Source organism: Equus quagga, chromosome 10 (genome assembly GCF_021613505.1).
Source record: "Equus quagga isolate Etosha38 chromosome 10, UCLA_HA_Equagga_1.0, whole genome shotgun sequence".
In the NCBI taxonomy this organism is placed as follows: domain Eukaryota; kingdom Metazoa; phylum Chordata; class Mammalia; order Perissodactyla; family Equidae; genus Equus; species Equus quagga.
This window is the reverse complement of record NC_060276.1, coordinates 70,307,582-70,379,523: the sequence shown is the minus strand read 5'-3', so window position 1 is coordinate 70,379,523 and position 71,942 is coordinate 70,307,582. Positions and strand designations below refer to the sequence as shown.

Sequence of the window (71,942 nt, the reverse complement as noted above, 5' to 3'; positions counted from 1 at the left end):
CCGTATGATCTCACTCATAAGTAGACAATAAAAACGACAAACAAACACGTAGCACTGGAGATTGGATTGGTGGTTACCATAGGGGAAGGGGGGAGGGCAAAAGGGGTGATTAGGCTCACATGTGAGGGGATGGACTATAATTAGTTTGTGGGTGGTAATCTACACAGAATTCGAAATATATTATGATGTACATCTGAAAGCTATATAATGTCATAATCCAATGTTACTGCAATTTAAAAAATTTTTTTTACTCTGCAAAAAAAAGAGAAAGTAGAATAGAGGTTACCAGAGGCCAGGAGAAGGGAGGAGTGGGGAGTTATTGCTTAATGGGTACAGAGTTTCTGTTAGGGATGGTGAAAATGTTCCAGAAATGGATAGTGGTGATAGTTGCACAACATTGCAAATGTACTTAATGCTACTGAATTGTACAATTAAAATGCTTAAAATTGTGAATTTTATGTTATGTATATTACCACAATAAGAAAATGCAAAAAAAATAAAGCCAAGATTGCTAACATGAAAAAAATGATGGAAATATGCTATGCTAACACTAATCAAAGAAAGTATCTATATTAATTTCAAAGAAAGCAGACTTCAGAACAAGGAAAATGATCAGGGATAAAGGGGCATTACATGATGATAAAGGAGTCAATTCTCCAAGAAGACATAACAATCCTTAATGTGTACGTGTCTAACAGCAGAGTGTCAAATACATGAGGCAAAAACTGATAAAACTGCATGGAGAAATAGACAAATCTACTATCATAGCTGCAGACTTCAACAGACTTCTCTCAGTAATTGATAGATCAAGCAGGCAGAAAATCACTAAGGACACAGTTGAACTGAACAGCACCATCAATCAACTGGATCTAACTGACATTTATAGAATACACATTCAAGCTCACATGGAACATTCACCAATATAGACCACATTATGAGCCATAAAACACACCTGAACAAATTTTAGAAAATAGAAATCATACAAAGTATGTTCTTAGTCTCCAGGGGAATTAAGCTAGAAATCAATAACAGAAAGACAGCTGGAAAAAATCTCAAAATATTTGGAGATTAAACAACACATTTCTAAATAACACATGGGTCAAAGAAGTCTCAAGAAAAATGTTTAAATCTTTTGAACTCAATGAAAATAAAATATATTTTATCAAAATGTGTTGGATGCAGGAGAATTTATAGCATTAACTAAATATATTAGAAAAAAATCTAAAATCAATAATCTAGGCTTTAACCTACAAAACTAGAGAAAGTAGAGCAATTTAAGCCTAAAGCAAGCAGATAGAAGAAATAAAATTAAAGCAGAAATCAATGAAATTGAAAACAATACAGAAAATCAACAAGACCAAAGCTGTTTTTTTGGAAATAAGACCAATAAACCTCTAATCAGACTGACCAAGAATAAAAGATGCAAATTTCCCATACGAGAAATGAAAGAATGGTCATCACTACTGATCCCAAGGACATTAAAAGGATAATAAAAGAATAATATGAACATTTCTGTGCCTACAACTTGATAATTTAGATGAAATGGATAAATTCCTTGAAAGATACAAACTACAAAAATCACACAAGGAGAAATAGTTAATCTGAATAGGCCAGCATCTATTAGAGAAATTGAATCAATAATTAATAACATTACAAAAAAGGAAGTACCAGGCCCAGATGGTTTCACTGGTAAATCCTACCAAATATTTAAGAAAGAAATGACACCAATTCTCTACAATCTCTTTCATAAAATAAAACAAAAGTAGCACTTTCTAACTCATACAATGAGGCCAGCATTACACTAATACCAAAACCAGATAAAGACATTACAAGAAAAGAAAACTACTGACCAATATCTTTCATGAACACAGATGCAAAAATCCTCTACAAAATATTAGGAAATCGAATTCAACAATGTATGAAATGAATTTTACACCATGACTAAGTGGTATTTATTCCAGGTTTGCCAGGCAGGTTCAACATTAAAAACTCAATTAATGTAATCAATCACATCAACAAGCTGAAAAAGAAACATCATACAATCATAATAATCAATGCAGACAAAGCATTTCACAAAATTCAAAACCCATTCATGATAAAAACTCTCAGCAAACTAGGAATAGAGGGGAACTTCTGCAACTTATTAAAAAAATCTACAAAAAGTCCTCAGTTAACCTTATACTTAATGGTGAGAAACGGGATGCTTCCTCCTTAAGATCAGAAACAGGCAAGGATGCCCCCTCTCATCACTCCTATTCAACATTGTCCTGGAAGTCCTATCTATTGCAATAAGAGAAGAAAAGGGAATAAAAGTATGCCCATTGGGAAGAAAAAAGAAAACTCTGTTCACAGATGAAATTCTTGTTCATGTAGAAAGTCCCAAAGAACAGACAAAAAATAAAAAACCTCCTGGAACTAGTAGATGCAAAATTCAATTGCTTTCCTATATACCAGAAATGAACAATTAGAATTTGAAATTAAAAACACAACACCATTTACAATAGCACCAAAAAGAGAGAAATACTTAGGTATAATCTAACAAAATATGTACAGGATCTACATACAGAAAACCATAAAACTTGGATGAAAGAAATCAAAGAAGATCTAAATAAATGGAGAAATATTCTGTGTTCACAGATAGGAAGGCTTGATATTGTCAAGATATCAGTTCTTCCCAACTTGATCTTTAGAGTCAATGCAATTTCAGCCAAATTCCCAGCAAGCTATTTTGTGGACATCGACAAATTGATTCTAAAGTTCATATGAATAAGCAAAAGAGCCAGACTAGCCAACACAATACTGGAGAAGGAGAACAAAGCTGGAGGACCGACACTACTCAACTGCAAGACTGACTGACTATAAAGCTACAGTAGCAAAGACAATGTGGTACCAGTGAAAGAACAGACAAATCGATTGATGGAACAGAATAGAGAGTCCACAAAATAGATCTACACAAATATAGTTAACTGATCTTTGACAAAGGAACAGAGGCAATTCAATGGAGAAAGCAAAGTTTTTTCAACAAATTGTGCTGGAACAATTGGACATCCATGCAAAAAGAAAAAAAATGAATCTAGACACAGCCCTTAAAGCTTTCACAAAAATTAACTCAAAGTGGACAATAGACCTAAATATAAAGTGCAATACTGTAAAACTTCTAGAAGAAAACAGGACAAAAGCTAACTTGGGTTTGGCAATGAATTTTTAGATATAACACCAAAAGTGCAACCAATGAACAACAAATATGGATAAATTATACTTTATTAAAATTTAAAACTTCTCTGCAAAAGACACTTTACAGAATCAAAAGATTAGCCACAGACTAGAAAATATTTGCAAACTACATATGTGATAAAATATTGTATCCAAAATATGCAAAGAACGACTAAAAACTCAATAATAAGAAAACAAATGACCCACTTAAGACATGGGTAAAAAATCTGAACAGACATCCCACCAAATAAGATATACAGATGGCAAATAAGCAAGTGAAAGGACACTCAACGTCATACGTCATTAGGTAATTGCAAATTAACAATGACATACCACTACATACCTATTAGAATGGCTAAAATTTTTTAAAACATGAAAATAGCCAATGCTGACGAGGAGGCAGAGCCACAAGAACTCTCATTCATTGTTGGTGGGAACGCAAAATGGTACGGCCACTTTAGAAGTCAGTTTGGCAGTTTCTCACAAAGCTAAACATAGTCTTATCATATGACCAAGCAATTGCACTCCTAGATATTTACTCAATTGATTTAAAAACCTATGTCCACTTGGAAAGCGTCGAGGTTCTGGCAGCATCCAGTGACCTCTCGCTGGCCCTTATAAATCCAGGGGAGAGGGTGTGAATCTCGCAGCAGGCCATACCCATATCCACAGCAGGTCTCCAAGGTGAATAGCCTCTGGCATGTTGGAAAAAATTAAAATACGTAAAAAATAAAAATAAAATAAAAACCTATGCCCACACAAAAACCTGCATAGATGTTTATAGCAGCATCATTAATAATCACCAAAAACTGCAAGCAACCAAGATGTCCTTCAATAGGTGAATGGATAGACAAACTTTGGTACACCCATACAATGGAATATCGTTCAGTGCTAAAAACAATGAGTTATCAAGCCACAAAACAACATGGAGAACCCTAAATGCATGTTGCTTGGTGAAAGAAGCCAGTCTGAAAAAGCTCCATACTGTATGATTCTAATTATATAACATTCTGGAAAAGGTAAAACTGCGGATACAATGATCAGTGGTTGCCAGGGGATCGGGGGGTAGGAGAATGAAGCACAGGCAATTTTTAGGGTAGAAAATATCTGTATGATAACGTAATGGTATATACATGGCATTATACATTTGTCAAAACCATAGAACCTTACAGCACAAACAGTGAACCTTAATGTATGCAGTTTTCAAAAATAATTTAGGAGGTCAGGGATCTCAGGAAGGCATGCAGATTGTGCCAAGAGAATCTAACTGCATTACAAATATGTGAGACAACTTCACTGAAGGGGGTGGGAGGAATAGGTCCTGACCAAAGGAACTTTGGAAATGAGTGGAGTCTATAAGACTAAAGGCACAAGGAACTGCACATAAGTGTTGTACTCTAGTTGATAAAGTTTGTTTCCTACGGGGATATGGGTTAACAATTCTGATGGGGCTATACTGGAATTATACTGGAATTAAACAATCAAATACATCTGGCAGATGGTGGGAACCAGGTTTCTCACGGTTGGCATGGGAATTTATAGGTAAACAAAGGGAGGAGGCTAAAGTGATCCATGTGGTAATGGATTAGAGTTGGAGACATCACTATGAACTTGTATTTAACTTAATATAGATACAGATGGTTACATATGGAAGTATTTATAGACGTGTATATGTATGGGTTAATACACATACACATATATTTCTTTGCTCTGTCAGCCAAGAGCGCCTAAAAGCAACAAGATCACAGGAACAAAGAGCACATCTAGCATCCAGATCTTGGTTTCCAATACTACCATTCTACAACAAAAGGAATGAGGGCTCCTTGGAGAAATAGCTGATTGTGGGACTAGGGCAGGAAATATATAAGATGAGCCCAGCATCTTGTAATAGCAGAAAGTAAGGCAGTGCTTTAAAAACAAACATTGATGGGAATGCATCAAAGGAGCATTGAAAACACTCCTAATGGCCAGAGTTAGAACAGGTTGAGCAACAAAATAAATAAAGTAGTATTTAATTATAACCCAAAGTATAAAATGAATATCCATAAATCCATACAGATGTAAATAAATGACTGAATAAATTAATAGATGGGGGAGAAGAAACAAATCTCCTGTGCAGAAAAATTCCAAATAATTTATGTGGATACTCTGCCCTTAACGAGGGGGAGTATACTGCTCCACTCCTTAGGCGTGGGCTGCACACAGTAACATCTTTCCAAAGAGGACAGTACGGAAAGGGGAGCAAAAGAGTAAGTTTACAGTGGAGAAGCCTGATAAACACCACCTCAGCAAGGTCAACATCAATAGATACAAATCGTGTTGATAGTATGTATCCTTGATGTGATGTAATGAAAATGGCACTTAAACTGTGCCCTTCCTTCCAATAATCCGTAACTCGAGTCTCGTCTAAGAAAAACATCAGACAAATTCCAATAGTGAGGCACCCTACAAAATACCTCACCAGTACTCCAAAATTGTCAAGGAAAGCCTGAGAAATTGCCACAGCCAAGAGAAGCCTAAGGAGACATGACAACTACGTGTAATGTGGTGTCCTGAATGAGATCCTGGAACAGAAAAAGGACATTAGGTAAAAACTATTATTGGTTAACAATAACGTGTCAGTACTGGTTCATTAATTGTAAACAAAATCATACCATACTAATGTAACGTGTTAATAATAAGGGAAACTGGGTGCACAGTATTTGGGAAATCTCTGTAATATCTTCTCAGTTTTCTGTAAATTTAAAATTGTTCTAAGAAATAAAGGCTATTTTAAAATATTTGATAAACTAAAAGTTGACAAAGGCCATCTTATCATGGTTCTCATTTGCATTTCCCTGTTTAATGGTGATGTTGAAGAGCTTTTCACAGGTTTATTGTCCATGTATGTTTTTCATTCACGATTTTGCTGTTCATGTCCTTAACTCATTTTTGTACTGGAGTATTTATCTTTTTGTTAATAGGTTCTTAGAGGGAGTAAATTAAATTTTGTCTGTCACATGTGCTCTTTTCCAATTTGTCATTTGTCTTTCAATCTTGTTTCTGACATTTTCTGTTGTACAGAAATTTTTCATTTTTATGCAGTTAAGTCTGTCAATATTCCCTTTATGGCGTGTGCATTTCATATCATGCTTGAAAAGGTCTTTGCTACCCTGAGATTATAAAAAGGTTCAATCATATTTCCTTCTACTGGTTTTATGGTTTCACTTTTTTCACATTTTATGTCGTTATACCAAAAATTTGTATGTATGGTATAAAGAATGAGGCATTAATCCAGCTCTAGTTATTTTCTAAATAACTAGCTAGTTGTCCCAATAGAGTTTATTGAATTTTTTTCCATAGTAAACTGCAATTACTATTTTATAACACAATAAATTCCATATTTGGGTTTATTTCTGGATTTTCTATTTTGATTCTACTGATCTATCTCTCTATTCCTAGGACAGTATTACAGTATTTTAATTATTTCAGCTTTATAATAAATTTTAATATCTGGTAGGGCAAATCCTCTCTTAGTTTTATTTTTCAGAATTTTCTTGCTATTCCTTAAGATTTATTCTTCCAGATAAACTTTAGGATAATTTTGCAAAGTTCCAAAAAATAAAAACAACCCAAAAACTCTTGGAATTTTCATTGGGAATGTCTTTAATGTATAGGTTAAATATGAGAGAACAGGCAGCTTTTACAATATTGAGTCTTCCTATCTAAGAACAAGGCATGTTTCTCTATTTATCAAAGTCTTCCTTATGTTCCTCGGTAGAGTTTTATACTTTTCTTCATATGAGCCTTGTACTTTTTTTTGTTAAATTTGTATTCCTAGGTATTTATACTTTTTTTCACATGGGTCTTGAACTTTTGTAAAATTTATATTCTAGGTATTCTAGGTATTCTATGCTTGCTATTGGCAATTGAATGTTTTTTCACCATTATATTTTCTAATCTTCATTACAGATATATATAAAGCTATGGAGCCAAGGATAAATAAATGAGTTTGCATAAATATGTATATATGCATTAACACACACATCCATACACACAGAGACCTCCAAGAATTGAGAGCTGCTTTGTCCCTAGAGGATCCAAGCTCCTGTTACTTTGTCTTTTGAGCATATTTCTCCCACTGAGAGCAATTATTACAAGTAGGAAGGGGAACTATTAGCAATCAAGAGCAAACTATTAGCAACCAGTGTAGTGGCTAAGAAAAAGGTCTCTGAGGTTAGACTGCCTGGGGTCAAATTCAAGCTCCACCACTTCCCAGAGGTGTGACATTGGACAAGTCGCTTAATATCCCTATGCTACAGTTCCCCCATATGTAAAATGACAGTGATAATAATAACACATACTTCATAGGATTGTTCAACATTAGATGAATTAATATAGACAAAGTATTCAAAATAGTGACTTGGATTAGTAAATACTACCTATCACCAAAATTATCTTGAGCATCCCCTTTCTCGATCCTCTACCATTCACACCATCTAACATTGTTGGTTTTCTTTTTTCTTTCATTTATTATATATGATTTTATATACAATTAGTGTGCCTTGTGACAGTTTATATTGAATCAATCAATTTTATCTAAAATGATACCTGGCTATATAGCACATTATCGCCTGCATGAAAATGGAAAACAAGTGAATTTATAATAACTTTTGCTTGTTTTGTATTCTCAAAGTGTTCATACACCTACCCTTTTGAATCAAATACATTTGGGAAAAAAAAAAAGTTTCCAGAGCGTGTAGTTCAGATTTTATACGTAATCTCACCATTTTGTTACTACAAACACAGCATTGAGGGGAAAAAAGGAAAAGAAAAGAAATAAAATGTATCTAATAAAATACTCAATGTAATAAAAGGACTAATGGAATTAAGTGGCCCCTTTCCCCGTTTTTACATTCTAAACAATTACCCCATCAAGACAAATCATTAAAGTGTTAATCATATAACATAGTTTTTAAATCATGGCAATCTAAAACATCTAAGGCAAAAAGAGAAATTCAGCTCATGCCAGAAGCAGCATGATGTCTTTCTAGGCAGCCAGACAACCAGAACTACTAGCATGGAGCAGAGGTGGATTGGGTTTGGGAAGGAGGGGGAAAAATGCCCTCTCTCAGCAACCAGAGTTGTGGAGGCAATGTTACAGGTCCACCCTAGTAAATTCTGTGACCAGAAAGCTTCGAGGCCCTGTTATTCTGGTTGCAGCTAATGGCAACAATCCATCACAGACATTAGGCCAAAGTCTATATACAGTTTTGCTTGGCAGAGGCCAAGGGGTCAAATCAGAGGGCTTCAAATTCTTGTTCCACTAAGACAAGTTATCTTTTGCTCCCTGGCAGATACATTTCCTTCCTTCTTTCCTTCCTTCCTCAACAAATATTTATTGAGCACTTACTGTATGTGAAGCACTATATCGGGCGCTGGGGATAAAGCAGTATCCAGAAAGAAATGGTCTATGTCTTCATGGAGATTACATTTGAGTAGAAGGTAGACAATAAACAAGTAAACAAATATACACGGTAACTTCAGATAGCGATAAATGCTAAGAAGAATATTAAGCAAGGGAATGTGGTGGAGAGTGACTGAGGGTTTACTTTACATAGGATGGTCAGATAAGGCCTATCTTTAAGAGGTGATATTTGAGTTGAAATATTGCAAAGATATGGAAGAAGATTATTCCAGCAAGCACAAAGGCTTTGAGGTAGGAATGAAAAGAGTATGTTGAAGAAACAGAAAGGCCAGTATGGCTGAGATTCCTGCCACAATACTCTTCCAGAAGTTCATTTCGGTGGTTGGGAAAAATTCCAAATGTAAGCCATAGCAATTTTTGGTAGCTTCATATCTAACATGACATTCCCCTGCTTGTACCACATGATACCCTAGTGCCTGGATTCAAAGGCTGGCCCAAATGTCTTGAGTCACTGCTGTGCTTCACCCAGAATCCCCTGGCTCAATAGGTAGAGATGCCATTGCTGTCAGTTCCCTGTACCACTGGTCACCATTCGGTCAATGCTTTGAGAAGCTCCAGGCTGCCAACACCACCCTGAAGGAAGCACCTCTGCTGACAAACACTGCTCATCATGATGGGGGTGCAGAACGTTTAGGGAACCTGGTCTGGTTCTCCTCCTGCCCCACTTGCCCAGCCAACCCTAATGTAAACTAGAGAAGCCGTTACTGGCCCTATTCCAGATCTCTGAAATCACCAACCACTCCTCCTCCTTGCCTCCACATTCCACAGCAGTATGTCCCACAGGGTTCTTTGAGCTTCTGCTCACTGCTCCCTGCTGCCACAATAACACTCACTTCTTCACTACAAACTGCTTAAGACATATTATCGCTTTACTTGTTTATTTTCTGTCTTCCCTCACTAGAATGTAAACTCTGTGAGAGAAGGGGCTGATGTCTTATTCACTGCAGTGTTTCTAGCACCTACCACATAGTTGATGCTTTATAAACATTTGTTGAATGAATGAATGAATTCTAATTATAGCTTCCTTCTTAGGATTGGTAGCTTGGGCCAATTTCTGAATTCTCTATTTTGTTCCATTGGCCTATTTACCTACTCCAGTGCCAATACCATTCTCTCTTAATCACTATAGCTCTGTACTAAGTCCTGATGTGAGACAAAGTGAACCCCCCAACTTTTTCTTCAAAATTATCTAGTGTGGGGTTTAAGAGTGTGGCATCTGGAACCAGATTTTTCTGGATTTGAGTACTGATTCTGCTCCTTACTGGCTATGTGACCCTGGCCAAATTACTTAAACTTTCTGTGCTTCCATTTTCTCATACACGAAATAGGCACAAAACAGGAGCTCCCTTACGTGACTATTGTGAAGATTAAATGAGTTAATAGATATAAAGCATATAACACGTGATTAGAACCCTGCCTGGAATACAGCAAGTGTTCAACAAATACCAGCTGCTAATCTTGGCCCTTTGCTTTTTAAGTTCCACCAAAACAATCTGGTTGGATTCTGACTGGAATTGTGTTGAATTTATAGATTAATTGGGGGGAATCACTGACATATTTACAATAATAAGAAAATACAAAGAAAGATATTCTAGATTGGTAAAGGGGGATCAATAGGAATCACCTCTGACAATAAGTGGCCAGAGCAATCCTCTCCCTCCACACCAGGTCCAAGACTCTTGTCCCCCACAGAGAGATGATAGGTGACCAGACAGCAGCAGCGAGAAGTACCCCACCATAAAAAGTGACCCAGACCTGGAAACTTCTTTGTCCCCATGGGCCTGAGACTCCTCTGCTCCAACCAGAGACAAGGGGCATGGCAGCTCAGGGGCACCAACAAGGAGAATACCATTGCAACAAGCTGTCGGGGCTTGAAAACACTCTCAGTCTCCCGCAGACAGGAGAATCCTGCCACAAGAAGAGTCTGGCCAGAAAGCAATCTCCTTATCCCCAGAAAGCCAGAGACCTCTCTCCACAACAGGTAGCAAGGAGCACCAGTGGCAAGGGGGATCCCACCACAAGTGGCTGGGACCAGGAAGCACTGTTCATCCCTATGGGCAGAGCATTCCTTTCCCCATCTAGATGCATCAGGCAGCCTGACCTGGGGAAAATGCTTCTTCCCCTTCAGAGACCAATGGGAAACCAAGTAGCACCAGATAAATGAAGCAGATGAAAAGAGAATAGCAAAGACTACAAAAATTAAATTATCTTTGGAACCAGAGCGTACAAAAGTAGGCCAGGAACTGCATGCTATACCTAAACAGAGTGACTGCCTGATAGAATAAAAGATTTAAATAGGACCCAGAGTCTCCTAACACAATAGCCAAAATGTCCAAGATACAATAAAAAAATCATCTGGCTCTTCATAAGAGGAACCAGAGTCAGGACTATCACGACATGAATGAAAAAACAATCAAATAACACCAACACCGAGATGAATCAGATGTTGGACCTATCTGTCAAGGATCATAAAATAGCCATCATAAAAATGCTTCAGCGAGCAGTCACAAATTAACTGGAAACAGATGAAAAAATAGAAAATCCCAAAAAAAAAAGGAAGTTATAGAAAAGAAACAAATGGAAATTATAGAACTAGAAAATACAAAACAGAAATTACAAACTTGCGGGGGCTAGCGCCGTGGCTGAGTGGTGAAGTTTGCACACTCAGCTTCGGGGGCCCAGGGTTTCGCTGTTCAAATTCTGGGCACGGACATGGCACCGCTCATCAGGCCATGCTGAGGTGGCGTCCCACATGCCACAACTAGAAGGACCCACAACTAAAAATACACAGCTATGTACCAGGGGGCTTTGGGGAGAAAAAGGAAAAATAAAATCTTTAAAAAAAAATAAAATAAATTTTTAAAAAAGAAATTAAAAACTTGCTATATGGGCTCAGGAATAGAGTGGAGATGACAGAGGATAGAATCAGTAAACTTAAGGACTGGTCAATTGAATTTACCATATCTGAACAAAAGAGACAAAAAAGATTGAAAGAAAATGAAGAGAATCTCAGATGCTTCAGGGACAATAACAAAATCCAACATTCTTTTCATCAGATTCCCAAAATAAGAGGAGCATGAGAGTGAGGCTGAAAGAGTATATGAAGAAGTAATGTCTGAAAATTTCTTAAAGTTAATAAAATACAAAAAACCTACAGATGCAAGCTGAGTGAACCCTACAAAAGATAAATCCAAAGAAATCCAAACCACAGCACATCATAAGTAAACACCAAAAGCACAGTCCATAAAACGAGAATTTGATAAATTGAACTTTATGAAAATGTAACACTTTTGCTCCACATAAGACTCTTTTAAGACGTAGAAAAAACTAAGACTGGGAAAATTATTTGCAAACCACATAACTGACAAAGGATTCGTATCTAGAATAAAGAACTCTCAAAACTCAATAGTAAAAAAGCAAACAACCCAATTAGAACATGTGCAGGGGCCGGCCCCATGGCCGAGTGGTTCACTTCACATGCTCCGCTTCAGCGGCCCAGGGTTTCACTGGTTCAGATCCTGGGTGCAGACATGGCACTGCTCATCAGGACATGCTGAGGTGGCATCCTACATGCCACAACTAGAAGGACCCACAACTAAAAAAATAGATATCTGCAACGATGTACTGGGGAGATTTGGGAAGAAAAAGTAGAAAAAAAAAAGAAGATTGGCAACAGTTGTTAGCTCAGGTGCCAATCTTTAAAAAAAAAAAAGAATGTGCAAAACCATGAGTAGATATTTTACTAAAGATTATACACAAGTGACAAATAAGCACATCAAAAGATGTTCAACATTTTTAGTCATTAAGGAAATGCTAATTAAAATCACAATGAGCTATCATGACACACCTATCAGAATGGCTAAAATAAAAAGTAGTGACAACACCAAATGCTGGCAAGGACACACAGAAACTGGATCACTCATACGTTGCTGGTGGGATTGTAAAATAGTAAAACCACTCTGGAAGGCAAATTGGTAGTTTCTTTAAAAAGCTAAGCATACAATGACCATATGACCCAGTAATTGCACTCTTGGGCATTTATCCAAGAGAAATGAAAACTTATGCTTACACAAAAACCTGTAGACAAATGTTCATAGCATCTTTATTCATAGTAGTCACAAAGTAGAAACAATCCACATATCCTTCTCCAGGTGAATGGTTAAACACATTGTGGCACATCCATACCATGGACTACTACTCAAGAATAAAAAGGAACAAACTATTGATAAACACAACTACTTGGATGAATCTCCAGGGAATTATGCTGAGTGAAAAAAGCTAACCCTGCAAAGTTACATACTGTCTGATTCCATTTATATAGCATTTTTGAAATAACAAAATTATAGAGATGGAAAACAGATTAGTGGTTGCCAGGAATTAGAGAGAGGCATGGAGGCAGGAGGGAAGAGGTTATAAAAGGGCAACAAAAGGGATCCTTGTGGTGATGGAACTGTTACATGTTTTAACTGTGGTAGTGGATACACGAACATACACAAGCAATAAAACTGCATAAAATTAAACACATACACATACATACAGACACACACACATGAATACAAGTAAAACTGAGGAAATCTGAATAAAATTGGTGGCTTATAACAATTGATTAATGGTTATTTAGGGCTGAAGGCAGGTGCAGAGGGGAGCTGGAGGGTGATGGCTAAGCAGTGCAGGGTTTCTTTTTCGGGCTAATGAAAATGTTCTAAAATTGATTATGGTGATGGTTGCATGACTGTGAATATATTAAAAACCAGTGAACTGTACACTTATATATATATATATATATACACACAATTTATATATAAATATAAATTGTATAGTATGTGAATTATATCTCAATAAGACTGTTACCCAGAAAAGAGAATGAAGTATCTGATGTACACAACATGTGGAATATGAAAAACACTATACAACCAAAAGAATTAGAACCTAAAAGAGTATATACTGTGCATTCCATTTATACGAGATTCTAGAACTGGAAAACTAACCTATAGTATCAGAAAACATATCCATGGTTGCCTATGGAGGCCAAGAATTAACTGAAAGTAGAAATGAGAGAACCTTCAAGTATGATGGAAATGTCTTGATTTAGAGTGGTAGAAATATAGTGTATACATTCATGAAAACCCATGAGTTGTACGTTTAAGATATGTACATTTCACTGTATGTAAATTTTATTTCAGCTGAAAGAGAGGATGTAGGCGACAGGAGAAAGGAAGTGAGAAGAGAGAAAGAAAAAGAGAAGGCAGGGAGCAGATATAGGAGCAATTTATAAAGTAGAATCTGCCACAACTAGAAGGACCCACAACTAAAAATATACCAGGCGGCTTTGGGGGAAAAAAGGAAAAATGAAATCTTTAAAGTAGAATCTATAGATTTGGCATCTGGTAGGATATAAATGAGCAGGAAGAGGAAGGGATCTAAAACAACGAAAGGTGGCCGAGTGATGTTCTGTAAGAATCCTGACTTTAAATCCAGGTAGATGTGCAAGAGACTCCAGGTCCTAGCTGTGGGACCCTGCGGCAACCATCTCACCTCTCAGAGCCTTGATTTATTCATCTGTAAAAAATAATGACGATCCCTCTTCCACAAGGTTTTAATGAGGATTAACGAAATAATACATGTCAAGTACCTAGAGGGCTTTATTACTATGACTCCATATTTCTAACCTCACCTGTAGACAGGTCAAGCCCTGCCTCTTAGATGGGATAGGGGTCTTGGATACAGGAAGGAGTTGTGCAGGGAATACCCAAAGAAAGGAGCCAAAAGTGAAGATAAGCAGCAGTTTTCCAGCATGCTGAGGGATGGACTTGGAGACCAGAATGAAAGTTGCTGGATCTACTTCTAGAAGCCCTCTCCCCACCCAATTCTCAAGTTGGGAAGTGGGAGGCTGGTAGTATCTTCACTCTGCCAGCTCATACTCAGAGAGGCATAAACCCTCCAAACCCGTCTTCTCATCTCTGCCTGGGTGGTGAGGCTTGGCTTTGAACCCATTTTCTGGTTCTGTAGGTAGAGTGGTACTCTCTCTGAGAGCAATGGGACATTTCCCTGAGGTCTGTGGGAGAGCCTACATCGTTTGCATCAGATCAAGAGCCTGCTTCCTCTTCCACCCATGCCCTAATGCCCAAAGGTGTGTAAAGCCCAGAAGGTGGGAGGCCTTCCAACTGGGCTCTGGCCCACCTCTGACCTGCCAGAGCTACCTGGCAAAAAGCAGTAGAAGCTGAGTCATGGCTCTTGGGTTAACTTCAAAGCACACTTGGGAAGGATCATGCTCTCAGACTTTGAGACGTGTGCTTGGGATACTTGGGGGCTTCAGGCTGGTGATTTTGAGGCTGAGCATGCCCTGAGAGAAATCATCTCATTCCTTGTGTCTGGAACACCCTCTTCCTCCATTCACTCCCCACATCCCTAGAAGAGCTCTGAGGTGGGGAATCTGGATACAGGCCAAAGTGGAATGCAGCACCTCCCAGTCATGGCCTGAACCTCACTAGTCTCAGGACCTAGCCAAGTTGTGTCCTGCTCCTGTCCCAAGAGAGAGCCATGTCCCTGGCAGCACTGCAGAGAGGGCTGGCTGTGGCTCAAAGGAGCTGGGGAAAGTGAACAGTAATTTGGAGGTTGGTCTGACTGCCTTTTTTCAGTTCACCTCAGGTAGGAAAAGTTACTCAGTTACCATGCGGGGGCAGCAGAGGCCAATTTACAGAACCCTCAGCCTAGACTCAGAACTCCTGAGTTAGATTCTGTTTACATCTGTGCATGGAGTCATATCCCGGGTCAGCTCAATCCCAGGCAGCATCACCTCCCTGTGGGCCAGAACGGACCTGACTCAGTGTAGGGTGTAGGGACGGTCCAAACAACAACCAGAGAAGTCAGAGAAGAGGAAAGGCTCTAGGACAGTGGGGCAGCCTTGGAGACCCCAAATGCCACAATAGAGAAGTCCAAAGCATGGTAATGGAGCAGGGCAGTTATTCGCATGTAATTTAGTTCAGTCCTGACTGTGTTTGTGCACAGAAATCTCTCCCTCCCTAACTGACTCTCACATAGAAACATTCTTCCCCCACTTTTGATATTCTAGCTGAGCTCTCCCACCCTAGGAGAACTCCTGCCCAGAACAGCTGCCTCAACTTCTCCCCCAGATCACTGTAGCTTTTTTCCATGTCCGCCATGCTAGCCTCTTTGGCCTGGAAGAGCCACCTTCTTACTTTCATAGTCCATAAATTTAGGGTATCTGGATATTATAAGAATGCAATTCAGGGACTCTAGGAAGAGTTTTACCCTCCCCCTGGGTGCACCAAGAGGGTGAGTCATCGGTGATTTATTGGGGAAGAGGGTGAGTCTGGTAACTAGCGCTAGCTTGTTTAGTTACTAAACTCCCAAGACATTGGCCATCCACATCCTGCAAATGAGCTGAAAGCCAGAAGCACTCCTGAAAGACAGGTCCTTACCGGGAGACTCCAGAAGCGAGTTCAAACTTCAGAACAGAAAGAGAGAGCCTGTTAACTGACATAGCAGAGCTCAAGATGGAATCCACTCAGGAGACCACATAGCCGGTAGACTAAACAGGCCTAAATATGAGTTTAGACTAACCTATGAAGGTGCTGAGCTTCCCTGATGGATACCTGGTGAAAGCCTCACATGGTTTTCCTCCTAAGCTCCCAGACCATGTGTCAGGTTCAGACCAACTCCAAGAGATCTACTGGCTTCCTTCCTGAAGGCCTAGAGATTCAGCCTCCTTTCCTTTCCTCTCTAAAGCTGCGTTGGCACTCGGCCCAAAGGTGGGACACAGCTCTCCTTTGGTCTGGCTAAAGTGTGAGATAAAGTCATCCTGGCACTCTCCCAAAGATAAATCTAAAAACAACCCTCAAGTAAACAGTTCTACTGACCACCACGAAGACAAACAAAACAGAAGTAACAAAAGAAACACATTGCACATACTAGGTTTCTTGAATTGTTACAGTGGAATGAATATAAAATAGCGAAGGCTCCATCTTCCAAAGTCCCCAGATAGGGGAGATTGAGATTGAAGAGGTTGGACTCTATCCCCTGCCTCTGCTCTGGAATGGGGACTAGAAGCTCTGTCAGACTTTTTCCCTCTGCACTCCTATCCTAAGGGTGGGGATCACTTTCCTCCACACACCACCCCCTACATTTCTCCCAACTCATACCTGAAAAGCAAGGGCATGTGGGCCCCCTTTCTCTGCATGGGCAATCTGTACCTCTGAGGATGTTCACTTTAGGGGGATGAAAACTAGCACCCAGCCCACAGGCCTCTGCTGTATATAGAAATTGCCCCTCTGGGAATTTCCTCCCAGTAGAGAACCAGACATAATAATCTCCTGGCAAATGTGTCTCAACCAACAGAACAGAATAGAAAGACATCATGAGAAAAAAAGGGAATGTTTACTTTGTCCTACAAAGAACAGTGTACTGAGGGCCATGTATGAGGAACTTGAGAGCCATGATGACATTTTAACCACACAACCACCTTATGAAGGAGCTATTTTTCCTATCTTACTGATAGAGAAACTGATAGGCTCTGATTATTTGTGCTCAGAAGTGCTGGGCTGGGAAGCAAACCCAAGCCTGCCGGACTCTAAAGTCAGTGCTCTTTCCACTACCAATGTGCTGTCTCCCAAAGAGGATGGGAGCCATAGACTAGAGCTCACCAGGCCAGCTGAAAAAGACAACTTCTGGATCACTGTGCCATGCCCTAAACCTCAGGAGGGGAAGCACAGACCCTCCAGTGGACAGGACAGCTACAGAGCCAAAGTGCAGCACATGCCAGGGTGTGGACCCCCCACCTCGAAGCAGTGTGGGAGCAGGTTGTGGGAGGGACTGAGGAAGAAGCCAGAGTCTAGGCAACCCAGGTCTTCCTTGGGTCAAAGTCCCAGGTCATGCATGGACCAGCATCCAAGGTGACTCGGACTCTAGTGCTCAGCCCAGTTCTGCTGCTTTTAGACTTCCACTTGGTTCCCGTCTATATCCAGTTCTACTGGTGGCAGAGGATGAGGCAGACAGTGACTTGGTATTGAGTCGTGGAGAACTGAGGCCCTTCCTTGCCCCCTAGGCCTACCTTTCATCACCTTCCCTAGGCAGCCTCCTGTGCCACAGTGAGGCAGGAAGCTGCAGAGAGGGGCTTTGTGGTCTTCACAAGCAATCTGTACCAGATCCCAGACCAGGAAGCTTTTGGCCAAGGCCTTGTCCAGTCTAGGGGGCTGGCTCCAGAGAAGGCTGAAGAGCAGTGCTGGAAGGGCCCCATGTGCCCACTGCCATCTGGAAAATCTACCTCTGTCTCTATGGGTAGGTCTCTTGTTGATCCGTGAGAAAGCAGCCAGTGAATAAAGAAACTGTTTCCCTTGTTAGGAGAAACCCATTGCACCAAAAAGAGCACCTCCATAGTGGAAGAGGCTGTGGTTGCCCCTCAGCTTTGGCCCATTGCATCCCCCCTTTCCCCTCTAGGGCCCTAGGTCTCACTCTGACCTCACCACCGTCATTCCCTTGGTAAAACAGAACATAGAGACTCCCAGATTGGAGCACAGAAGACCTTGGGAAGGAGGGCATGCAGGAGGGAAGTTCTCGCTTCTAGGACCCCTATAGTGAGCCCCACGGTAGGGCTCTGCCTCTCTCTCATTGCCCCTGCCGCCACATACCCAGCTCAAGACATGTGCCACTATTTTTAACCCTCTGGCCTAAGAGGGCCACAAAGCCCATCTTTGGTTTTCCCTGGGTGTGGTAGAGGCAGCGGGAAGCATCTGCACAGAGAACTTCCTGAAGCGCTCTGGGGGAAGCACAGGGCAATTCCAGAAACCCGAAGAGCCTAGCTTCCACACTACACATCTCTGGGCCAACCATAGCTAACTCTTCTGTGGGACTCACACGCTCTGTCTGAACTATACCCAGGCTCCAAAGGAGCAAAGAGGCCTGGCTCCTTCCCTCTCTGCCCCTGACCTGTGTTCACAGAGTGGGCATCTCTTACCTTCAACCTCAGTGAGCAAGTGTTTGAGGGCTGGGGTCCCTCCCCAGCCAATATTAGAGAGACCTGAGTCCTAGATTTCCTAGAGGCCTCTTTCTCAGCCCTGGTTCCCTCTCTGACAAATACATTTCTCTCAGGGGATCCTCAGGACTCTGTTGTGATTGCTACCACTTATTATCCCATAGTTGAGGGGAGAGCCAACCCCCTACATTGAGAGGCATGGCTCTGACCTGTACAGGCCCCACAGTCTGACAACACTTCAGCCTTACCAGGCCCTTAACATCTGAATACCAAAAGTAGCCCCCATACAGTATAAAAGATAGCACCTGAATTCTCCACACTATGAAATGTGGGGAATTGCGCTCAGCCTAAAACAGTAACCTTAGTAAAATCTCTTTGGATACAGCTGGGGTAGTGCACTTATATCCTTGCTGTGAGAATATGAGGAAATAGCTTTAAATTTAAGTAGGAAAGATAAAAATTGGAGGCGAGGTCAGTGAATGACAGAACTGAGAGCTTGGGAAGTTGAAGAACCTCTACCCCATGGCAATCTTCAATGTAGGAAAAATGCTGGGCCTCCCAAATATGGACTAGAAGAGAACTTCTTTTGGGAGGGAAGGAAGTGAATGAGGTGATCTCAATGGGCTAGGATCCTAAAGTGGTTTCTTCCATGTCTTTTTTTTTTTTTTGAGGAAGATTAGCCCTGAGCTAACATCTGCTGCCAATCCTCCTCTTTTTGCTGAGGAAGACTGGCCCTGAGCTAACATCCGTGCCCTTCTTCCTCTACTTTATATGTGGGACGCCTACCACAGCATGGCTTGTCAAGCAGTGCCACTTCTGCACCTGGGATCTGAACCTGCAAACCCCGGGCCACCAAACTGGAATGCGCACACTTAACCGCTGCACCACCGGGCCGGCCCCTCTTCCATGTCTCTCCAATTTTCCATGCCAGAGGGTGTCTTTGCTCAAGCCACCCTCTCTATGTACCAAACACTAGAATCACAAAACCTTAGATGGCAAAAACCTTAGAAATCATCTAGCCCTCTTGTGGCTGTTTAACCACAGGCATTCATTCTGAACTTGTGCTTAGACACCTGCTTGAAGATACCTTCACTGAGGGGAGTCCACTACCTCTGGAGGCAATTATGAGGGAAAGACCCTCTGCTTCTACATGTTGTGGTTTGTGTTTGGTATTAAAACACAGTCATGCTAGCAGATCTGTTAGAGTAAAGCCACACATCTGTGATAGGATGGGGATGGTCTCACTTGAAGTGTCTATTCATCCATTCACTCACTCATTCATTCATTCATTTGACTTATACTGAGCATCTGCATGTTAGGCATTATGCTTGCTGCTAGAGAAATGGAGAATCAAAAACAGACAGTTAATCTGAGTATCTGAGTATTAAGTAGGATTAACCAAGGAAAACAGATGGAGGTGGGAAGTGGAAAGTGTTCCAGGAAGAGGAAAAAGCATGTGCAAAGGCCCTGTGGCCAAAAAGGAATGGCATATTTGGAACTGAAAGAAGGCCAGCGTGGTTGCAGCATGGAGCATGAGGGAGAAAGTGATGTGAGCCGAGGCTGGAGATATAAGTTTGGATAACTTGTAGGCCACATTAACGATTCTTCTTTCTTTTATGGGCCATAGGAAATTATTGGAGGATTTTCATACAAGATGATAAAACAATCAGATTTAACTTTTGAAAACATCACTCTGATTGCTGTCTAGAAAATGGGTTGGAGAGAAGCCAGAGTGGATGTGTAGAGATCAGTCTATTGTAATAGATAAAAATGACAGATAACAGTAACATGGACAAGGGTGGTGGCTGGCAGTGTCATTGGAAAGATGTGGATGGACTAAGAAACTTTTAACAGGTAAGACAGATGGAACTTAGTGATGGATTGGATATGAGGGAAAGGGGTTGCCAAGAATGACTGCTAGGTTTCTGAATTGTGTAAATGGATAATTGGGGGTGCCATTCACTGAAAGAGGGAAAACTGGTAGAGAACCAGATCTCGGAGAGAAGATCATAGGTTTGGTGTTAAACGTATTGAATTTGAGTTGTGTTTCAGTCATCTGAGTAGAAATATAAATATGGGATACATACCATGGGCATAGATGAGATGCCCTAGTGAGAGAGTATAGACTGAGAAGATAAGGCAGCTTTGAGCAACTCCAACGTTTGAAAGCCAGTTTGAGAAAAATAAGCTCCCAAAGGAAACCAATAAGGAGTCCTCAGAGATGTAGGAGAAAAACAAAGAAAGGAAGCTGACAGAAGAAAGTGTCTTTATTAGAGGAAGCGGTCAATAATGTCAAATGCCACTGAGAAGTCAAGTAAGATGAGGATTGAAAGCATCTTTTGGATTTAACGGTATGAAGGTTATTGGTGACCTGAGTGAAAGCACTTTCAGGGTAGTGATGGGGCGGAAGCATGACTGGAGTAGGCTGAAGAGTGAATGTAGACAACTCTTTCGAGAAGTTTATTTGGAAGGGGAGAAGAATGAGTGATAACTGGAGAAGGGTGTGGAGTTGAGGGGGACATTACTTTAAGATGGGAGAGACTGTTTTATCTGCTACTGAGAAGTGTCCAGTTGAGAGAAAGAGGTTGAACACATAGGAGAGAACAGGGATAGCTGATAGTGTGAGAAGGTGAGAAGGGATAGGCTACAAAACATCAGCAGAAGGAATGGTCCCCTGAGAAGAAGGGACACCTCCTCCATTGTGAAAGGGGGAGAGTCCTACAGAGGATGTTGAAGAGGTAATGTGGGAAATGGAGGCCCTGCCCGATGCTTCAATCTTATCAATAATGAAGTAAATGATGAGGATATCTGCTATGAGAGAGAGTGAAAGGATGGACACAGGAGTTGGAGGTTTATGAAAAGAGTGGAGAAGATTTGAAATAGTCATCCTGGAGACTGAGAGGTACGAAAGCAATTTGTACCTAGTAGGATTGTGAAGCAGTGTTGAGGACTCAATTGAGATCGGTGATTTACAGTGGAGCAGATTCAGGTTGTAACAATGGAGGTAGGTGGCTGAGGTGGAGTGGAAGAGATGAAGATGTTTAGGAACCAGGAAGTCCAAGTGACGGCTGAATCATCAAGATGGACACTGAAGTCCCGTAGGATGATGGCAGGACTTGCAGTGAAGGGAGGGTGGGAAAGCCACCGAGACAGACACGGAAGTCTGCATTGAGAAAGAGGTGTATTCACTTCCTAGGGCTGCTCTAACAAATTACCACAAACTAAGTTGCTTAAAACAACAGAAACTATTCTCTAACAGTTCTGGAGGCCAGAAGTCCTAAATCAACGTGTTGGAAGGGTTGGTCCCTTCCACGGGCTCTGAGAGAGATCTATTCCACGCTTCTCTCCTATTTTCTGGTGGTGGCCAAGAATCCTTGGCATTCCTTGGCTTGGCTTGTAGTCTCACCACTTCAATCTATGCCTCTCTTTTCACATGGCTATCTTCCCTCTGTGTGTGTCTCCATGTCCAAATTTCCCTCTTCTTATAAGGACACCAGTCAGGGGCCCACCCAGTCCCAGATGACCTCCTCTCAACTTGATTACACCTACAAAGACCCTATTTCCAAATAAGGTCACCTTCACAGGTACTAGAGTTTAGATCCTTTTGGGGGACACAATTCAACCCGCTACAGAAGGTATGATCAGGAGGTCTATACACAACAGCAATGAGAAGGAGTGAGTGATATATCAAAATGATGTGAGTCTCAAAAAAGCTGTAGTTTTTACAAAGGGGAGGAAAACAAATGGTCTGGAAATAGTAATGGGGAGCAAACAAGACACTACCTGACCCCCTTACCCTAAAGCACTGGAAAAGACAACAAGCAACCTTCACCGAAGAAGGTAGAGGGGAAACAGAGCCCTACAGGTCTAAGCAGGTTTCTGTTAGGTAAAAAGGTTAGGAGTGCTGATTAGGGAGCAGCTGGTCAAGAGGGCTCTGGTGGAAGGCTTGGGGAGGTCGAGAAAAACTGGAGGGATAGATTGAGTCAAGAAAAAAGCAGAGCAGTATGAGAATCAATGTGAGGGCGGAGGTGAGGCTTACACCTTGGGAGTGGACTGATGACCCTGGGAGGTGTGGGGCAGGGTGGATCTAGTCCTAGCATCTTTGAGGCATTATCAGGCTCTGGGCCTGATGGCCAAAACCTGGCTCTCTTGGCCTAGGATGGTGGCAGCTGCAGGAGCTGCAGGCTCTGCAAACTACAAGCTCTACAGTAGTGTTGACCCCAGAGGTGGCCATCTCTGTACCTTTGTGGCCTAGAGTGGAATGGAGTCTAGGCTGAGGTCAGTCTTTCAGCTACCTAGGAATGAGGCTGGATTCTTCATATTAGAAATTCCAAGTGAGAGGGAAAGCCCAAGGCGGGCAAATATGGACATTTACTTCTCTTGGTTTTGACTAAGAAGATATAAAAATGGGGCTCTCTATCTCTGCCCCATCTGTGCCAGCTCACCCACCACTGCCAAACAATTGAGCAAGCTGCAAATGCTAGCTGGTATTCAAATCTAGGAAATTACCCAGAATCACTAACCATCTTCTGAGAGGAGGTAAGGTAAGCATGAACTCTTTTGTTCAAATTCTGCCTCAGCTACTTGCTAACTGTGACCCTAGACAACTACTTAACCTGTCTGTCCCTCACTTTCTTCATCTGGAAAATGAAGACTACAACAGTTCTTTCCTCACAGAATTGTTCTCATAAAGGATTATGTGACTTAACATACGTAAATGCTTAGAGCAGTTCTTGGTACATACCAAGCACAATATAAGTGTTTGTTTTTATTGTTATCGATTCTCTCTCCCATCCTCCCACTTAATCACTTGATATTACCCTACTCACTATAATCTCTCTGTCTCTGAACCTTAACTTGAATAATTGCTTCTGATTCTTCCCCCATGGGGGTTCTCCCCTTGGTTTGTTTACCTCTAGACCAAAGAAGCCCATTGCCTTCAACTTCTCTTCATATGATGTGGCTGCTGGTACACCAGCCCAGTGACTTACCTTTGGACACTTCGCACTTCGTCCTTGCATCCCTGTTTAAATGGGTTGTCCAGAATGGAGCACAGTGCTCTGGGTAGGATGTGACAAGTGTAGAGAAGGGCAGAACCATCTTTTCTCTTGTTCTGGTTCTATACTTCTATTAATATGGCCTAAAATCTAATTACCTCTTTTGGCAGCATCGTTGCTCTGTCGGCTCACATTGGCTTTACAATCAAATCAAGGTCTTTTTCACATGTGCTGTTGTTAAGCCAAGCAGATCTTTTCTATCCTGTGCTAGAGGAACAAAACAGCTATAGCTGCTTGGAAGAAGTCAGGTCTAGCAGTCAAAGCCCAGTATCTGAGGGGTTTAGTGAAAAAGGAAAGGTGGTCCAGGCAAGCAGTTGGTGGTTGGGGTTATTGGTGGATGCTACCAGTCTCCTGTCCAATAAGGATTTCCCTCCTCTTCCTTACTTACAGAGTCCCAACTTTGTTCAGAGTAGCAATGTGCCCAGCTAAAAGTACTAGATTTCCCAGCTTCTTTTGAAGCTATGAGTGTCCATATGACACAGTTCCAGTCAAAGAGATGTAGGTGGATGTCACTGGGAAGAGTACTCCATTCTGAATAAAAAGGCAAAGCCTCTCTGGAAGGTCCTTTGCCCTTAGCCTTCTTGCCCCATAGCTGTTTCCCCTTCTTCCTGTCTATAATACAGACATGAGGTCCAGAGCTCAGCAGCTGTCTTGTGACCATGAGACAAAAGGCAAGTAGATGAAAGCCTACCCTAAGGATGGTAGAGGTGAAAAGGCAGGGTCTTGATGGCATCGTCGAACTACCATCCCAGCCCTGGACCATGTATCCAGGGAATTTTTGTTGCATGAGACAAATAAACCTCTATTTATGTAAGCTACTATTGTAGAGTTGTCTATTATTTGTGTCCAAAAGCACACCTAGCTGACATAGGGTTACAACGTAGGAATACTGGGGATCCAAATGGAGGGCAAACATGACTATAGGAATTTAGACATTTAGAAATACAAACGGGCAGTTGGGATCAGCGAGGTCCATCATTAGGCCATCAAGCTTCAGCCCCGCGGTTGGGGCTTGGGGTCAGGATTCTCCCTCTAGATGGTAGACTAAAAGAGCAGGAGTGGGCCTAGGACTTGATAGGGGCTTGGTGTTCAGGAAAGGTCTCTGATTGGGGGACTCAGACACAGGATATGAGACAGAAGGCCAAGGATCAGAACTGAGCAATGAGGTAGAGGCTCAAGCGGAAACGAAATCAGACTCAGACTGGTGGCAAAGGGCCGACTTGATGCTGAGTTCCAGGGTGTAGGGTTGGGTTACTTTAATCCTTCCTGTCTTAAGAGAGGTGTAGCCTGCATGTGGGAGGAAAATTACTCCAACCATGGAGAGAGGAGGGGGACAGAGGGTGGGATCCAAGCAGAGCCTGAGAAGCTTCAGCTCAAGCTGTGCTTTAGCCATCCTGACACTCTTCTTACAGGTTCTTAGATTCACCCTTAATTACGTGCTCTTGTTTCCATCTTTTGCCCGTGACCTTTTAAGATCTGAGCTTAGCAGAAAGTTCCCTGTGTAACCACTTTGGTCACTTTAAATGGCTCCCGCTTTTTCTTCTTCCTAATTGTCAGAATTTCACTGTGGAAAACCTTCCCCTCCTTCCTCTACTCCAAGTTGTCTTTCCCTCTGCCTGGTTTGAGGGCACTCCATCACTCTTCCTGGGCAGTCTGGGTCCCCTCAGGAGTGACCCACCTTTATCCTCTGGCTTTAGTTTCTGCTGACCTGGGAGCAGGTGGAGAGACAGGGCTGAGAAGAAGGCTAGCCGGGGCCCCCCAGCTCTGGGGAACAGCAGCTCCCCGCCCCACCCAGCTATTCTGCTCCAGGGGCCTGATTAGAAGCCAATGCCTTCCCTTCCCCCATCCCAATTTCTTGTGTTATTCAGAGCGAGAATGAAAGCTTCCTCTGACCGCTGGTGTGCTACCACTTCTCCTTTGTGTGCAGCGAGTACTGTGTGGGTAAGTTATTGTTATATTGTGCTCCTGTGATAAATGGACCTTTGTGAGACACTTTTCACCCTGTGTGTGCTGGGGGAGAGGGAGGGAGTCTTGCCTGAGTGACTTCTCACAGAAAGCTCCAGAGGTGCTCAGAGCTGATAGCCTAGGCCTGGCAGGCTGTTCTTTCATTGGCATTCAGGAATGTCAATCACTGTGGCCCTGCCAATCGGCTCTGAGCTAGGTATCTGGAAGCGATTAGCCTTCTTTGTTAAACAGAACACTGAACCCTCCAAGGACTAAACAAAGAATGGTTCTGGAAAGAGAGTTCCCAGGTGGACAGGGGCAGTCACGCTAGTGTCACTAACTCGAACACTTTGGTTTCATCCTCCTTCTTCAGGCCCTGTCTCTACTTTATTCTTTACATCCAGGCCAGTCCCAGGTCCTTTCAATTCTACCTGTCATTTCCCTCTCATGTGCATTTCTTCTCTCCACTCCTACTGCTGCTGTCTTTGTTCAGCCCTCAACACCTCTTACCTGGACTACTAACCAGCGTCCTAACTAGTTTCCCTGCCTCAAGCCCCCGCTACCCCTGCCAACTCAGTCTCCATCCTGCAGCCAAATCAATCTTCTAAAAATACAAATCTGATTGTGTCACCTCCTGCTGAAAACCTTTCAACCTCTTCCGTGGCTCTTAATACCCTTGGGATAAAGTCCAAACTACTTAGCATGGCACCCAGGGCCCTTCATAGTTTGGCTCCAGCCAAATCCTCAGCCTCATTTTTGGCAGCACTCCTGTGTCACACCTAGTCACAATGAACTACTTTGCAGGTTTCTGAACATGCCATTCTTGGCTTTGCTTCCGGGCCCTTACACATGACATTCCCTCTGCCTGGGACATCCTTCACACACCACCTTTTCTCCTATCTGTCTAGCCAATTTTTATCCCTTAAGACTAAACTCCCTCAGCCCAAGACAGATATTTTATTCATGTCTATATCTCTGATGCTTAATACAGCATCTGGAACATAACAGATCCTCAGTAGATGTTTGCCAAATAAATGAATGAATGAATGTCCCCAACTCAAGTGACTATGTGCAAAATCATCTCTGAGGGAAGCCGGCAGAGTTGATCAGTCCTTCCCTCTATGGGAGGGAGACCTCTCCTCTCTTCCATTCATATCATCCTCACTGCACTGGGTTGCAATTTCTTCTTTAAAATGTCTGCCTCTCTAATTCGACTGTGGGCATCTTGAGGGCAGGGCCATGTCTGTCCACCTCAATCTCCTACACACAGTCTTACTCAGTCTCCCCAGCACAGTGTTTGCAACATAATGAGTGAATAGGCCTCCCAGATGCCTGATGCTTTTGTCCCTTGTCTCATATCCCTTTACGCCCTTCCCCACAAGCTCTCACCACCAATACAGCCAAATTGTCACACTTTCAGCTTCACAGCCATACAAGGCTCCTCCTCATCCCTGAAACTTTTCACTGACATTTCTCTTACCTGGAATACCCTTCCCACCCCCTCACCCAAATCCTGCTACTTCTTTAAGAATCAGCTCATATTTTCCCTCTTCCAGAAGCCTTTCAGGCATCCACGGCAGCCCACTCCAGAGTAGTGTTAATCTCATTTAGCCCTTGGCATCCCCTCATGTTACTCAGGGGAAAACCAAGACTCAGAGAGAAAAAAGACTCTCTCAAGGGCACATGGCATGTTCAGTGATAAAACTATTACTTGAACCCAAGTCTCCAGTCCATGAATCCCCCCACTAGCCAACATATATTCCTCATTTACTCATGTAGACTATAATATCCTTTAAGGCAGGACTGTGTCTTCCATACCTTCATTTTTCCAGGGCTTTTTTGGAGTGTTAAGAGAGCTCTAGAGGGGACAGTCCAGTGGCGCAGTGGTTAAGTGTGCACGTTCCGCTTTGGCGGCCCAGGGTTCGCTGGTTTGGATCCTGGGTGCAGACATGGCACCGCTTGGCAAACCATGCTGTGGTGGGCAACCCACATATAAAATAGAGGAAGATGGGCACGGACGTTAGCTCAGGGCCAGTCTTCCTCAGCAAAAAAAAAAAAAAAAAAAGAGGAGGATTGGCAGCAGATGTTAGCTCAGGGCTAATCTTTCTCAAAAAAAAAAAAAGAGAGAGAGAGAGCTCTAGGGACAGACTGCCTTGGTTTCTATCTTGGCTTAACCCATTCCTAGCTGTGTGACCTTAGGCAGCTTAACTACTCTAAAGCTCAGCTTCCTCACATGTAAACGAAGATAACAGTACTGCCTGTCTCGTAAGATCTCATAAGATTGTTGTGAAGAATAAACCAAATAATGAACGTAAAGGGCTGAGAGTAGTACCTAGCACCTAGTATATGCTCAATAAAGGCTATTTCTTTATTTTTATTCTTTTTTTTTTTTTTGAGGAAGATCAGCTCTGAGTTAACTACTGCCAATCCTCCTCTTTTTGCTGAGGAAGACTGGCCCTGAGCTAACATCCGTGCCCATCTTCCTCTACTTTATACGTGGGACGCCTACCACAGCATGGCTTGCCAAGCACTGCCATGTCTGTACCGGGGATCCGAACCGCGAACCCCAGGCCGCCGAGAAGCGGAACTTGCGAACTTAACTGCTGTGCCACCGGGCCGGCCCCATGTTTTTATTATTCGTAATATGGACAAATCCTTACTGGTAATGGTTGATTAAAAATTAGAATGTAGGGGGCCCCCTGTGGTGTAGCAGTTAAGTTTGCATGCTCCGCTTTGGCTGCCCGGGGTTCACAGGTTCGGATGCCAGCGCAGACCTAGCACCATCTCATCCAGTCACTCTGTGGCGGCATCTCACACAATATAGAGGAAGATTGGCACAGATGTTAGCCCAGTGACAATCTTCCTCAAGCGAAAAGAGGAAGATTGGCCATAGATGTTAGCTCATCTTCCTCACCAAAAAAAAAAAAAGAAAAAAGAAAAAAATTAGAATGTGGGAGTTACTGGGAGTGGGAGGGAATGAGGAAAGGAAGTAGACAACCGAGCCAGTCTGAGATTTGCTGGAATCCAAACAAGGTTAGTGGCACGGCTGAACGGCAAGACGTTTGTATGTCTGAGTTCCTAGTGCCATGTGACTCTGTGAAGGCCCCAAGCACATGGTTCCATCAGGAGGCGCAGCTTCCCTAACTCTCGCTCAGCTATTATCAGCAGCCTGAAGGGGGAGCCAGGAAGCTAGGACGGGGGAGAGGCTGCTGGAAATCTTACTAAGGGCAGAAACGACACCCCATCACTACTACCCACCTTAACCCACTGTCTCGCCCCCTCCAGGACGCTCTCCAAGCTCTGTCCTCTGAGGCAGCAAAGCTGGGAGCTGTCCTTCAGCACCAGGGGCTGCCTTGGCCTCGGGCAGGACAGGGAGGGCAACGGCGGAGTTAGGGACACAGGACTGGTCCGATCCGTAGCCGGCTCCAGCGTCGCCTAGTCACGGGGACGGGGGAGGCGACCCAGGGAGGCAGGGAGACGCTACGGAGATGCCTCCTGCCTCCTGTCTCCAAGAATCACCCTCAGAAGTCCCCTAGCCCTCGGGGTAGTGAGCGGCCGCCCAGGGGAGGGAGACCGGCGCCCAGGTTGAGGGGGGAGGGGGAGCGCCGGGGCCTGGGACTCAGCGTGTGGCGTGTGCACGCGGGTAGCGGGCGGATGAACGGAGGCGCTGAAGTGAATGGAGTTGGGGGTGGACTGGAAACATCCCCAAACGGCACAGGCTGCGGCCGGCGGGGGCTGGGGTGGGGGGGGAGTCCTGAGGCGCAGGCGCAGTCGGGGCTCTAGTCCCGCTCCCTCCTCCTCTTCGTGCCTCTTTCTCCGCCCCGCTCCCCCCCAAACACACTCGCACACGGGCTCTCAAGGTGTTCTCCGCACAGCGGAAGATGGCGACAGACTGAGGGGGCATGGCCAGCGGGAGCCACGGGGCCGTGCCGCTCGGCGGCCGCCACAGCAGTGCGAACGACAGGCGGAAGCGAGAGGCGCACTAAGTGAAGCTCCGCGTCCGCGTCCGGCGCCTGTGGCGCCGCCGGGAGCCAGGTGGCCCGCCCGAGCCCGAACTCCGGGAGCAGCAGGCGCGGAGCCGGCCCGGGACCGGCCCGGCGAACGGCCAGAGCGCGAGCGAAGCCCGGAGGGCCGAGCGGCGGGCCGGCCGGCGGGCCTAGGAGGGCGCGAGCGAGGCAGGGAGCGGCGCGGAGCCGGCGGCGGGCGGGCGGGCGGGCGAGGAGCGGCGCTGGGCGAGCGAGCGAGTGGAGCGCGGCGGCCGGGCCCGCACGGCGGCGCTGAGAGGCGCAGAGCTGCGCCGAGCCGAGACGGCCGGGACAGGGTGCGAGGCGGGCGTCCGCCGGCGCGGCGTGGAGTGGCGCGGAGCCGAGGGCAGCTGAGGGGCCCGACACTATGAGGAGTGCGGCGCCGCCGCCGCAGCCGCCACCGCCCCAGCGCCCCGCACCGCCCCCCGCCGGGACGCTGGGCAGCGCCTAGCGGGCCGGGCGGCGGCGCCTGGGCTGCAAGCAAGAGAGCGCGGGAGGGGCGCGGGGACGGCACGAGAGCGCCCCGCGACTCCGGCCTGAGCGGGGCCCCAGGCCGGCCGGCCTGCCTCACCATGCAGCCCCCGAGGTAGAGCCTGGACGGCGCCGAGGAGAGCGGAGCAGCGCGCAGCCCGCTCGCCCGCCTGAGACGGCCGTCCGGCCTCGCGCCTGCCTGCTCCCTCCAGCCCGGACCCCCCTGAAATATGTTCAGGGGCGCTTGGATGTGGCCCGGGAAAGACGCCGCCGCGCTGACTATCTGCTGCTGCTGCTGCTGCTGGGCTCCCAGGCCGAGCGACAAACCTTGCGCCGACTCCGAGCGGGCGCAGCGATGGCGACTGTCCCTGGCGTCCCTGCTCTTCTTCACCGTGCTGCTCGCTGACCATCTGTGGCTGTGCGCGGGGGCCCGGCCCCGAGCCAGGGAGCTGAGCAGCGCCATGCGGCCGCCCTGGGGGGCCGGCCGTGAGCGGCAGCCGGTGCCTCCTCGCTCAGTGCTGCCCCTGTCGCCGCCGCCGCCCAGTGCGCCCCCGGGCACCTGCGGCCCCCGATACAGCAACCTGACCAAAGCCGCCCCCGCCGCCGGTCCCGGGCCGGACTGCGGCGGCGTCCCAGAGCCCACGGGGCTGGACGCAGCTTGCACCAAATTGCAATCTTTGCAGAGACTTTTTGAACCGACTACCCCAGCCCCCCCTCTGCGGCCCCCTGACTCCCCTTCTCGTGCCCCGGCAGAGTTCCCCTCCGCCAAAAAAAACTTGCTCAAAGGCCACTTTCGGAACTTCACTCTCTCCTTTTGCGACACCTACACGGTCTGGGACTTGCTGCTGGGCATGGACCGCCCCGACAGCCTGGACTGCAGCCTGGACACCCTGCTGGGAGACCTGCTGGCCGTGGTGGCCAGCCCGGGCTCCGGGGCCTGGGAGGTGTGTAGCAACTGTATCGAGGCGTACCAGCGGCTCGACCGACATGCTCAGGAAAAATATGACGAGTTCGACCTCGTGCTGCATAAATACTTACAGGCAGAAGAGTACTCAATCCGGTCCTGCACGAAAGGCTGTAAGGTAGGGACTGGCGTCTGCAGCCACAACGGCTGCCTTGGCGGCCCGGCGGGAGCAGTGGTGGTGGGACCGGAGAAAAAAGGAGGTCTCCCCCTCTACCCCCCCTTCCCCTCATCACCCCTACCCTTCTCAGTGTGGTACTCTGAGTGCTACCTTGGGACCCTCCCCGGAGAAGGGGCCTCAGGGATTCAGGTCAGGTAACCACCTGACCAACTTCTATTAATTCTAGGATTGGGCGCCTTCCGACTGGGGCTTCCTGGTGCCCCGCCCCCGCACAAGGAAGGAAGGGTCACGGGGCTCTGGGCTGGTAAAGGGGTCGAAAGAGGGATCTGGCTCCCCCAGCCTCCATCCTCAGCCAGCAGTGCCCTCTTCCTTTCCTGGGCTGGAATTGAAGGTCCTGGGACTGGCTGGTGCAGGGGGAAGGCCAAAGGAGGGAGGAAGAATATTTGGCAACCTAACCCTCACCCTTTGGCCCCTGCCAATGGGTGAGAGGAGGGGCACTCCTGGTGGTGGGGCACACCAGACTGTTGACCTTATATGACCTGAGGTGGCTGGTCAGAGCCTAGGCAGGTGGAGCCCAGGGGTGCCTGTCTTCACCTAAGGAGGGAACCTGCCAGCTCCTCTTCCCTGACAAAAGGAGCTGAGAACAGGGCACAGCGGCTTGTGGGAGGGCCACTGAAGGTTGGTGCATTACAAAATTCCCAGTGCCTTCCCAGCACCCTGGGGTGGCGGTGGAGGGAAAGCTGGCTTTCTGGCTGCTGGGGACAGGCATCCAGAGGAGAGGTGAGGCCGCTGCGAACGGGCCTGCCTAGGGCAGAGCAGAGTGTTGAGAAACTTCTTGACCCTCAGCAGGGTCGTTCTGGACAGTAGGTGCATGGGAGCTGTAAACATTTGGGACGTGGTGCTATTGCCCTATTCGCTCAGCCTGGCCAGGTGGCCTGCCTTTGGGAGGAAAGAGAACAGCAAGGTCAAAGGGTCAAGTGACGAGGAAACCAGGTGGGGTGGTGGCATCACCCATCCTTGAGCTGGGGGCTGAGAGCGGGAGAGGGAGACAATTGCCTCCTAGCCTACCTCATCTCCCTCCAAGGCTTTGGGGAGGGGCAGAAAGTGCCCCTTTCCATCCAGTGTGACCTCTGTGGACTTCTGCAGGGTTCCGTGCTCTTGGAGGGCTCCTGAGGGATTTGGGCGGGGTGTTGGGGAGGAAAGGGGTAGCTCCTTGCTCCTGACTTCACTTTCTCATTCTCCTTTTTCCTGTTCTCGTAACCTAGCAGTCTCCCTCCCGGCTCCCTCAGCCTCAGCTGACTCACTGCCTCACTCACACTACCAAATGAGACATTCCACTTCTTAAAGGTATACAGACAGATAGACACACACACACACACACACACGCACACTGCCATACACCACCACCCCAGGCAAAGTCACACAGAGATACAGACAGGTCGTCACACCTACAAACAGTGCCGTAGAAGCAGACACTGTGTTCACACACACGCACATCTTCCCAAGATGTCAGAGACACACAGGCAGAAGTACTGTCACATGAAGAAGGGCACATTTTGTCATATAGAGACACACACCCTCAGCCACAAATACGCACACTCAGTGGGAGCAGAAGGACGTGGTCCACTAGCAGATGGAATAACAGATGTCTGACTTTTGTGACCCTCCCTCCAACCCCATGGCCCGACTGTTTTTTCCCCTCAATCACCAGGAGGAATGAGAGACCACGCCACAACTTTCCCATGGGGTTTTCTCCATGTTATAGTTGGCTTCAAGCTCTGTCTGGTCCTGCGCTAAATCATAATCCCTCATGTTGACTATTTTTACCAAGCAGTTTAATGTAGGAGAAAGACAACTGGTCTCTTGGATTCAGGAAGCCTTATCACCTCTACCACTTGTTAGCAGTGTGACCTTGGGCTTGTCACTTCACTGCTCTAAGCTTTCATTTCCTCATTTGTGAAACAGGGTAGTAATCCTTGCTCTGCCCACGTCCTGAGTTTTTTGTGAAATTTAAGTGGGAAGAGGTAGCTGATAGCAGTTTGTAATAGTAATATGACACCCGACATTGATGTAATGCTAAGGGTTTTCAACCTCTCTCACATATGAGATCACAACTGCCCATGGAGGCTGGTAATACTAGCGCCATCATCCCCATTTCACAGATGAGGAAACTGGGGTGCAGGGGGATCGAGCAGTTTGCCCTAAGGTCACTCAGCTAATGAACAGGAGTGCCAGGTCTCCAACCCACAAGTTCTGCTACTAAGCCCATGCTTTGCCGTGGCCTCCCATCACCCAATGGCCAGGGCCCTCCCTCCTCTCCTTTGTCTCCTTGTCACTGTCGCTCTCTCCCTCTCCCTCTTCAGTGAACTCCGCCTGATGCCTGCTCTCTTGCTGCCTGCTGTGCCAGGTGAAGGGCAGTGCCAGCTTTACAGCTTTCTTCCTGTCTTTCCCACCTCTCTCCGGTGCTCTCTCCCTCAACTGAGGCCTAGACCCACAGGGCTCTCGACTCCAGCTGGATTATTGGCACTAAGGGAAAAGACAGCCCTGCTCTCCTCCCTCCTGCAGCCCCTCTCTCTTCACCCCATCACCCCACCTTTATCCCAGGCCTTTTGTGCTGATCCCAGAACCTGCCCCTGGGCTCCAAGCTCTCCTGTCCAGTCCCTACCCTAAGTGGGATCCCTTGAAGATGATGCCCCATCCTCAAAGCTTCTCCTGGGTGGAGAGCCCACAGCCCCAGGCCAGGATGAAGAGGCTTCCTCTGCTTCTGGAAACTGAGCCAGCAGCCTCTGCTTCAGGGCCAGGTGACTCCTGTCTCTGGGGCCCTGTCTTGGGTGTCTCAGTCAGATCGTCCCTGGGCAACTCCAGAAACCCTGTTCTCTCCCTTTGCAATGTCTGCCCCTGTTTTGGGCCCCACAGGGCCCCACGAATCATACCTGTCCTCAGTGCTGCCTGTGACACCTCCCAATTTAGTACCAGCTGCGACATTTCCTTAAAGTGCGACTGACTTCCTCTTGCACAGCAGGGTGATGTTACCCTTAGGCAGGCCCATCCCCACCCTGGCCTCCCCCAACGCCTGGGGCCATGCTTTACCCCTCCCTTATCTCCCTGTGCACACTCCCCCAAAGCCCTTACCCCCTCCTCCCCTTGGCCCTCCTGGCCCTGCCTTGGGTTACTGGACAACCACTTCACTCCCCCACAGCTCTCCATCCTCCCAGCCCTGCCATGCCCCTGCCTGATGCTGATTGCCTCTTCCCCCACCTCTGCCCCTTGCCTACTCTAAATTCAGGACATTCTGATTCGGGGGAGTGGTGGAGATGGGAACAAAACCCTGGCCTCTTCTCTCACTGCTGTGATCCAAGAGGGGATAGAAGCCCAAGAGAAGGACAGTTCTCAGCTCTCCTACCAACCATAGGGCCACATCAATAAAGGTTAGCACCAAGGAAGGGTGTGATACTTTGGCGCTATTCTGGACAGCCCAAACCCACCTGGCAGACTGTGTGTTTGGTCCTGGGTCTCACACTGAGTAGGCTGGGAGGAGGCTGGAACCCAAGTTCTCCTGGACAGAATTGAAGGAGCTGTTTCACCTGGAGAAGAGGAGACTCAGGAGGACGTGGTCTCTGACTTTAGACCTCAGAAGAGTTGCCATGGTGCAAAAGAAGAAGCATGTCCTGCTTAGCCCCAGAGGGACGTCCTAGTCAGAAAGTTCTGGATTCAAACCCAGCTCTTTTATTTATTACCTGTGTGACCTTGAGCCAGGAACTTCAACTCTCTGAGCCTCACTTTTCTCATCTGTAAAATGGAGCAAATTTAGCTAATTTATCCTAACAGCCCTGTGAGGCCATTATTAATGAGAAGTCTACACAGTACCTCAGCCTGCACATCAGAGTTGCTCAGTTAACAGTTTTTTCCTTCCAAAGATGGAATAGACTGCCTTAGAAGGATGTGAGCCCCTGCTTCCAGAAAACGCCTGGCGTGATTCAGGCAGACCCCTGGAGGAAATGCTGTGGAGATGACTCTAACTCCAGATTGTGGGGGGGGGGGGGGGGGAGTTGGACCAGGTGACCTCTGAGGTCTCTTTCAGCCCAGAGTTTAGGCTGGTATGCAGAGCCTGCTCCCCGAATTGGCTAGGAAGGGCTGGGGAAGGAGGCCTAACACCCACACATGGGGGAGGGACTGCCAGAGCCAGCTCCTTGCCTTCTGCCCATACCCATTGGGGCCCTGCTCTTCCTCCACTCCGGCTGGCAGCTGTTTCTGCCTCGCCGCCTTCCTCTCTCCTCCCGCCTGCCACAGCTTTCCTGCCAGGCAGGACTCCCAGGCTAACACTGGTGCTGAGAGCGGGGAGCGCAGGGCACTGGGCAAAGGGCAGGAGCCCGTAGTCGGCCAGTGGACCCTGTTGTCGTGCAAACCTGCAGGCAATGAGCAGTTGGCCTCCCTGACCCAGGGTTCTTGCAGGCAGAAGGGTGCCCTGGTCCCTGTTTGGGGGTGGAGGAAGTGGGAGGCAGTCAAGAAGTGACCTCCTGGCAACCATGGCAAAGCCTCCCCTGGGGAGAGGCCTCCAGATCCACAGAAGCTCATTGTCCAGGAATGTGAGCACTGGGCGTCTGGGAAGGGGCAGGGACAGAGGAGAGGCAATGTTTATAGCTCAGACAAGGAAATAGTGGATTAAACATGGGAGTGGGAAAGTGGCTCATGCTGCCCACACCTCTCCAGACTCCTTCACCCTCACCCTGACCTACCTCACTCCGAACCCCCATATTCCTCCCAAGTTTTAGCCAACACCCAACACCCCCATCCACATACCAGTGACCCCACAACCTTTCCAATCTTCTACTAGAAAATCACCCTAGACCCTTCCGAAACCACACCCCACACCTCACTCTAATCCTTACCCCTACACCCACGTTCTCCCAACCCCTGCTTCTCCCAACAGTTACCTTCACCCATTCCCCTTTCCCCCACTTCCCGCACTGTTTCTCTCTAATGGGCCACCCTTTCCCATCTCCCCTCCCACTCCATTCCCCTCATCTCCCACCTCTACCTCACACCCCTCCCAACCTTTACCCCATGTCCCTACCCTCTTCTGGCCTCCTCCCCCAAACCCCCCTGGTGCTGCATCTCTTGCCCTTGACACCCCATTCTTCACCTCCCTTTTCCCCGTCCCTCCTCCTGCCCCGCTTTCATCTTCTGATCCCCCCTTCTCCTGTCCCCTTTCTCCCTCCCGCCCCCGTCTCCCTCTCTGCTCTTTTTCTCCTCCCTCCCTTCTCCCCTCCCTACTCAGGGTGGACACGTGCATGTGTGCATGCACACACACTTAGACACATAGACACACACTCACACAGTCTTCTTCAGGGCTACTCCCCATCCTTCCCACAGGCTGGTGCCTGACTACTATAGTCACCATAGCAACGGGAACCTCCAGGAAGGATACACTGGTATCTCCTGAAGGTGGGGGTGGGGGAAGTTAGTTAGAGAAAGGGAGCCCAGGAGCCTCCCACCTAATCTCATGGTCCGGCTGGAAGAGTCTGCTGAACACAGTGGAGGTAGGGGTAAGGAAAGGGAGGACAGGGAGTGGGTCTGAGATTAAAGGAAGATCAAGGATCTCTGAACACATCACAAGCATGAGAGGGTGCATGTGGGTCTCCTCCCCAGGCATTGGTACCTCAGAGAAAGGGTACACCCACCCTTGCATGTGTGGGTGGGTATGTAAGACAACACCTCAGGCTCAAGGGTGGGAGTTTGCCCTAGAAAAACTTTTCCCTCAGGGCAGTTCCTTTGTGTTCCCACCCTCTGAGGCTGTGTGCCTGCTGTGTGCCCATGCAGACTGGGCATCAAACCTGCCCCCCCCCCGACTCATGTCTCAGCCACATGCTGATTCCAGCTACAGGTGTTTCCTGAAAAGCTATGAGCAGCTTCTGAGGGGTCTAGACAAATATGGGCCTCCAGAAGCACCATTCTCAGATGCTGACCTGGGAGGTCTCTGGGGAATGGGTATGTAGTGTTCCTGTGGTTACAGGCACACAGACCAGAGTGTGTGCAGGTGGCCAGGGACACTGGACCAGACTTCCCTTCCTGGGCATAAGAAGGGGTTCAGAAAAGCCTGAATTTTTGACACCTTGAGCCAGTTGGTGCTTAGAGGGGAGAGCAAGGGTAGCAGGCGAGCTGTAGCTGGCCCTGGGGGGTGGGAGGAAGGAGATAATATGGAGTGGCAGGGGCTGCCAGGGACAAAGCTCCTACTTATGGATTCTGGAGACAGGAGCTGGAACCTGAGCCACAAGTCATTGGGCCAGAAGGCTAGGCAGGCTGACCCCAAAGAATGGGGTGAGAAAGGGAAAGGGGGAAAGAAAATTGCAAGCTTTTGAGTGCCTGGGAGATACCAGGGGCTTTATATGCGTCCATGAACTCATTTAATCCTGACAGCCATCCTAGCAGGCAGGTACTAGGATTCCCGATTTTACAGATGAGACAACTGAGGCTCAGTCAGGTGGAGTGACCTACCCAGGCCACAGAACTAAAAGGTAGAAGGACTGGGATACAAACCCCGGTCTGTCTGTTCTTTTGCCAGTGCACAGATGTATAAAGAAAATGTTACTAATCTCTCCAGCTGTCAGAGGAATGTCCAGCTGACTACTGAGTGACTGCGGTGAGAAGCCGGACTGACTAGAGGGGAGGTCAAGCAGAACCTATTGGCAGCTTGTAGGGACCACCTGGAGTAACTCAGATCCAAAGTGGAGACCCACCAACATCCTCTTTGTTCAATACCCCAGTCTCTTGTCCTTGAGACCAGGTGACAGTTACTGGTATCCTCTTGGGATAGTGGCAGAGGATGGGCGTGAGAAAGGGAGGTGTTCGCTCCCTCTTTTTTCTGCAGGCTCGGAAAGGAGGTGGGAGGAGCTGGGCTCCTCATGCCTAGAGGGAGTGTATCTCTTATATTCTCAGCATCAATCTGCTGGAAAGACTAACCAGGGCAGGAAGGGAGAAGGTCCCCTAGGCAGGCCTAGTGCAGGCCTGAGCCCCACCCAGCACCTGCTGGGAGAGCTGGGAGGGGAAACAGGGAGACCTTGTCACCCCTGAGCCTGCTGAGGCCTGGTCTGGGCTTTGGACATGCAGCTCCCATGCGTGGGTTTTGGGGAGCCCTGGCCTGGGATGGCTAGGCTTCTCCTGGGGGTAGAAGGAAGTGTCAGCTCACCGGGTTCTGCCTGCAGAGGGATGTGTGGTAATGGTGGGTGTTACCATTGTTTTCTGTCTTTTCATTTGGTTTCTGGCAGATGCTTGGCTACCTGGCTGATCTGTGAAAGGTGAGCTTATCTGCTTGGTGTTGAACTCAACTAAAACTATCAACCAAGTTAAGCCTTCAGAATTAGTATAGATACAGAATCTGTTAAAAGTACCATTTTTTTTCAATTACGAAAAAAATGGTCTTTGAGAAATTTTGGAAAATAAAAGTATAACAGGAAAAATGTCCCAGAGACACTCCTAATGTTACCGTGTATTTTCTCCTAATACGTCTTTTTCATGGCATATATATATATATTAGTTACATATATATGTATACATGTATATATTAGTTTTTATTGTGGTAAAATATACATAACATAAAATTTACCATTTTAACTACTTTCAAGTATACAATTCAGTGGCATTTAGTACATTTGCAATGTTGTACAATTATCACCATGATCCATTTCTAAAACGTTTTCATTTTCCTAAACAGAAACTCTGTACCCATCAAACGATAACTCTCCATTCCTCCCTCCCCAGCCCCAGTAACCTTTATTCTACTTTCTATCTCTATGAGTTTGACTATTCCAGGTACCTCATTTAAGTGGAATTATACACTATTTGTCCTTTGGTGTCTGGCTTATTTCATTTAACTTTTTCAAGGTTCATCCATGTTGTAGTATGGATCAGCACTTCATTCCTTTTTATGGTTGAAAATATTCCATTGCCTGGATATACCACATTGTGTTTACCATTCATCTCTATGGACTCTTGGTGCTTCTCACGTTTGGACAATTATGAATAAAACTGCTGTGAATATTCATGGAGGAATTTTTGTGTGGACATACGTTTTCATTGCCGTCCACCTTTTGGCTATTGTGAATAGTGTTGTTATGAACATTGGTGTACAAGTATCTGTTTGAATCCCTGCTTTCAATTCTTTTGGATCTATGCCTAGATATGGACATGCTGGATCGCATGGGAATTTTATGTTTACCTGTTCGAGGAACTGCATAACTGTTTCCCACAGCGCTGCACCGTTTTACATTCTTACCAGCAAAGCACAAGGGCTCCAATTTCTCCACATGCTCGCCAACACTTATTGTTTTTCACTTTTTTGGTAATAGCCATCCTAACAGATGTGACTATATATTTTTACATGGTGGAAATCATAGTTTTTTACCCTGCTCTTTTTAACTTGTTGTTGAAGTTATACTGAGTATCTTTCCATGTAATTAAATATTCATAAACGTCATTCTTGGTGAGTGTACAATATTCCATCACATGAATGTAGTGCAATTTATTTAACTAGTCACCTATTGTTAGATATTTACTTTACTTCCAACTTCTACTGTTATAAATAATGCTGTGATGAAGATCTTTGCTCATAAATCTTTGTCAGATCTATGATTCTTTTTTCCTAATAATGTTATCTTAACCATTTTTTCTTATTTCTCTGCTTTGCTGAGTTTCTTAAATAACAAAATAATGCATGCTCGTTGTACCAAATCTAACAATACAGAGGTTTATAAAGAAAACATGAGCAGTCATCCTCTTCCCTCCCCTCGCAGGCCCACTGCCCTGAGGTCACTGATGTTAACAATTTGATGTGTATCCTTCCACCCCTCTCTCTGAGCTTACATAAACATCGGCACACAAAATGACTTTTTCTTTCCTTTATTTTGCATACAAATGGAAGCATAAACATTAAGTCTGCAGGATGAACATTTGGGACTAATCTTACAGAATCAAAGAGTAGTAACCTTTTTAAGGCTTTCAACCTACAAATGTCTTTCCTACCAAATTTCTCTCCAAAAGGTTTATTCTAGTTTATACCCTCACCCAAAGTGTGAACTAACTTACCACCCTTTGCCAGTCTTGAGTATCCTGTTTTTAAAGCTTTACTAATTTGGAGTTGAAAAATGGTCTAGCATTGGCTTTTAATTTGAATTTCTTAGGTCAAACATTCGTTTTTCTCATTTATAGGCCATTTGTATTGCCTACTTTGTGAATTCTCTTCATGTCTTGTGTTTTTCTTATTGATTTGCATGTACTCTTTTATACGTATTAATAATTTCAACCTTGTTATGATCACATTTGTAACAGGTTTTTTCCATCTGTTAATTGAATCTTAGAGCTGAAAGGAGGGAATGAGAAAGAAAGGAACTATCCGAGGCACTTTCTATATACTTTATCTCACTTAATTCTTACATCTGCCTTGTGAAGAACAAATATATTCATCCCCATTTTACACAGGAGAAGACAGGCTCAGCGGTTAAGTAACTAGCTCAAGGTCATCCAGCTAGTAAGAGTTGGAGCTAGGATTTGAATCCAGGTCAAATCCAGGTATTTGATTGCCAGAAGGCAATGGTACTACCCAATCTGTGCCAGTGTAATTATACTGCAGGTAAAGCTTTGTGCTAGTTGCTTTACAGATATCATTTACAGAAAAGTAAGGATAGGCGCTTTTGTTATCTCCGTTTTGCATATAAAGAAAAGTGTAGATCAGGGAATTTAAGTAACTTGCTTGAGGTTAAGTAACTGGTCAGAGCAGACCTGGGGTTTGACCGCAGGTCTGTTTGAGTGTAAAGATGTTTGACCTTGTCTTCTCCCTGTACATGCTGCCCCCTTAGGACCATCTTCTTGGTCCCAATTGAGGCCCAGAGAGGGAAAGTACTTTGCTCACAGTTACATAGCAAATTAGTGGTTGAGTCCCTGCCTCCTTACAGGTGACTTGTCCGAGTTCACACAGCTAGTTATTGGCAGAGCCAGAATCTGAACCCAGCTCTAGCTAACTCTCCATCTGCCTGGAGAAAAGGCTTTGCGAGGAAGAACATTTATGGAGCAAGCTGGGGAGAAGGAGCAATTAATTAGGTAGAGTGTGTAGCTACTCTGAGACCTTTCTGAAGGAATGGACTCTGGCATTGGAGTCTTCCAGGGCAAGGCAGTTCCAGAAGCCCCTAAATGATAGGACCTGGGACAGGAGAACTGTGTCCGAAGGCAAGAAAACCTTTCTACAAGGAGACAGCTCCCTCCCTTCGTCAGTTGCCAAAGATTAGAGCAGGAAGAGTGAGCCTCAGGCTCTGGGTATGAAGCTGGTGGGTTTGGAAGAAATAAAGCAGCAGTTGCCTCTTTTCAACATCTCCATTTCCCAGGGGCTTGTGTGTGTGTGTGTGTGTGTGTGTGTGTGTGTGTGTCTTTAGAGGAAAGAGGGGAGTGCTTTGATAGGGGAATGGAAATGGCATTTGTAGCCCCTAGTACCCAAATGTTCTTTGCTTCACACCCCCTTACAAAGAAAACCTTACTCAGATAGGGAATGGGCTGAGTACACTGATTTTAGAAGGTCACTCTCCCATCCAGTCCTAGAAATCTCTCCCAAACTTGCAATTCCATCAAAAAGATTTGTTTGAGTAACAAACTAATTACTTCAACAGTGATAGTGAAATGGATGGACCATCCAGGGGGCAATATGGCATATAAGAGCTTGGGCGCTGGGGCCGGCCCGGTGGCGCAGCGGTTAAGTGTGCACGTTCCGCTTTGGCAGGCAGCCTGGGGTTCGCCGGTTTGGATCCCGGGTGTGGACATGGCACAGCTTGGCAAGCCATGCTGTGTTGGCGTCTCACATATAAAGCAGAGGAAGATGGGCACGGATGTGAGCTCAGGGCCAGCCTTCCTCAGCAAAAAAGAAAAAAAAGAGGAGGATTGGCACCAGATGTTAGCTCAGGGCTAATCTTCCTCAAAAAAAAAAAAAAAAAGAGCTTGGGCACTGAAGTCCAGGGAAACCTGGCTTCAAATTCCAGTTCGAAATCTGTCTTCTCAATAAAATAGTTGTTCAGACCTTGAACATATTCCTTCATCTCTCTTGGAACCTCATTTTCTTCACATATGAAACTAAGAAATAGGGTCATTATGAGGCTTAAATGACATACAACATGCTAATCTCTTAAGAGCACAGCACCTGTGAGATGGAACGTGCTCAAGAAATGGTAATCACCATTATTATTATTGGCTGTGTGGCCTTGGTCAAGTTATTTAAACTCTCTGGTCCCTCCTGTCCTCACCTGTAAATATGTCTCCACCTTAGGGGGTGGCTGTGAGGATTCAATGAGTTAATAAATGTCAGTTGCTTAGAACAGAGCCTGGCATATAGTTAGTACTTAATAAATGGTAGGTATTATTCTTCTCATCTTAATTAGATGTTTTTAATCCAAATGACTGCCTAATACTCGAGATTGACAACACTGGGGTGAACTGCTTAGGAGAAGGGAAAGGTAATTTGGGAGCGGGAGGTGAAGTGTCTGGCGTGGGGGTGGGAAGTTAGGAGCCAGAGGGCAACTGGAGAGATTCTACGAGTGAGGGCACAAAGACATGCTTAGGAGGGGGAGGGAAGAGGCAGAGATGGAAGGACTCCAAAGCCTTGATTTACCTCCTCCCCAGAGACCAAGCACAGCTGACAGGTCTTTTTATCAGGTCTCTGTTCTCACCAGGCTCTCATCTGTCTAGCAAGGCACCATGTTTGGGGAAAGAGGTAAGGCAAGGGTAACTAGCTGGTTTCGTGATGATCCTTGCAGAAGGCTGGAGAATGCTTCCTGGGCCTGAGCCCAGGACTAGCAGTGTGTGGCAGACAGCTGTGCCTGGGAGGGAGCAGTGGGATTTTATGCTACACACATCTGTATGCAGCCCAAAGGAAGCTATGGTTGTCACTGTCACACTAGCACCATTCCTGTGGTGGCCTGCGCAACCATTGGGCATGGAAGACTCCAAAACTCCCTCCTCTCATCTTAGTTCCTCTCTTTGGCTATGGGACTACTCATTAGGTCTGTTGGCCTATTACGCTTACCTGGCCCAAGCCCACGGCCCAGACGGTGGCAATGGAGTGGATGATCGAGGACCAGGCAGTGCAGGGCCTGGGGCCGTAGGGCTGAATCTGGCGAGGTTGGGCAGGTCAAATCTTGGGGATTTTGTTTCATTGTTTTTGAGGTTCATGGCTGCAGATCAGTTTATATTTTTACTTTATTTGCATTCTATCAAAGTAATATATGTTGATAATTTTAGAAGACATGTAAGCTACATATATATACACACTCTTCAGAGTTAAACACTTGAAGCTCTCTTAGCTTTTTCTTGTCATATTTATTTCCACATGTCTAATGGTATGCCAATATTCCTATTTCTTGACTTTTTTGTTTTAAATATCTATTGACTTAATGCACACATAAATACACACATATACATATATACACGTGTATATCATCCCATATATATGTGTGTGTATGTATATATATATATATATATCTCCTTGTAGCTTGTACCTGTCTTTTAAATTATACATATAACAATATATATAATTTAATATCTTTTAAATGATAAATATAGATCTCAATGCTTATAATTAAAACAGAAGCCCTCTGCTCCACCCCTGAGCCTCACTCTTGAGAGTGAAATACTTCTAATTCTCTTAGCTGTTTCTTCTGATATTTACCTCCACATCTCTAAACAGCATGCCGATACTATTTCTTGATTTTTTTTAAACATAAGTTTATTATCATCTGTATTTTGTTTTATTAATTTATTTTTTATTTTTCCTTCTTCTCCCCAAAGCCCCCTGGTACCTAGTTGTATATTCTTAGTTGTGGGTCCTTCTAGTTGTGGCATGTGGGATGCCACCTCAGCATGGCTTGACGAGCAGTGCCTTGTCTGCGCCCAGGATCCGAACTGGCGAAACCCTGGGCCGCCAAAATGGAGCGTGCAAACTTAACCAGTCGGCCACGGGGCTGGCCCCCTCTTTCTTGATTTTTTTTCTGTTTTAAATATCTATTGACTTTTTATTTTATTAGAGGAGGACTAAACTCTCTTACTAGCAGGACGACATGCATAAACATACTTCCCTTCCCCTCATACATCCAGTATTGGACTATCACAATTTCTGGCTTTAACAGTATTTCATGGTTATACTATTAGGATTATAAATATTGTTCACAGCTGAGTCACGTAGAATACTGTGATTACATTTCCTTCCTTGGTCAACTTGTTTTTCTGAGTTAATAATTGCCTCTTTTTTTCTGTTTGCTTCGTTTTCTCTGACTTTTTTGCTAATGCATCTCCAATTTCTTCATCAGAGCTGTAAAATTCATGCAAACACATTACACAACCCATTGCTTCCACCTTTCTCTTGGAGCTCTCCACTTTGCTCCAATCTAGGCTAGTTGCTGGCGACTCGGTTTTCAAGTGATTGGATTTCAAGTACTTAGCAAGCACCTCTTCTGATACCTAGCTCCATCTGAAACCCTGAAAGGAGAGCAGTGCACAGATAAGTAAGATACAATTCCTGTCCTCAGGGAGGTTACAGTCTCAAGGATGTTTAATTTATACAGGTGTCTCACCAGAAGGCTTGAGCTCCATGCAGGGCCTTTTATCTAGGCTGTGTCTTTGATACCATACTCCAGGCAGGCCTTCCCTTCTCCATCTCCAGTGATTTACCAGGAGAATACAATACAGTCCCCCAGAGAGCAAACGTGGTCTTGGGCTGCATTAACAGAAGCAGAGCTTCTAGGACAGGAGGGCTGATACTCCTACTTGACTCTGTGTTGATAAACTCTATCTGGGGATTGCATTCAGTCGCAAGGGACATAGAAAAATAGGAATTTGTCTAAATATGAACGACCAGAATAGATGACAGAACTGGAAACCATATCCCAAGAAATAGTTGAAAAAACTGGGACTGTTTCTTGGAAGAGTAGTCTGCATATATCTATCTCCCTTTTTCTTCCGTCACATTCCTTTTTAAATTGGCTACAGTTTGGTTTCTGTCCCCACTGCTCCACTGAAACCGCTCCCACCATGCTGAGACTGCCAGCGGGATTCCTGTCTAAGTCCTTATCTGCTGACCGCTCCCTATTCTTTGAAAGTCTCTCTTCCTCTAATTTACAGAATGCCACTCTCTTCTGTTTCTCCTTCAATCTCTTAAACCACTCCTCCGTCTTCATCAGATTCCTTTCCTCCACATACCCCTTAAATGTTAGTGTTTTCCAGGGATTCACTCTTGATCCTTTTCTCTTTGTGGTCACTCTCCCTAGACAATATCATCTACTTCCTTGGCTTCCACTATTGCTTTATCAGTCAGGGTGAGCTAGGTTATGCTGTAGTAACAAACAACTCCCACATATCAGAGGCATAACACAACAAATAGTTCTTGCTCACAATACATGTCCCAAACAGGTCAACAGGGAGCATTTGCTCATGATAGCCACCAAGAGACCCAAGCTAGTAGAGGGTCCATTTCAACACTGCTTCCCCAGTCAGTAGCAGAGGGAAGAGAATGTGGCAAAGCACACACCAGCTCTTAAAGCTTCTCCCCAGAAGTGACCCATGTCACTTTAACTCGCATTTCATTGGCCAAAGTAAGTCATATGGCCATGCCTAACTTCAAAGGGTATGGAAAAGTAGAGTCCTACTATGTTCCTAACGATTAAGCCCTTAACCCTCGATGACACCCAAACCTTTCTCTCTAGCCAAGACCCTCCTTTTGAGCTCAGACCATTATGTCCAACTGCCTCCTTGACATTTCTACCTAGCCGACCCACATATACTTCAAAGTCAACATGACTAAAAACTGAATTGATAGTCTTCACCCCCAAATCTGCCCCTCCTCCTGCTTTGCCTTCCTTAATGAATGAAACTACTATTCATCCTGCTACCCAAGCCCAAAACCTGATAGTCATCCCGGACCCCTCCCTTCCTTCATTCCCCATATCCATAAGTCATCCTGTTGATTCTACCTTCTTGATATCTCTTCTCACATCCACCTCCTCCTCTCCATTTTTTAACTCTGTGGCTACTCCCTTAGTTAAGGTCCCCATCATCTCTCATTCAGATTATTGCAATAGTTTCCTAACTGGTCTCTCTACCTCCAGTCTTGATGCCTACACTCCATCACCCACACTTTCAGACGTAAGTATGAAAAGTTAGTCACAGAAGTAATAAGCAATCTTTTAAAAAGCAATTATTTAAAACTCATTAGGGACTGGCCCGGTAGCGCAGCGGTTAAGTGCATATGTTCTGCTTTGGTGGCCCGGGATTTGCTGGTTCGGGTCCCGGGTGTGGACATGGCACCGCTTGGCAAGCCATGCTGTGGCAGGTGTCCCACATATAAAGTAGAGGAAGATGGGCACAGATGTTAGCTCAGGGCCAGTCTTCCTCAGCAAAAAGAGGAGGATTGGCAGCAGTTAGCTCAGGGCTAATCTTCCTCAAAAAAATCAAAATAAAAAAATAAAACTCATTAAAGGGTCTCCATTGCCTATAAGATGAAGCTCAGCTCCTCCTCAGCATCCAGAGCATATCATATATAGGCATGGCCTTCCTCTGCAGCCTAACCTCCTCTCCCGTCATGCCCCGCTTTGCACCTTCTAACTATGCTAAACTACCTACAGTGTCTGAACCCAGCACTATTGCGCACCTCCAAGCCTTTATGCCTGCTGATTCCTTTGCTTGAAGTGCACTTATTCCCACCCGATTCTACCTAGTGAATTTCTACTCATTTTTTCCAAGCCCGAACTCAAGCCTCTCCCACGTGGAGGTATTTTCCTGCCCTTCAGCCCTCAAATCACAATTGATCACTCCTCCTTTTATGCTACCACTGTACGAAGTACATTCTACTTATCACAGTGACTTATAATGATTGATTCACATGGGTGTCTCTCCTGATCCTTGAAGATAGCAATCTTGTCTTACTCATCTCTGTTATCTGTAGCTCTCCAGCACAGTACCAGGCACTCAGAAGATGTTCAGAAAGTGATTATTGCATGGACGAATGAATGGGAAGACCTGATTCAGGGAAGTTTACAAATACCTGCTGGGCTGGCATGGGGGGGCAGGAAGCCAACTGCTGTGTATGACCCCAGAAGAGCTAGTAGGAGCCACGAGTAAAGCCAGAGAGAGGCATTATCTCAGCTCAAAAGAAGGAAGAACGTCTTTAACTGCTAGAGCTGTCTGAAGATATGGGCTGCCCTGGGAGAGTGAGCGCCCTGTGACAAGGGGTTTACAATCAGTAACTGGATAGCGCTTGGGAGTGGAAATTGCAGCAGCAGATAGGGAGGTGGAGGGATGACTCACAGTCCCCTCCATTCTGGAGTGGTCATGAACCTGCCTCCTCTGTGCACCCGATTGGCGTGGATCATCTAGGCTCCTTAAGATCTGCCCCTGCATTAGGGACACTGCTTCTTCGTTAACCAGGCTGCCTCTGGTCAAGCCAGGCCCAGCCAGCCACTGGCCCTTGAGCAGGTGGCCTAAGAGGCTTGGAGGTATGGGGCCCTCTGGAGCTACCCTGGCTCTGGGTTCTTACCCACCTCTCTAGCCATCCCCCCCCCCACCTTTCCTCCAGGCCAGGCCAGGCCACTTTGACTCATGACTGCTCATTCTCAGAAGCGGGAAAGCTGTTACTTATTTTTACAGCCACCTAAGTAAAGCCGATCCATCCAGCTGGATTTGCCCTGTAATGCCTCTAATCCCAGTCTGACTCTGCCAATCCCAATGAACTACTGCTGTCCCCAGAGTTATGTCCATGATCTCCTTACCTGGGTTGGAGAGACTGACTTTGACCTTACTGTGTTTTGATCCAACTCTTTGAAAGCCCAGAATCAGGAATAGGAGCATGTGGCACTTTTCAGACCCTGCTGAGGAGGTCCCTCATGCAATTCTAGGTGTGCTGATGGATACAGCGCAAAGAGGCATTGGATTGGTCATCAGAGTATCTCCTTTCCAATCCTGGCTTTGTAGTTGATTTCTTGCATGCCTCTGACTTGGCTAAATCAATCCCCTTTTCTGGGCCTCAGTTTCCCCCTAGGTAAAATCTGGGAGTGGGTGGTTACTTGTGCGCTATAGACAATGAGTTTCATCCCCAGCCCAGTCCAGCTTGCTGCTCTGCCTCCACAGCCTCTGCAGCTGCAGCTCCTGGCCGAGGGTCCCAGGGGACATTAAGAAGACAAGCAGCCATGAAGAGAAGGTCCAGAGGGAGGATTTGGAGGGGGAAACAGGCCCTAGGGAAGGAAGCGAGCTGGAATCCAAGAAGGAAACTGCTGACTTCCTGGTTGGCAAGAACTGAAGCCCTCCTTTCTGGAGGCTGTTCCAGCCCCAAAACCAAGGAGTCCAGGAGGCCTCCTCTCTAAACCCTCTGGCTCTGGGTCTTGGCTTTGGGCTGTGTGTATATGCACTTGCGTGCATTCATGCGGCACCCTGACGACTAGAAGTCAGGTGCTTCTTTCTAGAGGAACGAAGGGACAAGAAGGGACGAGAATGCCCTGGCCAGGGCTACAAGCAGGGAGCAGGAGGGTAAGGCTCTCCAGGTGCTCCCATTCCTCCATAAACTGGCAGCTGCAGAGCCCAGGATGGGTAGGGATCTCCCTCATCCTGCCCGCTCCCATTTCAAGAGTGACTTAACAGCCCAGCTGGGAGGAGGGGTGGGACAGCCTTCTCAGCTTCCTTTTTGGGTTAATTGGTGTTCTCTATAGTTACTCCCTGCTTCCTTCCCCTCCCAGTTCCCATAGCAACTGGGCTGCAGCAGCCAGAACTTGATTGAGCCCAGCGGTGGCCTACTGAGGTGGGAAAGGGGGTTCTGGAGGGAAAGGAGGGCATTGCCGGGTCAAGGCTTCCCACCCCACCCATCCTCCTTGGCCACCTCAAGAGTCCAGGATGATTAAGCTCAGGGGACAGGGCGTGATAGAGAAAGCTTTGCAGCGAGGGCTGGAGTTTGAAGAGCCTGAAAGCCCAGAACAGGCCTAGTTCTCCTCAGCTCTCCTCCCCTCTGCGCACCCCTGTGTCCTGCCCTCTGAGTTTGGAGTTTGCAGTCACTGGTAGGATTGTCCAGTAGGAAGAACCCTGGAATTGGAATGAGGAAACCAGGTTTCAAGTTCCTCCCTCTGCCACTATTTTATATGACAGTAGACTAGTCCTTCCCTCTATTCTGGGCCTCAGTTTCCTCTTCTATAAAATGATGAAGTAGGACTAAGCTGATAGTTCTCTGCATATTAAAATTACCTGAGGTGTTTCGAAAAACTACAGATGTGTGGGCCCACCCACAAGGCTTCTGACTTAGTTGGTCTGGAGTGTGATGTGAGCCAAGCAGGAGCATTTTTAAAAGATTCTCTGAGTGATTCTAATATGCAGCCAGAGTTGACAAACTAGAACAAAAGATCTCCGAGGGGCTCCCGATTGACTGTTGTCTGGTTCTGAGACGTTGCTTCCTTTTCCCTGCATGGCCCACCTCCAGCAAGCCCCATAGCTCCCCTAGCCCTGGCTCCCCCGGCTCTTCCTCCTCCTTGTGGATGAGTGCCCAGCCCCCTGTGACTGCCCGAACAACCTGGCCCCCCGGCTCCGTCCTAACGCTGATGAGATGGGCAAGCTACTTAGGCCCGGCTAGGGAAGAGAGCTGCAGAGACTGTCAGGCTTGCTGCCCAGGTGGTAGCGCTGAGAAGCAGACTTTTTACCTGAGAAGGACCCCAGGCCACCTTTGAAGCAGGTGGGCCAGCAATTCCCTCAGCTGGCCGCCTGTGGGGCCAAGGAAGTGGGTTACCTCTCAGACCCCTGTAGCTCTTCTTCCTCCTTTCCCCTCATTAGCTCCTTGCCTGTTTCTGCCTCACCACCCACAGGCCTGGTGTCTTCCTTGGGCAATCTGCTCACCCACTTGTTGCCATGGTGACTCTGGCTAGGGGTGTGGGGCCTGAGGGAGGGTCGTCTTATTAAGGAGAAAGGCCACACTCCTACTGTCAGGCCACCCCTCTCCCCACCTCCACCTCCCTCTCTCCCCACCTTGACCCCTTCCCGCCCTCTCTCCCAAAGCAGATGAGGGGAGTGCCCAGCCATCATAGCCTGTTATTAGGCTAATTGCAGTTGCCTTGGAGGAGGGCCAGAACTCCACTGGGGCCTCCTCACCTAGGAGCAGGAATATTGAACTGGAAGAGTCCAGGAAGAATCCCACAGGGGTCTCTGAGCCCCACTGGTGGAAGAGGGGGCAGTTCCACACAGTTTGGGTTGAGGGTTGAGGTGGACTCTGGGTCCAGTCTGCAGAGATCAGGGCAGAAGCTGTGGACAGAGGCTCATCTTGGCACTCTGAGGCCCAAAAGATAGAAGGGGGTCTCTGAGGTACTGCGGCCCTTGGCTCTTGAGAGTTCCTTTTCTTTCCTGCCTTACTTTTCTTTCTTTCTCCTCCGCTCCTTCTGCTCTCTTACCCCTCTTTCTTACCCCTGCTTTCTTATACTCACCTCTTCCTCAACCCCCTTTATTCCCCTGCTCACTCTTACCTTCTTCTTTCTTACTCCCTCTTTCTTTTCACAGACCCCTCTTACCCACTCTTATGCCCCCCACCCTCTTATCCCCCTGCTCTTTCTTACCCTTCATCTTCTCTCAGCCTCACTGCACCCCTTTACCTCCCTTACACCCTCCATCTCTTATTCCCCCACTCGTTCTCCCCAGCCCTGTGATTTTGTTTGTTTTGTTTTTGTTTTTTGGTGAGGAAGATTAGCCCTGAGCTAACATCTGTTGCCAATCCCACTCTTTTTTTGCTTGAGGAAGACTAGCCCTGAGCTAACATCTGTGCCAGTCTTCCTCCACTTTATACGTGGGTCGCTGCCACAGCATGGCTGACAGGTGGTGTAGGTCCATGCCTGGGATCCGAACCCATGAACCCAGGCCGCCAAAGCGGAGTGTGCCAAACTTAACCATGGTGCCACGGGGCAGCCCCTCCCCACCCTATTTTTCCTACCTCCACTTTTACCACCATTTCTTTTTTTTTAAAGATTTTATTTTTCCTTTTTCTCCCCAAAGCCCCCACGTACATACTTGTGTATTTTTAGTTGTGGGTCCTTCTAGTTGTGGCATGTGGGACGCCGTCTCAGCATGGCTTGATGAGTGGTGCCATGTCTATGCCCAGGATTTGAACCAGTGAAACCCTGGGCTGCCGAAATGGAGCACGTGAACTTAACCACTTGGCCACGGGGCTGGCCCCCTATTACCACCATTTCTTAACCTCTCTTTCTTACACACCTCCTCCCTTGTACTCCCTTACCCCACTGCCACTGTGCCTACCCCTTAGCCCCTTCCAGCTCCCTCTTACCCTGCCTCTTACCTTCACTTGTTCTTTTCCACCTTCCTTTCACTCCCTTCTCATTCCTTTGCACATACCTTTTATCCCAATAATTTCACTTTTATGGGTTTATATAAATTAAATTTAACACAAGTGTGCAAGAGACATGTGTACAAAGATATTCACTAAAGCATTGTTTATAATAATGAAAACGTGGAAATAACTTAAATGTTCATCCGCAGGAGATTGGTACCCTTTCTGCCCCATTCATACAAAATCATTCTCTGTTCGTTTAGCACACCATGCATTCACTCACCTTCAGACCTTTGCTTAAGCTGTTGCCTCAGCCTAGAATGCCCTTTTATCTCATCTCTACCCATCCCATCTAAAATCCTACTTTGAGTCCAAGCCCAACTATTATCCTGCACTGAAATCTTTCCCAGCTTCTCTATTTGCTTCCCTCAAATGGTCAGTGGTTTAACCTCTCCTATAGTATAAAGCATATGCCATAAATTCAAGTGAGATGTGTCTACCCATGAAACTGGAATTTCTCTGAGGGTAGGGACATGTCTTCATTTACTCGTCCTATTCATTTGATCAACTGACATTTTTTACATATGTTGTGCTGAGTATGCAATGGTCAGTAAGACGAACTGGTGTCTGCTTTCATGCATCTCACATTTTAGTGAGGTTGACAGAGAAAAACAAAACAAGGATGCAGACAAAGTCATATTTGTGGTGAAGAAACAATTAAGAAAAAGAACACAGAGAGAACATCCTCTAGCGACATTAGTCAGGGAGACCCACTCTGCAGAGGTGACATCTAAACTGAGACCTGAAAGATGAGAAGGACATAACCATGCCAAAAGTGGAGGGAAGAGCCTTCCAGGCCAAGGGAACAGCATATGCCAAGGCCCCGAGGTGGGAAGAAGTAGGGCATCTTCGAGGAAAAGAAAGAAAACCTCTGCATGTGGAACATGATGAGCTTGAAGGGAGAGGTAGAGAATGAGGTTGGAGAGATAGACAGGGGCCAAGTTATCCAGGGGCTTCAAGTCTGTGACCAAAAGTTTGGGTTTTATTCTAAACGCATTGAAGGGTTTGAAGCAAGGGAGTAACATGATCCCATGGCAGTTTGAGATTGCTCTTACTCCTGTGTAAGCAGTGGATTGGAAAGAGCAAGAGTGGAGGTGAGGAGGCCAGATAAGAGACTGTCATCCAGGTGACAGATGACAGTGGCCTATGCAAAGTTGTGGAAGTGGAGTGAGACTTGTCACGCCTTGCTGAGGGACTGCATGCAGGGAGACAGTGAAAGAGAAATGAAGGCTGACACCCAGGTTCTGGCTTGAATACTTGGGGGGATGGTCGTGGCAGTGAACTGGGATGGTCAAGACTTGGGGGTGAGGGCAGATTTGGAGCAAAAAAAAAAAAATCAAGAACTTCATTTGAAGATTTAGGACATGTTAACTGTGAGATGCCAGTGATGTCTCAAAGTCCCAAGGTGTCCCTCCACAGGGGGTTGGGGGTTGATTTGTACCACCACCCGCCAGCACTTCCCTGCTTCAGAAAAGGCTGGCATGGGATTGCACTGCTGAAGTCCATGTTCCCGGTGGAGTTATTTGTATTTTAGTGTAAACGGTTAAAATCAGTGTAAGAAGCTCTGACCATGTTGCTCAGGGTGTCGTTGAAAGGCCTCCAGCAGCAGAATGACCGAGACCCATGTTCAAAATGCACATTCCTGAGCTCCCCTCATTCCTCTTGAAGCTGAAGTGGAGGGGCCATCTGCATGTTTTACAAGCAGCCCAGGGGATCCTGAGGCACAATGAAGTCTGAGAGCCATTGCTGTGAGGAGCAACTGTGAAAAGGTGCCCTGAAGATCCGAGGACTGGATGTGGGCAGGGCTCTAACCCTGTGTCTGAGAGTTGCCTGGACAGCCTGTTGAAATGCAGGTGCTGACTTGGCAGGTCTGGGGCCAGGCCTGGGGTCCCGGTCTGTACTTTCAGTAGCAAGGAGCTAGATCAGTGGTTCTCAATGGGAGATGATTTTGCCCCCCAGGGGACATTTGGCAATGGCCGAGGACATTTTTTGGTTGTCACAATTGAGGGGGAGGGAGGAGGATACAAGTGGCAACTACTGGGTAGAGGTAGGGGATGCTGCTCAATATCCTACAATACGCATGACAGCTCCCACTCCAGAGAATTATCCAGTTCAAGATGTCAGTAGCATCACCGTTGAGAAACTCTGGGCTTGATGAAAGCCAAAGAGTATAGAGCAAGGAAGCTTTCTCAGCTGGGCCCCAGTACCGGGTAGGAGTGGGCTCGATGAGGGACAGGAGGCAGACCCGTGAAGTGAAACTGCAAAGCAAAGTTTCTGAATGAAACGCGGTGTCTGTTCCACACCAGGGCTGAAGCCAACAGGACAGAGCATGGATTAAGTAGAGCTTGAAGGCACATGTGGTACCTGGGAAGGCAAATTTTTATTAACAATAACCCCTCACATTTGTATTGCACTTTAGAGTCTACAGAACATTTTCATATGTGTCCTATTGTTTGATGCACACAACACCCTAATGAGGTAGGGCAAGGATTATTCTCTCCATCTTTTTCTTGAATTTAGAAACTTAATATCATCAGCCAAAGAAATGTTTGCTGAATTGAACGGAACTGAAATTTACCTCATTATAGGTGACCTCAGACAAGTCAGGACACCTCTTTGGGCCAACTGTAAAATGGTAGGATTGGATGGGATGATTGGTAAAGCTCTTTCCAGCACAGACATAGGAGTAATTTTGTGATTTTACCAACGAACAAATTAAGTCTTGGATGACTGCAGACTGGGGGACTCAGGAGTCCTGGCTGTGAGATAGGAGATCTTAGGATAGGATGTAGTGGTCTTGACCCAAACCCTCTTTCTTCTCCACCCCCTGGATCCTGGGGTTGGGTTGGTGAGCACATCACCCCCTCCCCCATAGACTATAAGTACATCCTTCCTCATTCCTTTCCTCGGAGGTGGGAAGGGGCTGGCGCCTGGGCTGATGCTCTTTCCTCTCCCCACAGGCTGTCTACAAGGCCTGGCTATGCTCAGAATACTTCAGCGTGACCCAGCAGGAATGCCAGCGCTGGGTGCCCTGCAAGCAATACTGCCTGGAGGTGCAGACCCGGTGCCCCTTTATACTCCCCGACAATGAGGAAATGGTGTACGGAGGGCTCCCTGGCTTTATCTGTACAGGTAAAGGCAGGGCACTGGGGAGGAGGGAGGAGGCCGGGGGCCCAGGGCAGGCATCAGATCGGGGGTGTGGGAGCAGGGAGGACAACAGAGAAGTCAGGTTAGAAGAAGGTTAGGGGCTGGAGGAGTGGGCAGCGAGGTCCCCAGGCTGGGATAGGACCAGGTGGAATAGGAGCAAAGAACAGAGTGGCCATCTCTGTCTAGAACTTGCCCGGCCAGGGAGTTAGCCCAGAGAAACCATCTGGGATCCCTGGGAGAGAACTGTCTAGAAAGGGAAGGTTCTAACGGGCAGGGGGAAAGGAGTCTTGGGCAGGGCTATCGGAGCAGTCAGCTTTGAAAAATCTCCTCTCTAGGAAGGGCATATCCATCCGCGCCCGCCCCTTGGCACCCCACCACACCTTCCTTATCCATTGGCAGGGTTGCTGGATACTTCGCCAAGGCGGCCGGAAACCAAGTGCTGTGACGTGCAGTGGGTCTCCTGTGAGTCGGAGAAGAAGAAGTTCAAGGAGTCTGAGGCCCCCAAAACCCACCACCAGCAATTCCACCACTCCTATTTCCACCACTATCACCAACAGTACCACCACTACCACCCCCGCCATGACCCCCCAGGCCGAATCAGCCACAAGCCCTCCCTGCTGCCGGTCTCTGGGGGCTCCCGCCTCAGCCCCAGCAGGATCCGGCTCTATGTCCTTGTTCTCATGCTCCTCCATACCATGGTGTCCTTCTCCAGCAACCAGGGGGGTGGGGGACTGGGGCTGGAGGCACTGCCTGCCCTAGATGAGGGCCTGACTCGGGAAGAGTGACAGCAGGGAGGGAGGACAGACCTCCACCACATACTGACAGCAGCTCCAGCCCCCCCAGGTGGAGGGGGAGGGGGCTCCTCCCATGGGAGGTGTAGGACCAGGTGGGGGGCGGGGGGAAATGGGGGACCACACATCACCCCCAACCTACCCCCACCCCAAAAGCAGCTCCACCAGAAGGGCCAGAGGGCCCCAGGGAGCTGCAAACTCATCCGGGAGAAAAAGGCAGGAGCAGCAGGCGCCCCCTCCCGGGCCCCCATCTATGGGGCTTAGCAAAAAAAGGGGGGGGAGTGGGGGCTGGAAATGCCCACCCCTGCCGAGAGCCTTGACCCTAGGGAAGGGGGCTGCTCACTCAGCCTTGGCCCTGCAGGGAATGTTGGGGGGCACGGAGGGGAGAAGCTCTTTCACCCCCCACATTCCTTTTGTTGCCACGATCCTTAATTCCCTCCTGCCCATACCCCTACAGGCAATGGCAGACGGTGCAGTGGCCCTCCTCCCACTCCAGCGCACCTTGCCCCACGTGGGGCCGCCACAGGGAAGTGCCAGGCTGGGAGATGAGGTGCGCACAGTGGCAGCTAGGTCAGGGCCGCATTGAAGCTGTGCCCCGTCATGCTACACGATGAGGGGTAAGAACGGGGTGCAGAATGAGTGGTGAGAGAGAGTGGAGATAGGAAAAAGGGAGAGGAGGGGAGAGTTGTGGGCGAAGGGCTTAGAGAGATGGCGGAACGGGCTCTTGCCACCTGGCTTTGGGATCACCGTTGAGGCAGGCTCGAGAACAGCTCCCCGAATCAGAAAGGGTTGCAGATAGAGTCCTCTGGGGAAAGAGCACAGGAACTGGGTTGGTGGGCCTCAGAACAGAAGGCTGAGGGTGCGTGGTCAGACTGCTGCTCTCTGAAGGGCCATAACTTACAGAAGGTGCACACACTCCCAAGGGCCGCTCTTGCCCTGGAGATCTTGGCCTTGGGGCCAAAGACGTTTCCATTTCTGATCTCCATGGGGAGGAGGGACTTAAGCCCAAGTGGGTCAGGCCTGGCCTGGGTCCCCATACTCCCCCATCTTGTCCTAGCCCAGGCCTCCATGAAGGAGAACCTGGTGGCATTGCCCCAGGGCTTTCCAGAGATGAGCCTCCCCCATCCCCACCCTGTCGCTGTCCCCAGCCTACCAAAGAGTATTCATCCCTTCCCATCCCTGACCCCGTGGGTTACTATCTCAGTTGTGGAACAACCAGACCCCCCTCACCCTGTAGCAAGTCCCCTGATCCAACCACCCCTGCCCCTTGCTGGAGAAAGTCAAAAGACTGGCAAGAGGACCCTCTGAATAAAGATGATGTGCTGTCGTCCCTTGGCTGAGAGACTTGAACTGTTTAGTCAGGCGAGAGGGCTGAACGAGAGAAGAGGCATCGAGAGCCCCTTGGGGGCCATTAGCCTTGTGCTGATCTCCTGGGAGTAGAAGGCCATATTGCCTGGGACATCACAAAAAGGCAACAGCAGCAGACAAGAAAGGGAGCCAGAATTGTGTTCTGGGGACAGGCCAAAGGGCTTTCAGTGCCGGAAGGGCCTGTGTCCTAGGACGTGATGCCAGCGAGTTAAGGGGAGGGGTGGACCTGGAGCTGCATTAGGTGAAACTAAGAAGGGGATGGGGAGGAGACAGCTGGAATTAGTTGGCTAGGGGATAAATGGGAGACCCCCCAAGTAGAGAGGGAATCATTCAGGGGCCTCAGCTGGGTCCCAAATAGGCTTTGTGAGACTGGGGAGTCCTTCCCTGCCAGTTTGCTCCTTTCTCACAGTGTGTCCCCCTCCCCTCACCCCTGTGCCCTGCCCACACACTCCTGTTTGGCCCTCAGCACTTCGGGCCTAGCCACATGCCCCATCCCTAGAGTGCTCTTTTCAGCTGGGGAGGGGAAGAGGTGCTGGCTCCTTTCCAGAGATGCTTATGTAGACGTGAGAGACCCTAGGTACTGCCTTCTAACTCCTGCATCCTCAGGAGGGGAAAAGGGACTGGGAAGTAAGGGGGGACCTTAGGGCCCCAGGGAATGGACCCTTGGAGACTCCCATCTTCTCTTCCTCTTCACCAAGTGCCCAGGAGACCCCTGGCTCAGACCAGCCCAGGGCCTTGCCCAGTGGCAGAGGAAAGGGGCACCTCACTCCACGTCGAAGTCATTTGACTGTCCGTATCCACCCCGCCATCCCGATCCCCTACCCCTCCAGCTGCCCCTGCCCTCCGTCACAGGCAGCAGAGCTGGGCGGCTTTCTTATGCCATTTTCTACACTGTGCTTCATGAGTAGGACTTTCTTGCACTAGTTCCTATGACTGAGTCTCCAAGCTGGATTCCTAGTAGTCCCCGTCCCTTCCTCCCTCACCCGGCTCTGATTCAGTTGTCCCCCTTCCCCTGCCTCTGTGTTTCGGTGAGAGTCTCTGTATGTGTACTGCTTTCTGTTTTGTTGCATTGTGGGGCAGAGGCCTCTCTGCTCTTGTTCAACCCCATAAAGAAATAAATGGTAAGACTTGATGATAACCCTCCCTTCCTGGTTTCGTTCTGTGGAGTCAAGTGCTGCCCGAGGAAAAAGTCAACGCTTGAGAAGGAGGTGAGACCAGAGGATGCTGACCCTGTGCCCTTGTCGGCTCAAGTTTCAGAACAAGAGGGGAAACTGTAGTAGGCTCTTCCAGACAGGTAATCACAAACTCACCCTCCTGCAGGGCTCAGGCAGACAAGGGAGTGAGTGAAGTGGGCCAGCCCGAGCTTGACTGGGACTTTATCTTGAGAAATACAATTGAAAATGAGGAAAAGATTTTCGTTTAAATTTAAGATCTGTAAATAATTGCAAATATACACTAATTCTTAGAATGAACAAAGAATGAACCAAGCATTGGGGGATAACATAATTTTCTGACCAAGGTGCATGAGAACACAATATTGACCTTTGCCACACACCATAGACGGAGTTTTGTTTCCCTGAATTTAGAGAGCTCCTTCAGCTATCCCAAGGACCTCTTGGAATCCTTTGAGAGTTGAATCATTCTCTTTGAAGCCTTGATCTGTCATTACCCAGGTCAGTTTTCTCTTCTGCCAGTGGTAACTGGTCTATCTTTGCCAAATCCCCGTTTATCTAGGACTTTACATGCCATTAGAGATGGTTTTCAATGTCACTTTCATTGACTTCATGAAACTCTGAATCTTTTTCAAGACCTGCTGTCTCACTCTGAAATTTATTTCCATTGTTTACTAGTAACCATTAACAAGAGGCTGAAAAAGACCTTAGCATAATGGGTATAGATAAACAGTATTAGGGTGTGAAATGGGGGGAGAGACTTTTGTAGGACTCAAAATAGTATTTTGTGGGGACCGGCCTGGTGGCGCAGTGGTTAAGTTCGCACGTTCTGCTTCTTGGCTGCCTGGGGTTCACTGGTTCGGATCCCGAGTGTGGACATGGCACCGCTTGGCACGCCATGCTGTGGCAGGCATCCCACATATAAAGTAGAGGAAGATGGGCACGATGTTAGCTCAGGGCCAGGCTCCCTCAGCAAAAAAGAGGAGGACTGGCAGCAGTTAGCTCAGGGCTAATCTTCCTCAAAAAAAAAAAAGTATTTTGTGCTATGATGACTTTGCCTTTCTACCTAACTTCATAAAGTCCCTTTTTCTTTTTGGGTTTTTAATCTGCTTACCTCTAAAATGAAGGGATAGGATTAGATATTGTGATAAAGATTAAATAAATGACATAATATATGTGAAAGGGTTGAGCACAGTTCCTAGCACAGAGGAGCAACTCATAATTCCTCCTTTTCCTTCCCTCCCGAAACATTTTTAGGTTCTTTTAGGAGACACTGAGGGACAAACAAGGAAAGAGAGAGAAGTGCATCAGAGTAACTAGAAAGAAGACCAGTTTCTGTCTTACTACCATTACCTCCTGTCACACTCTCTGTGGAGGGTCACAGAGATCTAGTCACTAACACTGAGCGCCTATTAGACTAACTGCTTAGGGGCGTCGGTGGGAATCCAAAGATCACCGGGTGGGGAAGCTGCCCTCAAGAAGCTGCTGGGTTGGTTGAGAAGTAAACACATGAACAGAATCGCTCAAAATACCTCTAAAATATGACAATTTCTCCCGACTCCATTGTCACCACCTAGCCCAGGCCATCAGCTCTCTCCTGGACCACTGCAGTGGCCTCCTAGCTGGTCCCCCTGTTTCCAGTCTTGCCCCTCACAGACAATCCACTCAGTGATCTTTGAAAAATGCAAATCAGACCATGTCTCTCCCCTGCTAAAACCCTCCGATAGCTTCCCATCTCAATTGGGGTAAAATCCAGACTCCTTACCATGGCCCACAGGTCCCTACATGACCTGTCTGTCACCTGCCTGCCCCTCCAACCTCATCCGATACACTCCCTTCACTATCCTCTGACCACCCTACCTTATTTCTTTTCCTCTGATATACTAAGCTTGTTCCTGTCTCAAGACCTTTGTACATGCCCTTCCTCGGCCTGAAATGTTTTTCCCCCAGATTTTTGCAAGGCTGACTCCTTCTCATTATCAAATCTCGGCTCATGTGGCGCTTTCTCGAAAAGGCCTTTCCTGACTGCTCCAGGTACGGTAGTGCCATTCTTGCCCCAGACACTCTATCATACACCTTGCTTTTCATATGATCTAGTGCTGGTAACTATTTGAAATGATCTTGTTTGTACGTTGGCTGTCTTGTTCATTGTCTCTCCCCATTTGATGTAATCTCAGCAGACAAGGATCTTGTCTGTCTGTTCCCTGTCTCCCCAGTGCCTTAGTAAAGGTTCACTGAGTGAATGGATGTGGATGCAGGTGAGCGGTTCATTTGGGCAACAGTGAGCGGTGGTAGGATGTGTGGAGTGGGTGGTGAGAGATGAAGTTTGAAAGATAGCCTGAGGTCAAAGCATGGAAGGCCTTGAAGGTCAAGCTAGGGAATTTGGGCTTTATACCGAGACCCATTGGGAGCCATGGAAGATTGTTGAGCATAAGAGGAATATTAACAGCTGACCTGGAGTAAGATCCATCTAGTGCCACGTGCCGGATGAATTGGTGTGTGAAGTGAATGGAGAGTCTGGTTTAAGAGTCCGCCAACCACCTCGTGCCCTACCTTCGAATTCGCTTGCCTCCAGGCCCTCCTCCCCGGCGCCGTTCCACCCGGCTCGCCCACTCCTCTGGGGCCACTGCAGAGCCCTGACTGCCGTTCCCTGCCACCGGCCGCTGGGTGGCGCTGTGGCTCCTCCTACCCGGGCAGGAGGCGCCAGGGAGGCGGAGGCGCAGCCGGCGGACCCGGCCTGGCGCGGGGGTCAGCTGGCGCCGGCCGAGCGGGCTTTTCCTCGTCCGCCTGCTTCTCCCGCTTCCGCGGTGCCCGCGGCCAGGCCCGCCCGCCCGCGCCCACTGTGGCCCGCCGGGGCCTGCTTTCCGCCGCCTCTGGCGGTCCTTGGCTTTCCGACCCGCCAAGCCAAAGTGGGGCCCGAGGCGGGGGCCGGAGCAGACCGCAGGAGGGACTGGGGCCGGGCGGCGCCCTCCCTTTTCAGCCCATTCAGGCCTCGGGCCTCCCTGGACCCCATGGACGAGACAGTTCCCACAGCTGCCACCCTGGGACACCCTGCCGCCCGGTACAGCCAGGCTCGAACTTAAGGGATGTCAGGGCCGCAGGGGCAGCCTTTTGAGGAAAAGGGGCCAATTCACCATTTATGTTAATAGCCTTGCCCTTCCTCTAGGCCCTGGAGCAAGAAGCCAGTCACCTGGGACTCCTCCTTTGGTCCCTTCCACCCCCCCTACTATATGACCCAGAGATCCTGTCTCTCTCTGTGTATATTCTGTGTCTTAAACTGATCCCTCCATCCTCACTGCTATTTGTTTGCCCGGATCCTCATTACCTCCCAACTGGCCTCCCTGCCTCCAGCCTCCAGCCTCCTGCCTTTGCAGCCCTGCTTCCTCCCACAGGGCCAGGAGCCTCCTGGAGCACTGGCCTGGCATCCTGCCCCTGTAGTGGCTCCCTTTGCTTGGAAAAATCAAACGCTGGCGTCCAAGACCCTCCACACTCTGACCTCACTGTTTTGGCCTGGCCTCAACTCACATCTGGAGTAAAAGGCCTAGCTGCCCTGAGTAGGAGAGGAGCTAGAACAGGAACTGAACACGAGGGAGGCTCTGTGGGACTCTGTACAGGGCTCCAGAGCCATCTATTTGAACCGCCTTAACTCATGATCGCACTGTCACAAGACTGGAGAGATGCAGAGAACACAGCACCTGCTTCCCCTAGAGCCCAGGAACACAGCCCTGTTTCCTCTTTCGCTCCCCCCCTTCGTCTCCCCTGTTCCCTGGATCTGTTCTGCTCTCCTGCCATCTCCCCTTGTCCCTTCTCATACTCCTTGCTCACTCCTCTGACCCTCCTGCTGGTACATCAGGTTTTTCTCAACAAGGACACACCATCCTTTTACAAAGTGGTTGATGGCATGCGTGACCAGGTTTCTGCATAATGTTGAGTCTCACTTTCAGCAGTTTTTTTCTTGAGGAGCCCAATATTCACAGATGCTAAGACTACAGGTAGCTCTTTGTGAGGAAAGGTTGGAGCCTCCTGTACTAAATTTAGCCTTGTTGAACCCAGCACACAAATTGTAAATTAACATGGAAAAGCATACAAGTGAACAGGAAAATTGGTAAAGGCAGATTTATTGGCCATCATTAACGGATGGTTCATCTCAGGCTGCCCTGTGCTGTTGGACTCCAGGAATCTGTGCCTTGGGTTAGATATGGCTCATTCAAGATCTTAGAAGGGGCCTGGTGGACGAAAGAGCTTGGGATCCAAAACATAAGCCTGAGAAGGGTGGGGTAAGAGGAGACAGCTCATCTTCTCTGGCTCTGTCTTGGGGTAGCTTCCCCTGGGAAATGACAGCTTCGTATACCCCAAAGAAGCTCTGTTGCTAAGAATGTCCTCTTGCATTTGTGCTGCACACATACACACAGCGTCTTCCTGCTCCTCACAGCAACTCTGTGCAGTAGGGATTAGCAGTTTGGGTTTACAGATGAAGAAGCTGAGGCTCAGAGGCCAAAAAAAACCATTAAAAAAAGAACAACAGGCCTTAGAGCAAAAGGCCAGGACTGGAGGCCAAGAATTCCAACCCCAAGACCAGTGCCAGCACTTTTTCACCCACACTTTCATGACCCCTTGAGGACCCAAAGCTAGGCCAGCTGGCCACAGCCCTATACACTTTCTCTGTTCCTAAGAGCGATTGTAAACACGGGCAGAGTGGCTGAAGCAGAGGAAAGGGCTTTCACCTAGCTCCTGGGCTGTGCTGACGCCTGGACTAGGTCTGAATGACGGCAGAGGGACTCAGTCAATGTTGAGTTGTGCAGGAACAGCAGAGCCACAGCCAGCCTCATGCCAGACACCCTCTAAAGCGGAGATCTCCCACCAGAGGCTTCCAAAGGCATTTTGTTTGGCTTGGCAGTGCTTAAAGTTGACTTACGTTTCCTCAACAACAAATTTAACACGAGTGTTTAATAAAAGTTCAGTAAGAGTATAGTCATTAAGAGCATGGCCTGGATTTGCATACTGACTCCGCCACTTGTTCTGTGTGACTCTAAGAAGGTTAGTTAAACTCTCTGTGCCTCACTCTGCTCATCTGTAAAGTGGAGATAATAGTACTCTACCTCATAGAGTTATGATGAATATTGAGTTATGAAATCTAAAGCACTTAGAACAGTGCCTGCCACATAGTAAGTGCTGCAAGGGTGTTTTCTGTTACTATTGCTCTTATTATTATTGTATATATATTGGAGAGAGTTCACATAAACTCCGTATTTCTAGCTTCCTAAAAATTCAGAAGATCTGACAGTACTGGGCCCCTATTGCCAGCTAGAACTGGATCTACCCTTTTTTGATGGAGTGTGCTGTCTCCTGGTCGGCCCTACATCCAGAACTCCCGTTGGTCCGTGACACTGAAGCTAGGTGTCAGTCGCCATTTATCATCTTACATGCAGCTTGCTTCATGGGTTTCCACTGTCTGCCTGATTTCTAAAACCAGTCTGTCATCTGGCTGCTGCTTAAATGGTTCAAGGGGCCAAAAATGTTGCCCAGTAGGAATTATTAGCCAATGGGGACACTGCTAGTCAATGGGGGTTAGACCCCTACCAGGCCTTTGCTGGCCTTCTTCTTAATGTCTCAGAATGGCACTTAGTTGCATCAACTTGAAAGTCAAGGAAAGCAGCAAAGTGGTAAAGAGGCAAAATCAGGCTGTGGGATTCTGGAGCATTCCCTCCTGCAGCCTGACAGTTGGATTTAAAATGTGGCTCAAGGACTCTGTAGTAAGATATACCCACACTTCTGCCAAATTATGTATGTTCAAGAATAGTATTGCAGCATTGTGAATAATAGAAATGATTAGAAGGAACCCAAATGTCATCAACAGAAGACTGGTTAAATGTTGATGCATACATACAATAGAATACTACGCAGCCCTTAAAAAGAACATGAAGAGCAGTGTGTACAGAATACTTCCATTTCTGTGAGGGGGGAAAGGGAGATAGAAATATATATATATGTTTGCTTGTATTTGTATAGAATATCTCTGAAAGGATAGATGAATGTAGTATAGGCATAAAATATCTGTGGAAGGATATATCGAGATACTGGTGATCAGGGTTGTCTCTGAGGAAAAGAACTGTGTGACTGGGGAAAGAAGGAGACATACATTTTTTCACTATATACCTTTGTATTCCTTTTGAATTTTGCACATGAAGCTAATAAAGAAATATATCTCACTTTAAGAAATTCTGCAGTAGATAAAAAAGGAAAAACAACAAACAAACAAAACTAACTCAAAGTCACTCAAGAGACAACCTGAGATCACCTGCCAGTCAAGGAGGGCTGCGCGGGAAACACCCCGGCACCTGTACTGAGCAAACCCCTGCTGAGGAAGCTCCTTGGAAAGTCATCTCCACAGTCATCGTTCCATGTCCAAGTGCACTTAAATCACTTTCGCTCTGCTCCTTCTTGCCCAGGCCACCTCTTCTACTCCGGTCAGCTTGGCTTTACTCAACCTCTAAAAATTCCTGGTTTGGGCTGCCTCCTTGGCACCCAGAAGTGAAGCCTTCTGGGAATTGCGGCTGAAGTGAAAAGGAGTCTGGCAAGAGCAATGCACCTGAAGACCAGGACCTAAACCCTCCTTCCCCAAAAGTGCTTCTCCCAGTCATCTGGGAGGGAGCTCCAGAGTGGGCAGAGCCCTTGCGTCTGGGTGGGACACCCTTCCAACCAAGGCCCGTCTGACCAAACGTCCCCAATTAAATCCTACAGACTTCTTTGTTTAACCTTTTTTTTTTTTTTTAACTCTGCTCAGAGCTTTGGGCCAGGTGTAAAGGTCCCAAGGTTCTCGAGATGCAAGGTAAAGGAGAAGGAGTGTCTGCCTTCTGGGGGCACACAGTTTAGACTGTGAAAAAATCTGACTGAAAGGAATCTAGGGAGATAACTGAGGTGATGGCTTTCATCCGGAGTTCTGTGGGCGCCCTCGGGCTTCACAGAGGAGCTTCAGGAGTTCTGCGAACGTTGGATGTGTTGGCAGATTTCAGACAGCAACCAAGAGATGTAACTTTTCGTTTAAAACCATTAATGTGATCAAAATAGCCTTATAATTCCTATTGACTTACTTTATAATAAGGTAAATGACATCGTTTGAACTCAATAAACATGTTTCTATTAACAAAGCTCTACTTTTCTCTGTTTTATATAGTCAGATTCTGTGTAAGATTTGCTTAAAAGGGGAAGGGCTCAGCTGCTTTAAAAGGTTCTCCTTGGTCGACAGAGGAGGAAACAGACCCAGAGAAAGGAAAGGACTTGCCCACAGTCATACAGCCTGGCAGAAGTAGAGTGTGGTCCAGAAGCAGGGCTCCCTGCTAATCAGTACTAGGCTGTGCCCACTATACCTCTTAGGTATTGAATACAAAATCTGAACTAAGAATTGTGTTGGGTTAGGGCATCCTTCCCTGTGGGATCTTAGCAGGGCTGGGACACATACCCCAGGATATCTTTGAGCTCAACCAGCCCAGCAAACCATCATCTTCTCCATCACATGACCTTCTTTTGGGGCCTGAGCTTTCAACAGGCCCCAAGTCTAGGCTTCTTTCTATGAGAGGCACCACTCTCCTGCTTGCTCTGTTCTCTGGGGCTTCCTGGGCTTCCCTTGAGCCAGGGCCTGGGCTGGGAAAGCAGGAATTTATTATTTGCTCAACATGGCTTGACTCCCAAAGACCGGGTCTGAGCTCTGAGCCTCTTGCCTGCCCTTTCTGGGGTCTCACATCCTTTGCCTCATTCCCACTCATTCCGCCCCCTCCCTCCCAGGTGCTCACTCCCTTCCACACTTCCTTGCTGGCAGACACTCTTGTGGGCCCTCCTCCATAGTCATCACTCCCCCTGAAACCACTACTGCTGCCTCAGACCTCCTGCCTTTTATCTTGCCCCAGAAGCTAAGCCCTCCAGTCCCTAATTGTTCACGTTGCTCTTTTCTGAACTCACTCCAATTGAGCTCCATAAATTGAAGATAATTGGCCTGTCTTGCTCAGGTTATGAGCCCCTGGGGCGATATCGTCTTGGTCTGGTACAGCCCTGCCCAGAAAAGGTGGGGGGGGGGGGGTGGGGGGGGGGGGCATAGAGAAGACCAGCCTAGGGGTCTGGCTCAGACCCCTGGGGAGAAGGCACAGGGTCACGGTACAGACATTCCTCCACCAGCTAAGCTTTGCAGCCTTGATCCCTGCTGCCTGCCCTAGTCCTCACAGGTCAGTGACTGTGTGAGGGGCCAACCCTTCTCCACCAACGATGTTGGCAGCAATTGTCTGGTATATAAAGTGTTTTTTCAAATACTGTCCAAGAAGTGCTAGGATTCTGGATAAAATACACTCCTTTGGGGGCACCTGAGTGAGTCACCAGTGAAGAGCTAGAGGTTTATAGGGGGAAACTCAGACTGAGGAGAATCCTGAGCAAATTGTCCCTCAGTGGACATGCTCCATTCCACACAATAACATCTTCCCAGAGAAGTTTATGCTGCCACCCATCTTGGGCACTGCTAGGAAAGTTGACTTGGCCACATCCAAGATATCCAGGGAGATGGGGATAATCATTGCTCTAAGGGGTGGTTAGAGCAAGGAGAGAGGGTCTAAAGCAATCCTATTTTGCTTCAGATTCAGGATCCTTCTCTGCCCACATCTCATGACGTGCCATTGCCCCAGTGCTGCAGTGGGCCGGAACACGTCCTGGGGAAGCTCTTGAGCCGTTCTCCCTGGACGTGCGAGATGCCCTCTCCCCACGACCAAGGTCATGCTCCACAGGCTCATCCCCTTCCTCTTCCCACCACGTCAAAAGCTCTTGCCACTGTCTGTCAATACTTCTGAAGGCAGTGGAGCCCACCATCATACCCTCAAGGCCTGGCATGGAGCCTGGAACAAAGTAAATGCCTGTTGAGTAAATGAATGAATTAATGAATACAGTAATTATGGTCTAAATTCTTCCATGCTTTAGACGTCTGCAGAATCCACCTCCTTCCTTCCTTTGTGGGTCTACCATGATAGCATTCCACCATGGGAAGTGACAAAGGGTGGTAAGATTGTCTGTCCTCTTGCCTCCAGTTGTTCCCAAGCAGAAGGCTTTTAAGACCTCTGTAAACGAGGCTGAAAGGGAAACAACTGGGTTGTTGTTGAAAGAGCACTCAAACTTGGAATCAGAAGACCCGGTATGAGACCTGCTCTTGCACTCACTAGCTAGAACCTAAACTTCAAGAGAGGAAATGAGGCAGGAAAATAGGAACAGGCTTTGCACATCACTCCAGAGAGCATTGGGACATCCATTCATTCAACAAAACTTTGCCGAATACCTATTATGTCCCAGGTACTATTCTAAAGGCTGTCCATCACTCTGGCTGCTGGGTCAAACAGTCACTGAGGAGCAAGACTGCAGACAGGGAGCCAAGTTAGGAGGCTGTATCACTGGTCGTGGCAAGAGATAAAGACCTGAATAAAGGCAGTAGCAATGGAGAGAAGTAGACACACTGGAGAGCTATTTAGGGAGTAGAATTGATAGGACTTGATTAATTGAATATGGGGGTTGAGGGAGAGAGGACACGCTAGATAACAAGACCTCAGGTTTCTGTTGTGAAAGACTGAGTGGATAATGATGGTGTCACCAATAAAGATGAGAAACACTGGGCTCTGGTTTCATAGTTTGATAGAAGAGGATTCAGGAAGATAGTGAGCTTGGTTTGGGACATGTAAAATTTGAGGAGAAAGAGAGATCCAATAGATAGCTGGACATATAGGTCTAAAGCTCAGCCAAGAGGCTTGACTGGACTGAGAGTTTTGGGAGTACTCTGTATGAGGCTACCAAGGGAGGAGGCAGAGAGAGGGAAACAATATGAGGGCTAAGGACAGGACCTTCAAACCTGACAAATTTAAAATACGTATAAAAGACGATGCATGATGCAGCAATGAAAACTTTCGAGAAGCAGTCAGAGAGATAGGAGGTGAGCCATGGTGGGGGAGAACCATGAGAGCCAAGGCAGGTTTTCAAAAGGCAGAATTGGTTAGCACAGATGATGTGGAGAAGAGTTCCAATAAAAGACAGATCTGGAAATGTCCCTATGGATTCTGCCCCAACCATCACCCATGAAGTTAGTGGAATGGCAGAAGCCTGGTAGCTGTGGTTTGAGGAGTAACTGAGAATTGAGGAAAGGGAGACAATGAATTAAATCATTCTTTCAAGAAGCTTATCTGAGATCAAACAAGTGAAGATGGTAGCTGAAGAAAAACACAAGCTTGACAGAGAGTTTTTAGAAGATGAGAGAGACTTGTGTGTGTGTGTCTGTGTGCGCACGCGCGCGTGTGTGTGTAGTCTCAGGGGAAGAAGCCAGCAGAGATTGAAGATTCAATAAAGAAGGAGGCATGATGACATGATCCAGAACACAGAAAAAAGAATTAGTCTTGTGCAGGAAAAGGAACACTCCTCTCAGAGCAAAAGGAAAAAGAAAAGGACACTAGGAGGTGCAAACAAACCTGTAGTTGTGGAAGGGGAGCTCACACCCCAGTGACTCTGTTCAAAAAGTGGTAAAGGTTTAGAATAGTAGCTAAGGAAAATGAGAGAGAGAGAGTTGAATAGATATCAAAAGAATAGAAATCAAAGGAACAGTGTTCAGAAAACAACTGAAATTAGAAACCATACATTTGTAGTGGCACCCATCTGACCGGCATCCAATTTTTCTCCAGAAGTTCTGGCAGAAGAACAGAGGAGGCAGATTTTCCAGTCGATTCAGGGTTTGGGATTTGTAAGGCAAGTGCATAGATAGGCCAGAGAGCTTGGGTGATGAAGTTATACTGGTGAGAACGATCAACCGTGGGAGTCAGAATGTGTAGGGAAAAAAGCAAGAATGAGGGACTGCTAATAAATTAGGAGAAATGATAGGGTGAAGGGTCTGAAGTTGAAGTGACGAGATGGAAGAAGTATTGGAGTGGGGAAGTAAGAGAGCTGGAAGATTGTAGTGGGACTCTTGGGATGACCAAATTCAGAGGTAGTGAGATTCTAGGTGATGTCAAGGTCAGGATATGACCATGAAGTTGGTTTTCTGAAGTGTAGTGGAAGTGAAAGCCATTAGAGTTGAGGATGTCAGGGATCTGTGAGGCCAGAGCAGTAGTCCTCAATCCTGGCTTGCAATGAAAATCTTAAAAACCTTCATGCAATCCTGGGACACTAGACTCACTTGGGGGCTTTTAAAAATATCTGTGCTAAAGCCACATCCCTAGACATTCAGATTCAATTGGTTTGAGTTGGTCTCAGGCGTCAGTAGTTTTTAAGTCTCCCAAGCAATTGCAGGTCGAGAGCCACTGGGCTACCAAAATGGGTGGAATCATGCACATGGATGTGACAACAGGAGTTGGAATGGAGAAGGAACATACACACTAGAGAGGATCAAAATCCTCTAAGAATGTGGGAGAATGGATGACAGTGATGGTAGAGGGTGATAATATAAGATGGAAAGAGTTCTGAAGGAGGAAGAAGGGGTTTTACGTGATAGTGGGGAGCAATGGTCTGGAAGCAGCTGCAAGGATTTAGATGATGGTGACCCTACTTTGCGGCAATGTCCTGGTGGAATGTGGGGGAGGATCTGGGTTGTAGAGGTAGTATTGTGCCCACGAAGAGCCTGATTTTAGGAGTTAGTGCAGGAGGTACAGGGTGCCCTCTGAGAAGAGGTTCAAAGTGTAGGGGAGTTTGCTTGCCTTAGAGTGGCATTTTCAGAGCACACATTGGAACCAGGGCTGCCACACTGCTCACCTCCAGGGCTGCCACTCACAGTGGTAATGTTGGGGCTGGTGAAGAACAAAGTTCAGAGCAGAGTGGGAGTGAGAGAATAAGAGAATGTTTGTGACCATATGAGATTTCTGTGCTTCTCCTCCCTCTTCTTGCTTCAGGTCTTCCTTTGGCTTCATGAAGGACTGATAAACAAGTTTTGGATCTCACTCATTTTAGGTGGGTGTCTTCTAATGACCTTCCACTTACGTTTATCAATTCACCTTTTCTCTTGAATTTTTCTCAACCTTCTTGGCCACTCATTCCTTACCATTTCCTGGTGGGCCCCGGCTTGAAAGAACACCACTGTGACTTGATTTCACCGTTTCACCTATTCGAAAGTCAGAGAGTCAACCCAGGCCTTCTATGGTAGTGGCTGGTCTGCAGGGAGGCTGCCGGGGTCTTTTACCACAAGGCTCCAGTTGGGCATTCTCTTCTGCAAATCTGATTCTTGCGGGCAGAAGAGATACTGTGGAAATCTCTGAGCAAAGTGCAGAGAGACAAAAGGAGTCCCATGGCTGGAAAAAGTCACAGCTAAAAGAAGTTTCACCTTTGGGCCCCCAAACACTGCCTATTAGTTGAATGTCAGTGATATAACACTGACTCTCATGAAGGTTAGAAAATAGATTGCAAGAGAATGGGCATTTCCAATGTTAATTGGGCCAAGGACAAACTTCAGCTCTGAGTTGGCTAATCCAAGCTTTATTTTCAAAGAAAAGATGCCCTTCCCCCACTTCATGCTTCACCTCACCATCACAGCTGTTTAGTCCAAAGTGAGAGCACCTACCCCCAACTCTGGGAAGGAACAGCCAAATCATATTTTGCTTGGGGCTGGGCATGCACACATTCACCCATACCTACCCTCAGCTCCCTATAGAACTTTTCAAACCAGCTGATCCTCACTTGGAAAAGACCCTAGGGCTAGGCAGTCTTTCTCAAACCCAGGGGAGGAAAAAATGGGTGTGAATGGACATTCCCAGCATGCTATAGACAGAATTCTAGGATGACTCTCCCCAATGATCTACACCCTTATATAATCTCCTCCTTCAGTGTGGGTGGGACCATTAAGTTTGATGGGCTGTCACTCCCATGATTATGCTACTATACGGAAAAAAGAATGTTTCAGATGTAATTAAGATCTATAATCAGTTGACTTTGAATTAATCAAAAGGGAGATTATTCTGGGTGGGCCTGACCTAATCAGACGAGCCCTTAAAAGAGACAAGAAGTGTTTTCAACAAACTATGCTGCTGCATTTGGATATCCATAGGCAAAAAAAAATTAAACTTGACCTAAACTTTGCACCTTATATAAAAATTAACTTAAAGTGGATCATAGATTTAAATATAAAATGTAAAACTCTAAAATTTTTGGAAGAAAACATAGGAGAAAATCTTTGGGACCAAGGAATTGGTGGAGAGTTCTTAGATTTGACATGAAAAGCATGATCCTTAAAAGAAAAAACTTGAGGCTGGCCCCGGGGCCGAGTGGTTAAGTTCTTGCACTCCGTTTCAGTTGTCCCCGGATTTCACCAGTTCAGATCCTGGGCATGGACATGGAACCACTCATCAAGCCATGCTGAGGCAGCATACCACATAGCATAATCAGAAGGACCTACAACGAGAATATAGAACTATGTACTGGGGGGCTTTGGAGAGAAGAAGAAGAAGAAAAAAGGAAGATTGGCAACAGATGTTAGTTCAGGTGCCAATCTAAAAAAAAGAAAGAAAAAATTAACAAATTTGACTTCATCAAGATTAAAAACTTTTGCTCTGTGAAAGATTGTTAAGAGGAAGAAAAAACAAGCTACAGACTAAGAGAAAATATTTGCAATCATGTATCTGATAAAGGACAGATATCTAGAATGAATAAAGAACTCTCAAAACTCAACAGTAAAAAATAAACAATCCAATTTTAAAAATAAGTAAAAGGTATAAAAAGATATTTCACTCAAGAGAAAATACAGACGGCACATGAAAAAATGTTCAACATCATTAGCCATTAGGGAATTGCTAATTAAAGCCACCTATCCAAAAAGCTAAACTAAACAGACAAAAAA

At 47.0% G+C, this 71,942-nt stretch overlaps 1 protein-coding gene across 1 annotated transcript; it reads left to right on the top strand.

Moving 5' to 3' along the window:
* Positions 1–30,397: 30,397 nt before the first annotated feature.
* Positions 30,398–58,067, top strand: NALF2 (NALCN channel auxiliary factor 2). Its single transcript, XM_046674113.1, has 3 exons — positions 30,398–31,250; positions 54,597–54,768; positions 55,183–58,067. Exons 1-3 carry the CDS (start codon positions 30,399–30,401, stop codon positions 55,566–55,568), a joined length of 1,410 nt encoding a protein of 469 aa, XP_046530069.1. The 5' UTR covers position 30,398; the 3' UTR covers positions 55,569–58,067.
* The last annotated feature ends 13,875 nt before the right edge of the window (positions 58,068–71,942 follow it).

Bases quoted from the DNA above. Each gene is read 5' to 3' on its own strand.
- NALF2 (XM_046674113.1), top strand. From the start codon at position 30,399: ATGTTCAGGGGCGCTTGGATGTGGCCCGGGAAAGACGCCGCCGCGCTG. The intron at 31,251-54,596 runs GTAGGGACTGGC...CTCTCCCCACAG, and splicing joins CCTGCACGAAAGGCTGTAAG to GCTGTCTACAAGGCCTGGCT. The intron at 54,769-55,182 runs GTAAAGGCAGGG...ATCCATTGGCAG, and splicing joins CCCTGGCTTTATCTGTACAG to GGTTGCTGGATACTTCGCCA.